The sequence below is a fragment of the Dipodomys spectabilis genome, unplaced genomic scaffold, assembly GCF_019054845.1.
Source record: "Dipodomys spectabilis isolate Male_0828 unplaced genomic scaffold, ASM1905484v1 ptg000030l, whole genome shotgun sequence".
Lineage (NCBI taxonomy): Eukaryota > Metazoa > Chordata > Mammalia > Rodentia > Heteromyidae > Dipodomys > Dipodomys spectabilis.
Window position 1 is genome coordinate 6,040,252 of NW_024870707.1, and position 71,750 is coordinate 6,112,001.

The 71,750-nt window shown below is 39.1% G+C and overlaps 3 protein-coding genes across 4 annotated transcripts; 2 read left to right on the forward strand and 1 right to left on the reverse strand.

The window, feature by feature from the left end:
* Positions 1–466: 466 nt before the first annotated feature.
* Lpxn (leupaxin) lies at positions 467–30,760 on the reverse strand. Its single transcript, XM_042676364.1, has 9 exons — positions 30,639–30,760; positions 26,412–26,569; positions 22,819–22,865; positions 15,782–15,881; positions 13,139–13,306; positions 12,162–12,335; positions 11,991–12,072; positions 1,722–1,870; positions 467–1,425 (listed from the first exon to the last, which is right to left on the reverse strand). The coding sequence occupies exons 1-9, from the start codon at positions 30,649–30,651 to the stop codon at positions 1,156–1,158; spliced, it is 1,161 nt and encodes a 386-aa protein (XP_042532298.1). The 5' UTR covers positions 30,652–30,760; the 3' UTR covers positions 467–1,155.
* Positions 30,761–32,831: 2,071 nt separating this feature from the next.
* Zfp91 (ZFP91 zinc finger protein, atypical E3 ubiquitin ligase) lies at positions 32,832–57,173 on the forward strand. 2 transcript variants are annotated; one of them, XM_042675608.1, is made up of 11 exons: positions 32,832–33,994; positions 38,207–38,232; positions 43,281–43,487; positions 43,702–43,738; positions 44,329–44,430; positions 44,932–45,066; positions 46,687–46,737; positions 47,358–47,436; positions 48,636–48,750; positions 53,000–53,099; positions 53,545–57,173. In XM_042675608.1, the coding sequence occupies exons 1-11, from the start codon at positions 33,639–33,641 to the stop codon at positions 54,053–54,055; spliced, it is 1,719 nt and encodes a 572-aa protein (XP_042531542.1). In that variant the 5' UTR covers positions 32,832–33,638; the 3' UTR covers positions 54,056–57,173. The 2 variants fall into 2 exon arrangements, with proteins under 2 accessions (XP_042531542.1, XP_042531543.1); XM_042675609.1 differs by having other exon boundaries at positions 33,604–33,994; positions 44,332–44,430.
* A 1,519-nt stretch (positions 57,174–58,692) lies between these two features.
* Cntf (ciliary neurotrophic factor) lies at positions 58,693–60,715 on the forward strand. The gene is made up of 2 exons (XM_042675610.1): positions 58,693–59,028; positions 59,860–60,715. The coding sequence occupies exons 1-2, from the start codon at positions 58,915–58,917 to the stop codon at positions 60,337–60,339; spliced, it is 594 nt and encodes a 197-aa protein (XP_042531544.1). The 5' UTR covers positions 58,693–58,914; the 3' UTR covers positions 60,340–60,715.
* The last annotated feature ends 11,035 nt before the right edge of the window (positions 60,716–71,750 follow it).

Consider the following 71,750-nt stretch of genomic DNA (forward strand, 5'->3'; position numbering starts at 1 on the left):
AAAAAAATGTATTGGAACTTGTGTAATATCTTTCTTCAGAGAAGCTCTGAGAATGTCTATTTGTCTTATGAGGCAATCTTGAAGTTCAGAGAGACATGTGTCTTATTTTTTTTTTCACTTTAGAAATTAATTTTCAGCCAGGCAGAGGCAGGTGGAATACAAGTTCTCGGCCAGCCTGAGCTACATAGTGTGACCCTATCTTCAAAGAAAAGAAAGAGGAAAGGAAGTAAATGAAAGGGAAAGGAGGGGAAGAAGACAAAGGGTACAAAACAACAAAAGGAAATTAAAAAATGAATGTGTGGTATTTTGTCCTGTTTTTGTTTTAAGAAATGAATTTGTAAGTTACCTAATGGAGAGCCCTATTCTTTATGCAAACAACATGATAAAAACTGAAGATGATTCAGTGATACAAGTTCAAATAAAACAAAATGGTTATGGGCTCAAACTAATGACAAGAGTAAACGAGTAAGGGCCTCTTCATTTAATTTCATCTTATTTTTTAAAGTGCCTGTTTTGTGGAAGGAAAAAGAGAGGATATTACTTTAATTGCAAATATTGCCTAGTTAACTTGGCAAACAGAAAGTTTAGTTACCAAGTAATATGACAATGAGTCATTCAAACCACAAGTCATTTTATCAAAGCTGTTAGTTAAAATCTACTTCCCCCTGAAAAAGAGAAATGTCGTTGAAAGAAGACACAAAATGCTTATGAGCTCTACCATAAAACCTAAGCAAGCAGAAAGCCAAGGTAGTGATGATGCAACACTGATTCACGGGGAAATGAGGAAAGCTTGAAGAAGGGAAGTTCTGGGGGTCACAGCAGATCTGACCATGGTCAGATATAGAGGGAAAGATATAGAGGGAGAGGAAGAGAGCAGCAGTAGAGGAATAGATTGTGAAAATAGATATGTGAAATACATCTGCGGGGGAACCAGCCAGCAGAATCTAGATCTAAATCCAAGTACCTGAATTTAAAATAAAGTAAGAGTCTGAAAAGATCGCAAGCCTAGTCATGTAACACCCAGAGTTTCTGTATTTGTTCATCACCTTTTCATCCTCTGTAAACCTACTGAGCAGGTCAATGAGAGCAATGTATTCTTTCTTGTCTTGGTCTAAATTCTATGAGCAATTTAAAGAGGCTGTGAATTGGGTAAGTTTATAGTGAGAAGAGCTTATTGAAGCAGGACTGACAATAGGTCTTGTCATTCTGCTCCCTGAAGATGCCCTTTGACAGCTGTGTCAGGCAGAAGGCACACACAAAGTGCTCGGGATGGAACTTGTGCCCCATGGCACTGATGCAGCGGCTGGTGATGGGCTGCCCACATCCATGGCAGAGTGTTCCTCGGCGTTGGTGGTAATGGAGCTCACAGAATGGCCTTCCATCAAGTTCAAAGAAGGAGCCAGTAGAAAAACTGCTAAAGCAGTCCTGGAGGTAGAGAGAAGATAGAGAAAGGGAATGTACATACCAAGAGATAAAATGTCAGCAAAGTAAAATGTTTCTGCCTTGAAATTCCTGCCAGTATCTTCTGGGAGTAAGGCTTCCACTCAGGTCCTTGCCAGGTGAAGACCAGATTGCCCACTTGTAAAACAGACAGGCAAATGCAATGGGTGCCGCCTCTCATTTCTCCTTTAGGAAGCCCCACAAATTCCTTCTCGGGAGTGGTGACACCTCTTACTTGATTTTTTCCCTCCTAAATGGAAAAGAGAACTGAGCATACAGACCCCACACACAAAGCACTCTGGGTGCCACACAGTATCCATGGCGGACAGGTAGTTTTCCAACACTGGGCAGTTGCAGCCACCACACTTGGGTGAGAACATGGCTAAGAAATCCTTTCGGCAATATGGCTTCTTGTCCTTCTCGTGATAGCCTGAAGAGATAAAAATCAGGATACATAATTATGGTTTGAGCCCTTAAAGCTATGTTGGAAGCAAGAAGAGGTCAGCAATCTAATTTTCCCAACCTCAGTGTTCTTATATTCAGAGCCAGGTTAATTAAGGATACCTATATCAAAGGGCTGTTGAAATAAATAAGAAAGGTATTGCTGGGTCATAGGGGAGTTCTATGTGAAGTCTCAGGAACCTCCATACTGCTTTCCAAAGTGGTTGAACAAGTTTACACTCCCACCAACAATGAAGTAAGGTTCCCTTCTGTCCACATCCCCTCCAGCATCTGTTGTTGTTAGAGTTCTGGATTATAGCCATTCTAACTGGGGTGAGGTGGTATCTCAATGTTGTTCTGATTTGCATTTCTTTTATGGCTAGGGAGGTTGAGCATTTCTTCATGTGTCTATTGGCCATCCTTCTTTCTTCTTCAGAGAAGTTTCTCTTCAAGTCTTTAGCCCACTTATTTATTGGGCAGTTGTTTCTTTGAGGATTTGTTGTTGGGGGATTTAACTTTTTGAGTTCCAAGTATATTTTAGATATGAGACCCTTGTCTGTTGTATGGATAGTGAAGATCTTCTCCCAATCTGTGGGCTTTCTATTGATCTTGCTAGCTATGTCCTTTGCCATGCAGAAGCTCTGCAACTTCATGCAATCCCATTTGTCCAACCTTTCTTTGATTTGTTGTGTTTCCGGGTCTCAATTAAGAAAATTTCGGCCTGAGCCAAGGAGACCTAGGGTTTCTCCTATTCCATCCTGTAATGTTTTCAGAGCGTCTGCTTTGACTCCGAGGTCTTTGATCCATTTGGAGTTGATTCTGGTGCAGGGTGATATATAAGGATCTAGCTTTAGTTTTCTACAAGTAGTTAACCAATTTTGCCAGCACCATCTACTGAAGAGGCTGTCTTTCTTCCATTCTATTATTTTAGCTCCCTTATCGAAGATTAGTTGGCTATAGGTCTGTTTGGGCATTTACCCAAATGTTTACAAACAAGACCACACTAAAGCTACCAGCACAACTATGTTTATTGCAGCATTATTTACCATAGCTAAGATATGGAACCAACCCAGATGCCCCTCAGTAGATGAATGGATCAAGAAAATGTGGTATATATACACAATGGAATTCTATGCCTCCATCAGAAAGAATGACATTGCCCCATTTGTTAGGAAATGGAAAGGCTTGGAAAAAATTATATTAAGTGAAGTAAGCCAAGCTCAAAGAAACATAGGTCCCATGGTTTCCCTTATTTGCAATATCTAGTATATGTATGAGTCAAGCAGAAAAGGTCAGATAATGTGATGTTAGGAAAATGAACCCTTAGATATGTATTTAAATGTTTTTTTCTTTCATGCATTTGTTTCTAACTCATTTATACCATTATTTCTTTGTTTCTTTGTATGTCCCTCCCCCACAGTATAACCCCTGCTTTCACTATATTTGATGTTGGTATAATTTGTGGAGGAGATGGAGACAAACAAGTCGTTTAAGGATACAGGTGGACCCGTTGCAACTATGAGAAGTACAAGTTGTCATGTCGAAAACGAACTTTACAACTTTGGTGCGGGGGGGGGGGGGGGGGGGGGGGGGGAGGGGTTGGAGGGAAGGGGGGATTGGGTGGAGGTGGAGGGACGGGGTGGGGGGAGGCTGGGAAGGGATGTGAAGGGTAAACAAAGGAGGAGACTGCAATGCTTGATAAGAAATGTACTCAATATCTTGCCCATGTAATTGTAACCCTTCTGTACAGTATGTTCACAAAAAATAAAAATTAAAATTTAAAACAAAAAAAGAAAGGTAACCCAGGTAAAATGTTTCAGCCTCGGGGCTGGGAAGGTGGCTCAGTGGTAGAGCGCTTGCCTTGCATGCTCAAGGCCCTGGGTTCGATTCCTCAGCACCACATAAGCAAAAAGAAAAAAAGCCGGAAGTGGCGCTGTGGCTCAAGTGGTAGATCGCTAGCCTTGAGCTGATGAGCTGAGGGATAGTGCCCAGGCCCAGAGTTCAGGCCCCACGACTGGACCCCCCCCCCCAAAAAAATGTTTCAGCCTCGTGAATGGAGGACAGTTGGCATTTAACCCTTGCTACTCAGTGCCTTTCTATCAAGTGTTCACTTGGCCTGGAAAGACCTTCATATAGTTGGCCTCTTCTTGCTACTTGGGAATCGGTTCAAAGGTCATCTTATCAGAGGGGCATCTCTTTAGTCCTTCTTTGCCACCTCATCTCTTACTTGTCTTTACAGCGTTTATCATCTGAAATAATCTTGTGGGCCTGTTTCCCTCACTGAACATTAGCTCTGAGATACACTGATACGTTGTTGGTCTGGTCATCATTTTTTCTCCAATATATAAAACAGAAGCTGAGGAAAAACTAGTACCTTATATTGTAAAATAAAATATTACTGAATGCCGGCCATGGTGGCGCACGCTGGTACGCAACGAGGAGGATGAGGCAGGAGGATCACCAGTTGAATAATAATTTCAAAATGGATCCACCATCAAAATGTAATCATTCCAACTGCAAAAATACTTGGGTTAAAAGTAGATAGATTCACCTTTAATACAGAAATGAGAAAACTACCATAGATAATGCTCAAATTTCAAATTTTTAAATGTGAATGACTTACACATAGATAGATAGATAGATAGATAGATAGATAGATAGATAGATAGATAGATAGATAGATAGATAATGTGTGGATATGTATGTGTGTGCATATATATATATATATATGTTCAAAGCCACTTACGTGTGTGTGTGTGTGTGTGTGTGTGTGTGTGTGTGTGTGTGTGTGTGTGTGTTTTCAAAACCACCCTGGGCAGGAAGTCCTTGAGATTCTTATCTCCAATCAACTGCCAAAAGCCAGAAGTAGAGCTATATCTCAAATAGTAGATCACTAGCCTTAAACAAAAAAAGCTCAGGAACAGCCCCCAGGCAAGCCCTGAGTTCAAGCTCCAAGACTCTACTAAACATATATAAAAACAAAGGCTGGGGGATGGGAGTTTGCTTAAGAGAACTGACCCACCTGAGCATCCTCTCTCAACAGCACCTAACTATGCCCTCTCCTTCAACATACAGTCAGTAGTTATTTGGCTACTTTTATTGTCTTTGAATATATTTGAATATCCTTATCACCACAACAGAAACTTTCCATTTTGTCATTGTATGTAAAGGACCTATAACAGAACCTGACACATGCATAATAGTTGCCAAATAAATAGTTGTCAGGTGAGCAATCTTAAAATAGCAAATTCGTGACCATTGGTTCCAGAAGAATGTTGTAGCTTAAGAGTCTTTGTACACTATTGCCTAGAATATGTATAAATAGTTGAACCTCCTTGTCAGGAATTCTCCTTAGTACTCACTCAGAAAGGTGGCCTATAAAGAATATGAAATTATCATCAATCCCAACTATGAAACAGTTGCTTTATACTGTTTCCAATGCTTTGTAGGTTTTCAGCCTACAAAGTCCAACCATTTGAAGTAGGTTTTAACCCTATTTTACAAAGGAGAAACAAGAAGCTACAATCAATTAGTCAGTGAAGGAGCTGAGATTCAAATCCAGGCCTAATTTCAGTGTCATGCCTCTGACTTGAATATGTTCTAAACTTGATCTCTCTTTGGGAACAGATAGTATCAGCTGATCACAAATATCACAGCCACAATAAAACAATATGTAAGCAAAGCATGTACATTCACCTACCCAAGAAACATGCTTTCTACTGTATACTAAGTGGCCAGGTCACAAGATTGCAATAACTCGGACTTGGGACCCAAATAATATAGATGCACTTTTCCTTGTGTCTCTTACTGTGCAACAGTAATGCTAGGTTTGCCTTTGCTTTCTTATGAGAAGCAAACAATTGAGCAGAATTCTGAAGCCTACACACCTAATAATCTAAACTAAAAATGGTATAAATAGGCCACCTTGTGTTCCTCCTCTAATCCCTCCAAGATGCGGAGGAGCCCATATCACTGGGTGTTCGTTTTACCTTTTCGGAGGACTTCCAGAATCACTTCCAAGGAATGGATACAAATCCTGTTATTTAAGAAAAACACCCACAACTATCTCTCTTGCCTATGTGTAGCACAGTATTTCTTAAGCTTTTTATGCATCACTCACCTAAGAACTTGTTAAAGTGCAGGTTACTGGGTCCTGTCCCCTAGGATTTCTGAGGCACTAGTTCTAGGATGGGACCCCAAGATTTTGCATTCTGAACAAGTCTCTAGGTAATGCTGCTCCTGTATAAGGCAAGTGACATAAATCTGAGCCTGTCTTTATTTTGGTATTACTTAAGAAAGCTAAATGGCATACCATCTAACCTAGGAATGACCCTCATCTAAGGCCTATCCAGGGCAGTTATTCTCAAGAGTAAGTCAGTGGGGAAGTAACAGCCACTGTTCAACCCGGGCAAGTCTCAGGAGAGGAATGAAAACCAATCAGCCAAACTTGCTGCAATACCCCTGCACCTAGTAATCCAACAAATTGACAAAGTTTCAGCACTTTCCCAGAGGCTCACTCTGGGGCCAATTACCTCTGAAGGATGGATGAGTAACACTGACAATTAAAAGTGCCCCACAGAGAGAGGGAGGAGGCTTTATTCTGGTGAGAGTTTCAGCCACAAGGGAAATTAGGGAGCACCTACATGGCTTGGATAATGAGCAATTTAAAAAGCAGGTAGGCACAGAGGACCTAGCCCCTGGAGGACGATGCTAAGGACCAGTGTGCTTCAAAACTTGAGGCCTAAAGAGGAATGCTCTGAACTGGAAAAGAAAATGCACATGAAGTTAATTTCCCAGGAGGCTCTTGGGTTAAACTGTCATTATTGAAACTCACAGTGTAACTATGTGATTTAGGATTAAAGGCAGGAAAAACAGAAACGCAACCTAAAAGAAGCTTCTGTTTAATCAAAAGCCCTTTTTGTCAGGTGCCTCAATTAATAAATATATTAACATGTAGTTTCATGTTTACATTAAGTCATAAATGACTTTATCAGCCTGTCTGTTTCAAAGGGGCCCAAGTCAAGAACACCAAAGCTAGCTATACTTTCACTATACTTTCTAGTTACCCTATGTTTCTAAATAGTTGTATCTAACCTGTTCTTACTTTAAATGGGCCTAGAACCTGTTGTTCAGCCTAACAGTAACTTCTACATCATAATTTGTTGTGGACTGTATTAACTCACTGACTAGTCTACTCAACTAACAATTCCCAGATTTCTATGGCTATGATATATTTTTGCTGTGATATATTTTACTATATGATTTAAATTAACTCCCAATAAAAAGCAAACACATTGCTTCACTGAAGCGCAACCTGGAAATGAAATACTTACGATTTATAAGATGCACTGGCCAAGCTCCAGTGAAGAAGTAAAGCCCTTAACAAGTACGTTATGTCAGTGCTGCTGGACCCAAGTCTGTTGTCAAGCACCTCATGTTGGTACTAGGCAAGCAAAGAGATTCAACTACAGGCAAAGATAGTCTCCAGATAGAAAAAAAAGGACTTGGCAGAAATAAGATTCGATTTTAAATCCTATCTCTTCAATCTCCTTCTAGTTGTATGACTTTAAGAAAATAACCTTGCCTTCCTAAGACTCAATGTTTTCATCTACCAGTAGGTAAAATGTGAAATAAAACTGTTCTCACTAGGCCTTAGTGGAGGTCAAATGAAGAGCAGTTATCAATATGCATAATACTGTAATATGCCTGGCATTTAGGAGGGTTTCCATTTTAGAGGCTTCTTTACTCTTTCTTGAAACATCACTAATATCACAATCAAGGAATTATTAAATATATATATATATATATATATATAGAGAGAGAGAGAGAGAGAGAGAGAGAGACAGAGACAGAAAGCGCCACAAGGACAGGAAAGATGCCATTAAGGAGATAGCAGTAAAGGTCTCAAAAAATTACAGTAGGTTATAGGAGTGGCAGCTAAGCCAGGCCTTGGTGCATCATATCTGTAATCTCAGCTTCTTAGGAAGCTGAGAATGGGAGGATTATAGGTTTTTTGGTTTTTTTTTTCCAGGGCTGAGGACCGAACCCAGGGCCTTGCGCGCACCGGGCGGGCGCCCTTCCACTGGGCTAAACCCCCAGTCCCGGGAGGATTATAGTTTGAAGGCAGGCTCGGCAGAAAAATTTTCAAGCTTCCACCTCCAAAATAACTGGCAAAGAAAACAGGGCTAGAAGCCAGGCACCAGTGGATCAAGCCTACAATCCTAGCTACTCAGGTGGCTGAGATCTTAGGGTTACAGTTCGAAGCCAGTCCAGGCAGGAAAGTCCTTGAGACTCTTATCTCCAATTGAATTGCAGAAAAGGCCCAAAGTGGTACTGTGGCTCAAGGGGTAGAGTGCTAGCTTGGGCAAAAGGAGCTCATGGACAGTACAGAAGCCCAGAGTTCAAGCCTCAGGACTGGCAAAATAAAATACAATAAAACAAAACACAGGGCTAGAGGCATGGCTCAAATGCCAGAGTGCCCGCCTGGAAACTACAAGGCCCACAGTCCAAACTCCAGTGCTGAAAAAAAAAAATAGCAATCAATGAGTTGCATAAATTAGAAAACTTTACAGACAGGAGATGGTGAAAAAAAACAACCTCCAGCCCTTCTGAGTTCCGTAATATCAGAGAAGCTCAGGAGCTAAATGTATAAAATACTCTTTAAGGCTAGAAGTAGGCTTGGTTGCAAGTTTGAAGATTCACTGAAAATTCAGATGTCCCACCCTACTACAAAATACACTGGTTGTTTCCAGAAAAAGTAAACCAAAGACTCTCAATATTCAGAAATATTAAGTGTCTTGAAGACCTGTGATCATTTTGGGGGGGGTGGGTTTCCAGTGGTGGGGCCTGAACTCTGGGCCTGGGCGCTGTCCCTAAGCTCTTAAGCTCAAAGCAAGCACTCTACCACTTGAGCCACAGCACCACTTCCGGCTTTTTCTGCTTATGTGGTGCTGAGGAATCGAACCCAGGGCCTCATGCATGCCAGGCAAGCACTCTACCACTGAGCCACCTTCCCAGCCCTTAAGTGTCTTGAAGAAAGTAGTTAAAGTCTCCACCAAAAAAATGGAAGCAAAAGCTGACATAGTGAATGATGGAAATGCTATTCCTTTATTTTGTTTTATTACCTAAGAGAGACTCTCTCTTTCATTAAAATTGACTCAAGAGAAAGGACTAAAACAAAGTAGAGGCTGGACAAAAGGGCTATAATTATCATACCAGACTACTATCTAGTTGAGTCCGCCAATCAACAAGTTCTATACACCCATAGTGAAGGCTTCTAATTAGTATTTGGTGGGGGTGGGGTGGTACTGGAGTTTTCAAGCTTCCTAGGCTGGCACTCTACCAGTGGAGCTATATCTCCAACCCTGCCTTTTTGCTGGTTATTTTCAAGATAAGTTCTCTAGAACTTTGCCCGGGCTGGCCTCAAAACCATGCCCTTTCCACTCTCAGACTTTTGAGTAGCTAGAATTACAGGTGTAAGCCACTGTTACCCAACTCCAATCAGTGTTTTATTGTCTCATTTTAAATCAGGAACAACAATCAAGGATTAGCATTTGACAAAGGCAAAGAAGAAATGTGTAAGGTACCAAGAGAAAATAGAGCTGCAAGGATCCTCAAAACAGATATCCAGAGACTATTTGCATAAAGCTTAAACTCTTCAATCACACTGATGATATACAACAGACAAAGAGAAAAGAAAATCATGAGAGGAATTTCTATTTAAAATTGTAGGCTTTCTGCTCCTTAGGTCAAGAAAGGGATTTAAACCAGACCACTGGGGAAATGATACGTGTGTGTCCTGACACTTGTGGGATTCAAAGATGGTATCTGACTCATCTCTAGAAAAAATCCATAGGTGAGAATGGGCCTAGGACCACTGAATAGAGAAAAGCAGTTGAAATTACTTACAATGCTGTTGGCTACAAATGTGTCAGTTCTTCATGTTTCTTATAGGAAAAATTGAATGAAAAGATGACATGGAACTAGTTTCATACTATCTGATGATCTAATCACCAGAAGCAAATAATTGAAATGCTGTGAATGAAGAATCTTTGAAGAGTCTTATTCAGAAAATTGTCATCTAGGGCTATATAGTCTATAGACTTCTCCCTGTTTTCCTAGAGTGCTTTCAAGGGTTCAGATCTTACATTGAGGTCTTTGATTTGTTTGGAGTTGATTGTCATAGAGGGTGAGAGGCAGGGGTCTCGTGTCAGTCTTATGCATGTAGACAACATGTTTTTCCCAGTGCCATGGCATATGCATATGAAATACCATGGTGAAACTCTATGGTACAATTAACATACACTAAAAATATGAAAGCTGAACAAGTATGGTAAGTTTAATTAGAGGGCATGTATCAGTGGGGTGAGAGGATAAATGGTGAGGTGGGTGAGGGTGAGCAGGAATGAAGTATTTTATAAGCATGTATGAAAACAGAACAGAGAAACCTGTTGAACTTGTTTAAGAAGAGGGAGAAAGTATAGGGACAGTGATAGAAGAGGTATGTTGGAGAGTTATACTTTATATTTCATTACACCCATTTTATGGGAGTATCACACTAAAACCCCTTTATACAACTAATGCGTGCTAATAAAAATTAATATGTTAAAAAAAGCATGCTTGAGGAACTGACTTACTGCCAGATGTGGCTGACAATTTTGAGAAGGATTTCCCAGCCCTCTTAGATAAATAAATTAGTGATAAATACAATAAAACTAAGATAATTAAAGTATTCAAATGTGTCAGGCTCTGAAGGCTGACACCTGTAATCCTAGCTACTCAGGAGGCTGAGATCTGAGGATCAAAGTTCAAAATCAGTCCAGGCAGGAAAGTTTGTGACACCCTTCTCTCCAATTAAGCACACACATACATACTCTCTCTCTCTCTCTCTCTCTCTCTCTCTCTCTCTCTCTCTCTCACACACACACACACACACACACACACACACACACACACACACACACAAAGCTAGAAGTGGAGGTGTGGCTTGAGTGTTAGACTGCTAGCCTTGAGTACAAAAGCTCAGGGACAGTACCCAGACCTTGACTTCAAGCCCCACAACTGGCACAAAACAAAACCAAGCAAAAGTGTTCAAATGTTAACTCTAGGGTAAAAATAGAGTTCTACCAAAAAAATCCATAGTAATACTATGACCTTACCTTCCTGAGTCAGGCACTGTTGTAAACAATATGCTTATATTCTAAATCTTTATTACAACATTTAAGGTGGCAACTATTATTAAGCTTATTTTACAGATGAGAAAATAGAAGTATGGAGAGGGTGTATGACTTAAATAACATCCCATACATAATAAATACCACAGCCTAAATTTGACTGAGGCAGCCTGACCCCCAACATCCATGTGCTACTATTATCATGGTTTACTAAATGGCTTCACAGTGAGCAGTATTTGTATGATTGTCAACAAGAACACAGTCAATGTTTGCCTAACCTCTAATTATGACATAATTATATATTGAGAGAATAGGAGAGGAGAAATATGTGAGTAGGGTAGTAATAAAAGTCTCTACATCTCATCTTCTCTGATAGAAAGTCAATATATAACGGTGTGTTAAAAATAATAATTTGGAAGAGGAAAACAGTTTAAGTTTGGGAAGGGAAAAGCAAGACACTCTTTCCATATTAACCTTAAAACAATAGTTGAATGTTAAATCTATACATTTGTATATCTTTGACTTAAAAAAATTTAAACAAGCTGGGCACCGGTGGCTCCCTTTTGTAATCCTAGCTACTCAGGAGGCTGAGATCTGAGCATCATGGTTCAAAGCCAGCCCAGGCAGGAAAGTCTGTGAGACTCTTACCTCCAATAAACCATCAGAAAACCAGTGGTAGTGCTCAAGTGGTAGAGCACTAGACTTGAGCTGAAGAACTGAGGAACAGTGCCCAGGCCCAAAGTTCAAGCCCCACGACCAACAACAACAACAAAAAAAAGCAAGAATTATAAATGTTTGGGGGAAAAATAGAGAGTGGTAGCAATGTAGGACTGAAGAAAGCATTGAGACCATAGTGGATGGTAGGCCTCATGGAAGAACATAGCTTTCCTCCCCATCCCCAGCCCCTGGAGTTCAAAAGACAACTCCCAAGCCTACCTTCTTCACCAAATACCTCCCCACAGTGAGAGCAGAAGAAGTGCTCTGGATGCCATGTCTGGTTCATTGCTGTCAGCACTTTCTGGAAAAAGAGCACACGACGTGATCAAAGATGATCAGGCTTCTAGATGAGTATTCAAAAAAAAAAGCTAGTGGGAGGGACTTGCTTACATCCAAAATGGGGGCAGCACAGTAGGCACAGCGAGGAGAAAAGAGATGGTGGTAGTCCTTGGGGCAGTAGGCCAAGCCACTCCGCTCAAAGAAGGGACTGGAGCCAAGTTCTTCTTTGCAGTGAGTACAGATGAAGTGCTCTGGATGCCACGATTGCCCCAGAGCATGAATTACCTGGGGAGAACATGGAAGAGTAGTACCATGCGCGAGGGTTTAGTGCTTGTTTGACTCTAGAATGCACTCTTCACACTGTATTCCATGTTAGACAAAACTCCCTGTAATGCGATCTGTGGTCATTCTTAATAAATAGTAAAAAGGACCTACTATCCTGACTAATCTCCCTGATAAACGCCTATCATTTTTCCTTCTACTGCCCTAGGAGTGGTAGAAATAACAAAGAACACATTGGTGATAAAGAGGTAAGCTCAGCCTTTGCATTGAAGGCATCCTTGGAAGATAAATAAGTCAAATGGTGTTTACTCCTCACCTCTGAGCATCTCGCAAAATCAGTTCTAAAAGCTCTTTTTTTTCTCATGGATTTGGTGAAGGTTGAATCCGAAAAAAAATCAACCAATTTAGATCTGAAATGCTGGAGTACAGGAAGAAGTAAACAGGGTCGCTCAGTAAAAGCAATACAGGAAATAGTTAAGAACTCAGGAGTATGTCTTGCTTCCTTCCAAATCTTCTGCCTTTTACTAGACCTTGGTCATGTCAGTTAAATCTTTCTGAGCTTTCAGTGTCTTCATCTTTAGAAAAGGAACACTAAGGATTTTCTTGACTAGCCGGGGGACTATTAAATGAAGAACTATCTGTCAAGCACACAGTTCAGGGCCCAGCACAGTGTAAGTGATCAGTAATCATTAGCAATTACATTCTAAAATATCAGAATATAAGGAAAACGCCATCTTTGGTGGGATAGAGAGACAAAAGAACACAAGACACACATGCTGTAGAATCAAGACTTTGGCCAACCCTACCTTTCCTGCGATTGGTTTCCTACAGGAAGCACAATGGCCTTTGGGCACTGTGGCAATCCCAAGGTCTTGTAATTCCTGCTCCAGATCCCCAAGCATTGAGTCCAAGGAGGCCTGGTGATCCTGCTTGTCCGGTAAGTGCTTCTTGCTGGCATCTGCTTTCACTACAATCTGGTAAATGGAAAGAATTGTGAAGAGAATCAGCCTTCATATACTAAAAGTGAAGTGTATGAACACAACTCCTTAAGCTCACCCCTACTGACTGATCTTTTGGTCTTCTAACATTCCTCCAATGTACTGTATACTGCCAATATTTTGACACAAATAAAAAAAAACACTTTCATTGTTCTTTCATTCTAAATCTTCAGGCCAAATGAAATCTGACCAACCTCTATCTATTTATAAATCTTTAGATTATAGAAAATTGAGTACATGAAGATGATACCCTCTTCCAGCTCTATAGTGACCTCAGCTGATACTCAGTCATCTTTCTTTTATTCACTTAATCCACAAGGTTTGTTGAACATTTAGTTTGTGTCAATCATTGTTCTGGGTACATGGTATAAAGCAACACATAAGACAGAGCAAGTCTCTGACCTTGTGAAATTTGTATTAAATGTATGATTGATCAACAATAAACAAATATATGCCATAATGTCAGGTAAAGAAATGCTGCTAAGTTTCTATGGAGATAGAAGTGATGGAAGGTGAGATAGTAAAGAAGAATGGATTTAGGTATGGGTGATCAGAGAAGGCCTCTCTAGAAAAGGCATATTTACACCACCAACAACAAAAAAGCCATAAGGTCAGTGAAGATAGATAAACTGACTGAGACTAAGCCTAGCAGAAGATAGCAGAAAGCAAGGCAGGGGTCACACGAGACCCTTGGGGTAACAGCTTTGGTTTATCCCAAATGGAGCCATTGAAGGATTTCAAGCATGAGAGTGAAAGAAGCTGATTTACATTATCCCGTAATGGCTGAGTGGAGAGTTGGGCATTGAAAAGCAAGATCAGATGCAGAGACCGTCGTATAATGATCAGTCCAGGGAGAAGGTGGTGAAAAGTGGTCAGAGAAGGCATTCTGATGGATTGGAAGTAAAACTCCAAACTAATTATGATTAACTTCAAAAGTTCATAATTGCTATAAACCTCAAAGGGAAACCCTCACATAATGAAAAATAAAATGCCTAACTTGTCCTTCAGCATTTTATGTCCTCATTTCTGACTCTATTTCTTCCTAACTGGGAAATGCTACCATCTATCTAACGCTTAACTGACAGGATACTTTAAAAAAATCCACAATGGCTGTCCACTGCCACCACATCATCACATCAGATTTGCTGTTATAGAACTCATGTTCCAAGAGATCAAGACACAGGCCAAATCATTAATATAATATAATGTCCTACTATCAATTTTGTCTATCACTTTCAAAAAAAATGAGCAAATTTATTCAGCTTGATTGCAGGCCTTAGCTAACCAAAAAAAAAATATTATCCATTAAAGAACCGTGTTTGTGGTGTTTATTCATTTTCCTTCTAATAAATACATGGTACTCACAGTGTGCCAGGCACTGCTTTAGATCCTGAGCCACAAAATCAAGATCCCTGCCCTCCACATTCTTACACTGTGTTTTAAAAGTATTTCATAGTTATTTCAAAAGTGTGTGTCAAAGCCTCCAGCCAGATTTATAGCAGTTGAATTCTCTACCTTAAAAATTCTAGATATTGCCAGGTGCCAGTGGCTCATGCCCTGTAATCCTAGCTACTCAGGAGGCTCAGATCTGAGGATGGTGGTTTGAAGTCAGCCTAGGCAATAAAATCTGTAAGACTTTTATCTCCAACTAATCACCAAAAAGTTGAAAATGGAGCTGTGTCTCAAACTGTGTAGTGCTAGCTGTGAGGGGGAGGGAAAGGGGAACTCAGGGACAGTGCCTAGGTCTTCAGTTCAAGGTCAGCACCAAAGGAAGTATTGTAGATATCTTTTCTTTTATAAATACTCAAGCCCCCTTATCTGATCTCCATTCCCTGCCAGGCCACAAGAGCTTGCCATTTGTGCTCTACAGGCAATGGTCTGTGGGCAAGAATGAGGAAGCAGATTTTTATCTGCATATGGGCTTGCAACTCATTCATCTTACTTAGGTTTCTCTAGCACTGTCTCTGCTAGCCCACTGGCCTCCTCTCTTCTGCTCTATCAGGTCTCTAGCAGTCCTTCTGCATCATGGGGTCTCCCATGGGTGTTCCCCAAAGGATCACCCAAACTAAAAGGACTTTTCTTACCTCTGTATGGCCCAACCCTATTCATTTTCAGAATCCATCCCAAGTCCCATAACCTCTCCAAATCCCTATAGTTTGCTCCACATGCTTTGTTAAACCACCTGCCTAGTATCCCTCAGTTGCATAAATGTTAGAAAGGCCTCAGATCACCAAGTACACGCCAAGCTGACTGAGCTCAGGATCTGCATGCACCCTATTATCTTTTGTGCCCAAATAACGTATGGCACAAAGTTGAGTTTCTTTTTTTGTATTTTTTTAATTGTGAAAATACTGTACAGAGGGGTTCCTGAGCAGAGAAATGCAGAGCTGATCCCCACAAAGATAAGCTGGTGTCCCTCAGGGCCTGGTTTATCATCCAGACTAAACCCACCTTGTCTTGCATTTCACTCAAGTGGGCCATGAGTTCATCCAGCTGAGCAGCTGCTGGGGTTTTAGGTGGTGGTAGTGATTCCTTTGGCCCTTGGATTTCACTAGGAAGAGAGAGAAAAAAAATCATATTAACACAGCCAAACCCAAATAAATTGTAAGTCACGTATATAAATGACCAGAAAATGTGATTTTAACTATTAACCAGTTAGATGTGAGTCTAAAACCAGACAGAATCAAACAACAACAACAAACCGACCAGGAGCCTGACATGGTGGCACATGCCAGTAATCCCAGCTACACTGGAGATGTAGGTAGGAGGATAAAAATTCAAGGCTGACCTCTGGCAAAAAAGACATAAAACCTTATCCAAAAAGTGAAACTAGAAAACACCAACAACAAAAAGCATGGGAGGGAGAGGGCTAGAGTTGTGGCTCGTGATAGAAAGCCTGCCTAGCAAGCAAAAGGCTCTGATTTCCCCAGTACTGACCAACAACAACAAACACCCAGTACTAGACTACAAATCTGAATCAGACCATCAGAGCTCTCTGCCACTTGTTTCTATCTGTCCCTGATCATCTTGAAAAATAAGCACTGTTCTCACTTGAATGAAGCAAAGTGTAGGACACATGGCATGACAGGCCATTCTTCCTCAACCATCAGCTAACCAATGGCCTCTGAAAAAAGCTTTAAAATCACCATACTGCATTAAAAAAAATTGAATAGCATTCTTCATTTTACATTATAAGGTATTTTATTTCCTCTTAATTACTGGCAAGAAAATAATAATAAAAATACATAGAGTAAGTATCAACAATATGAGGCCCATGGACCACTGTAACTACCTCCTCCCACTTCCCACTGTTGACAGCCACTGCCCAGAAGAGGAATGGAGATGCTACAGAGGCCTTACCTTCCACAAAACCTGACATATTTTACTTGGATTTTAACACATAAAGGTTGCAGGAATCTTAGATAATACATATAATGGTGTTTTCTTATTTACACATTGTGAATAAATCATGAATAAATAAATCTTTGTGCTCGAGCAAAAGAACAGAGATTCTGTGAAAATGCTTCTACTTGAATATTCATTGGTAAAATGAAACAAGTATTAGGAGTCAAAAAAGCTCAATAAAAATTCTAAAAAGTAAATCATGCTGGTGTTGCTTGAATGATAGAGTGTCTGTTGAGCAACCATGAGGTTGCTGAGTTCAGTCTCTAGTACTGCCACACACAAAAAGTAAGTCTTCAAGCAGCAATGCCTCACACCTTCAATCCTAGCTACACAGATAATGAGATCTGAGGATTTGGGTTTGAAGTCAGGAGTGGAGCTATATAGCTCAATAGTAGAGTGCTAGCCTTGAGCAATAAAGCTCAAAGACAGTGCCCAAGCCTGAGTTCAAGGCCCAGGACCAATACACACACACACACACACACACACACACACATACACACCACACCACAGGAAAAAAAAAAAGTCATGCTTAAACTATAGTGAATAAAAGTAAAAATTAACTATAAAGAAAAAAGGCACATACAAATAATTACTGGTCTTGAAAAAAATTAAAATTGAATGTTCAGAGTATTTAGAAATAACAATGAAAACAAACTATTTCACATTCAGAAATATATACACACACCCTCAATGTTGAAATCAAAATGTTTTAGAAAGGGAAATATGCACATATACTTGAGTAGTTTTCTAATTGCTATTTTTTAACTTACATTTTGTCTTTTCTTTTTCAGTACTGTGGATGGAACCCAGGACATTGCACTTGCTAGGCAAGTGCTTTGTCACTGAGCTACATCCCAGTTCCTTAATTATAGCTTTGAAAATGAGAAATAAAATATGTGACTCAAGACCAAGTAAGATCCTAACACCATTTATTAGGACTAAAGTATAAGCTAATGAAGCAGAAAACAAGCAAGGGAGAAAATCAGCTTACTGAGAGAATTATATAAAATTTCTAAGTGAATAGGAATATTAAGAAAGTCACCAAATCAATTTTACAAAGATCACAGAAAGTTGATACTAAAGTCAGACAAAGAAAGAACCATATATGGGGAAATCTAAATTTAAAAAGTAGAATTTATTTTAATCAGGGTGAAAGAGATGCAGCTAAGTTGTAGAGGACTTTACTAGGCTTTCGCAAAGCCCTTAGTTCGATCCTCATCATTGGAAAAATAAAAAATATCACAGCTAGTGCTCAAATCAGTCATCCAAAATGATTCAACATTAGGAAAAGGATAAATAAAATTCATTGTAATAACCACTAAGAGGACAGCCTTTTAAGGATGTTGATACGTGCTTTAAAAAGCAGGAGAAATCAAATTATCATTCCTATTGTTGGAGATTGAGGAATAAAAGAAAAATTCCACAACCAGACAAAATGTGTCTAGAAGAAATCTATATCAATCCTCACATGTAGTAGTCAAAACTAAACACATTTCTAAAGTGGGAGATAGATTTTATTACTATTACTAATCTTCAATGATATCCTAAAATGAACTATAAATATAATGTATATGAAAGAAAATGGTAAGTACTCTCACTTTTGTTACCCCAGATGAAAAGCTGGAGTATAGAGCACTTGAATTAGTTTTTCTCTAAGTTGTGGGATAACGAAGTTGGGGCCTGAAGACTGACAAGTTTGTAATCTCTATGCTATAAAGTGATCTTAAAGCTTATATAACGTATTATAATATGCCCTCTCTCTTTTTCTCTTTCTCATACACACACATACACACAAACATACACACACAATGCAAACCCAAAATTAAAAGGAAATACTCTATGTATTTTGGTAATATATTTTCAAAAATAAACACAGACTTACTCTATTCCTTACTCTCACTAGTATTTACCAGCCAAGAAAAACTCAATGAAAAGATGGATACCTTTCTCTTTTTCTAAGAAAAAAGAAACCATTATTTGAGTATATGTCTCACTGCTGACTTGAGCATATTTTTGAGTTTTTAACAAGGAAAACGTAGAATGAAAGTGAATAGTCTTCTTAAAAGGAAATAAAAACTTTCTGCGGTGTCCAACACAGGACTCTTCCAAATTCAAGTGGCTTTTTATTTTCTTTTGTTTGTTTTAAAATCTAGGGCTGAATGGTCCAGTATTCAAGTGACTGATTTATTTCTTGAAAGTTCCCTAGAAATCAGAGAGGGAGTTCTCTCAAACTTTCTGTCATTAAGCCGTTAGTAATTGCTGCCACACGCATGCTTCTTGGCAGAACTTTGAGCACATTCTGCTGCTCTGTGCTTGAACAAGCAAAGAATAAATACAGTTTCTCATTAGGGCCTGGGAATGCATAAAATCTTCCCATTTCAGAGTCAAGACATACTTACCGTTTATTCAAAGAACTCTGTTTTTAACTAGAGTTCTAGTGCAGCATGTAAAGAAAAATAGCTGTCGAGATACACTAAGGGACAATAAATAATATCCTGAATCAATAAGTAATATCCTAAATAGGAAATAAGACTACCAAGCATTGATGGTTAAGAAATGCCTTGATATAATGTTCCTGAAAAGGAACTTCAAATCAAAGGTCTTTTGGTTTTTCCTTTGACCTATTAAAGGCAGTAAAGACAGGAAAACTACCTTGCTATACCATTAGGAACAACAACTACTCAAAGATTATAATAATATAAATCACAAGATGTGAATTTAAAAGACTCCAGACAAAGCCCCTATTTAAGGGGCTTTGGTGTGATGGATCCCCTCCTCCATTTATTTCTCTTAAATCTTGTGAATTCTTCCTCCCTATTATCACCAAATTGAGCTGAGCCAGGTTCCCACTGGTACCTCATGCCTTTAATCCTAGCTACTTAGGAAGTTGATATCTGAGCTCTAAGCCAGGGCAGGCAAGCCAGTCCAGGCAGGAAAGTCCATTAAACTCTTATTTTCAATTAACCACCAAAAAGCCAAAAGTGAAGCTGCAGCTCAAGTAGTGGAACACCAGCCTTGAATTTAAAAACTAAGGAACAGCACACAGGCTCTGATTTCAAGTCCTAGTATTGGTGCACGGGTGTGTGTGCACGCGTGCACACATGCACGCACACACACACACACACACAAAACATTCCATTGCTAAATTATTACTCACATTGCTATTGACATATAACCATTAGGCCACTGCTATTGTCACAGCTTTCAGGATATTTTAAAAGTGATGAGCAGTTGATTTATTCAGGTCAGTGTGAAAGGTGGAAAAGATGTTGGGGTCTAGTTTCTGTGTTTCACATCCATTCAGTGTATGCTAGCATTCCTAATACTGAATTGTTACTGCTTCTGGGTTTTATAACAAATTTATGAGTGGATTTTATACGACTCTTCTACACATGCCTTTTAAGTAAGTAAGTTGTTTGTAATGGAGACTGTATCAGCCAAAGTTCAGTCCAGAAAATATACACCACCTTGAGTACACAAAAGCTTAATCCAGAGACTTGTTTACATGGTGATGGAGAACTGAGAGCCAAACCCAAGACATAGAGGTAACCAGAAATTAGCCACCTCAGGAAGTCACTGCTACTCCTAAGCCTAAGAGTCTAGGTTTTTACTTTTTAGTGTCTCTCTCATCAACAGCAGCTCCTTTATGGCTTCAGCTGAAGACTGACAGATGTGCTATGGTTCTAGTTCACTGACCTCAGCTTGTGGCTCAGGTATCTTTGCTTCTTTGCTGTGTCCCTTGAACTTAGGAGTAGCTGTGACTAAGTTCTGGTTATCTCAATGTCTTGAGTTTGGCTCTCAGCTCTCCATCACATATGTAACAAGTCTCAGGATTTTTTTTTTTTGGCCAGTCCTGGGGCCTGAACTCTGGGCCTGGGTGCTGTCTCTCAGCTCTTCAGCTCAAGGCTAGTGCTCTACCACCTGAGCCACAGTGCCACTTCTGTTTTTCTTGCGGGGGGGGGGGGGAGTTTGCTTATGTGGTGCTGAGGAACCAAACCCAAGGCCTCATGCACGTACCACTGAGCTACTTTCCCAGCCCACTGGATTAAATTTTTGTGGAACCAACTCAGATGCCCCTCAGTAGATGAATGGATCAAGAAAATGTGGTATATATACACAATGGAATTCTATGCTTCCATCAGAAAGGATGACATCATCCCATTCATAAGGAAATGAAAAGACTAGGAAAAAATCATATTAAGTGAAGCAAGCCAGACCCAAAGAAACATAGGCTGCATGGTTTCCCTCATTTGTAATAATTAGTATATGTCTAGGTCAACCCTAGCAGAGGATCACAATAGCTCAATAGCTATATAACCATATAAAATAATGCTAATCAAAATGAACTCCAAGCTATGGAAACAAGAGGGTTTTTGTTAATTTTTGTTTTTTAAGGTACTGTGTAGAGTTATTTCTTTTTTATTTTGTTTTTTAAATTCCTTCCTTTGCTTATCCCCTGTTGTCACTGTTTTTTTTTTTCTTTTGGTACCCTGTGTCGTCTATATACATTTATGTGATTTGGGGGAAGGGAAAGGGAATAAGAAAATAGTGATACACAGGACAAAGGGTGAACCAATGCAACAGCAAGACTCACAAGACACCATGTTGTGAATGAACTTTACAACTTCGAGGGGAGAGGAGTCAGGGGGAAGGGAAAGTGGGAGAAAACAAGGGAGGGGATAATAACGTTCGACAAGAAATGTACTTATCACCTTACTTATGTAACTGCAACCCCTCTGACATCACCCTAACAATAAAATTGATTTTTTTAAAAAGGAAAGTAAGAGCCTAGGACACATGCTTTGCACCCACTAGGGTCTCTACAGTGCCTCTTATTGGACACAGCTCATGAAAGCCAACTATCCCTAGAGATGGAAAGCACAAACTGCAGCATCAGCTCCCTGGAATGCAGGGCAAGAGAAGTTAGAAGGACGTTAGCAGCTGGAAATCAGAGGTCTATACTGCAGAAATTAATAGACTAGTACCTGTTTGCCATCAGTTGATCACAATGTACACCGGAAATATGGCTGTTGCCTGGGCTGGTTTTCATGTTATATATTTGTGTGGTCACTTGTATTTCTATTGAAGCCTTGGCTTCACAGATTTAAGAAAGCAATAGTTACTGAGAGCCTCTGTGTATCAGGTCCTTGTTTTGCATTTTTTAAATGTGTTACTGGAGTAGAAAAGAGGAAGACTATGGGGGAAAAAGTTACCTGCAAGTCCTAGAATTGTAATCAACTGGCAATTATGTATTAATCAACTGGCCTTAATCCCACCAAAGGAGAAAGTGCACTCAAGTGAGAATTTTTTTTTTAAAAAATCAGTTTCTTATACCACAAGTCCTTCCCCTGCTTTTACCTCTGGTGTGTGCTCTGTGATTTTGAAATGAAATAAAGTGCCGCAGATTAATTATTACCAAGTATCAATCTTTACTATATGGAATGGAAGCCGTGTGATTTGTTTCCCAGAAATGGGCCTGACATTAAAAAAAAAAAAAAAAAAAAAAAAAGCAAGGTACACCTAAGGGTAGAACAATGACAAATAAAAAGCCTTCCCGTAAAATGTGAATTCTGCTTTAGCCAGAAGAAATGATTAATGATTAAGTAAGTGAATATTTTTCAATATGTAACTTTAACTAAAAGGAAAACCCTCCAGCATGTAAATAAATGTTGAGCCAATGCACAAAGAGTACACAGTCATTAGCCTGTCCTAGAGCCTCACTGTGTCAATTCAGCTTTAAATCTAGAACGGGCATTGTTGGACTCTTGTTTAAGTTTCTTCAGGTGTGTTTTCTCATTTGCAGAGTGGAGCATAATACATGGAACAGTAGGCCAAGACTAAGACTATTTACATTTTTCAAGTGATAAATGGAATAACAGAGCCCACCAGCCTGGATTGTCAGTCTAGATGCTGCCAAGTCAGTTTAGCAGAGTTCTATCCCTGGTCACAGACTGGGGAAAGAAGAGGAGGGGCGGGAAGATCTGATAATACACACTTGCAGAGCAAACTAGTGCCTGGAGACTGACAACAATTATTTAATAACTTTATATTTTGAAAATATCTAATAAAAACTGAAAACATACCTGTAGACATTGGACTTCTGGATATTAGCAGTATCCACAAGTTGTGCCTAGGACATGTAAATGACAAAGAAGAATGAAAAATGTTTTCTGTTATTAGAATATTGGTGCTTATTGTCACTGACAGTTACAGAATATTTCCAGCTTTTTGGTGTTGTTGTTGTTGTTGGTTATGGGGCTTGAACTCTGGGCCTGGGTGCTGCCCCTCAGCTGTTCAGCTCAAGGCTAGCGTTCCACAGAGCTACTTCCAGTTTTCTAGTGGTTAATTGGAGGTAAGAGTCTCACAGACTTTCCTGCTCGAGCTGCCTTTAAACTGCAATCCTCAGAGCTCAGCCTCCTGAGTAGCTAGGATTACAGGCGTGAGCCACCAGTGCCCAGCTATTTACAGCTTTTAAAGAGGATAGCAACTGGATGTGGAGGTGCATGCTTGTAATCCCAGTTACTAGGAAGGCTAAGGCAGGAAGATTATGAGTTCAAGGCTATCCTAGCCCCATAAAACAAATAAACCATACAACTTGTAGGTGTGGATGGGAGGGAAAAAATAGGAGAGAGAAAAGTGGTGACATTGTTCAAAAAGAAATGTACTCTTAGCCAATTTATGTAACTATAACCCCTCTATACATCACCTTTACAATATCAACAAATGCTTTTCTTTAAAAAATGAAACAAATAATAAAGGGAATAACCAGCACATCTCTGGGACCACTTTCCATAAGGTTAAAAAAAATAACTAGCCACCCCTTCAGAAAAAGGCTAAATTCTAAACAGAGACTTTGGCATGTGAACAAATATTAGCAGCCCCCTGCTGCCTGAAAAGCAATGAAATAAAAAAGTATTCCATGGTCAGACAGGAGCCATACAACAAACAAGATGAATCAGAGCAAATTCCCTCTAACTAATGAAGATAATGCCTAAGAGAAGCTATAGGATTGAATTTGATATAGGAAAAGAAAAAGAAGCAATGTGCAAATATAAACTGTAGTTGAGCAGTGCTTTATTTATTTACTTGTTCATTCATTCATTAAATAAACAAATACTTACCCAGTATTAAGTGCCAGGGCTAGGATGTAACAGTCAAAAAACCAACTAAAATAATCACATAAAAGGTGAGTACTCTGGGCCTATATGCTAGTAATGATAAGAGACAAATTAATCCATAAAATTAATCAGAGATTGGACAGTGGGAAGCAGAAAAAGAATGGAAGCTATAGATATATTGATAAGGAAGGACTTGCTAAGTAGAGGACACTTGAACAGGGACTTACAGGAGGAGAGAAAAGCAGATATCAGGATCACATGATCCATGTAGAAGGAAGGTCTTCTGGAAGAACAAGCAAACCAGTGTGAACTCTGCCTGACCAGGAAGACAGGCTCCAGATCATGCAGATGTTTAGAGTTACCATATAATTGGCTGCTCAACGTGGGACACTTGAAGCCAAAAGGGGACTCTAAAAATGATTCATATTTATATATTTTTTTTCTCAGACTGGGTCTCCCTAGGAACCCCAGGCAGGCTTCAAACTCCAGATCCTCTTGCCTGAGCTTCCCAAGTGCTGGGATTACAGGCACAAAATACAATTACTTGAAAATAATTCTAGTCAAGGTTAAGGCGTGTTGGTGCATACCTCTATTCCCCACAGAAAAGAAGCTGAAGCAGTAGCAGCACAAATCTGAGGCCAGGCTGAGCTACATTATGAGACATCCTGCCTCCAAGAAATGATAATAATAACAACAATATAAATTATATATAATATCATAAACTTTTATTTCTTAACCTTTTCTAAAATATTCTTACATAACACATAGTTATAAAGATTAAAGCAAATAAAAAAAATAAAAAACTCTTTGGAATGAGCATGGTAGCTCATACCTGGATTTCCAGCTACTCATGAGGCAGAGACTGGGAGAAAAGAATGCAGTCTGTGGCCAGCAAGATTTCCATCTCACCAATGAAGCTGGATATGGTGGTTATGTTGCTAATATCTACAGTCCCAGCTATTTAAGAGGTATAAAAAAGAAGAGGTATAAATAAGTTCAGGCTGGCCCAGGTTAAAAAAAAAAAAAAAGACCTCACTGAAAAATAACTAAAGCAAAAAGAGTTAGGGACTTAGCTCAAGTGATAGAGTGTCTGCCTAGTAGGAGTTAGACCTGAGTTCAATCTGTAATATCACCACTATAAAACAATTCTCTAAACATTTTAAAATAGCACAAATAAATTATCATTCTTGATATCTTTATATTCACACACTTGAACTGGCTACTTAGCCATAGTTATCTCTCACATTGTAATATGGAAAAATTTCTTTGAAATACCTATGTTTTGCTTGCTAAATATCTCCTCAGCTTTTATTCATTTATTTATTGTAATGTATATGTTGTACTTCTGTTTTCATTTCACTTCATTTTCTTCTTCAAAGCTGTGTTTTATGCTTAATAGATTCAAAATTGTTGATAATTTGTACAACTCTATAGTCTATAATATTTTAATAAAGTACTCCTCTAGACACATGAACCTGAAAATTTACAGCAAATTCAGCTAAATGGAAGACACCCTCAGTTTTGTTTTTTAAATATAATTTTATTGTTAGTGTTAAGGTATTGTACAAAGAGGTTATAGTTTCACAAGTCAAGTGATGAATAATTTTCTTTTTGGACAATGCCACCCCTTCTTTTGCTTTCCCCCAGTTTCAATTCTGTTTTTTTTTTTATATTCAAATGAGTAATTACTTCAGAAAAAATATCTTTGCATGTGTTCTTTTTCTATCTCTATTGAGAACACTTCTCAATAATATTCTTATAAATCAAACTTCTCAAGTAGTCTCTGTTTATGATTCTTTTTAACATGTAGCCTAACCAAAAATAGATTCTAAAAAATCATAGACTTTCACAATTTCATTCCATTCTAATAGAGAACATGGATTTACCCAACTTAACACAGGAGTCAAATCCATCAAAGTCAAGAGTTGCACAATTTCAAATTAGGTAATTAAACCCATGCGCTCTCATCTTTCTATTTGTTCAATTCCTCCCTAGCTTTTATAAGGAGAAATCTGAGCTGCTTCCATTGTACAAGTTTAATTTTACGTAATTGCAAATTGCTAAAGGTGTCAAAAGTTTGTTTTTATTCTAGATACATTGAATAAAGATTCCAACTGACTTTGTCCACAATGCAACCTAAATTTAGGTTGCTTTACAAAGTGAGCAGAAAATTCCCTCTGAGAAGACTTGTCTAAACTGCCAAAACTGGTCTTGCCTAAACTGTCTAAACTGGTCTTGTAGCGATGATATCTGATGATATCTGATAACTGGCCTGAGTGTCATGTTCGTCAAACCATACATGGTATCTCTGAACCCAGATAGTAATATCAGAATGCCCCAAAGAGAGCCAAGCAATATGCTTCCTGTTACCATGCCCTAAGAAAACATTTAGTTGTAACTGACTTTCATAATCCTCATCTTTCCAAAACCATCATCGTTAAAAATGAAAATTGAAAGACTATTTTTTCATTCTTGGATATAGACTTCTCTTTTAATAACACTGTGTGAGAATAGAACTCGCTTTCTGAAATCTACTAAACATAAAATAACTAAGTTACCTTCAAGGGACTTGTGTGACCCTGATCAGGTGAGGTCTTTGAAATCTCAGCAATGTTATTCTCCCTTTGGGGATGCTGATCCAGGGAAACTGGTTCTAGTTTGGAATATTCATCACTGTCCTGGAGGGTAGAGCGTTCTAGCTCCTCCAATAAGGCATCTGTATCACGAGAAACAAGAGAATCATAATACAGAAGTGTATGTTTCTGGAATCATTTGGCCCCTTAATAACCATACCATGATTCCATTGATCACCTTTTTCTCTTGAATTAAGTCTATTTTCTTTTTTTCATTTTTTAATTTTTTTGTGAAAATACTGTACAGAGGGGTTACAATTACATGAAATTAGGTCTATTTTTGAATCACTTCCCATCCTCATATTCTCCCTTCAAGACTATATCCTCTCTGTCAGGAGATCCCTCTGGACTCATATGGTAGTTTTTTCCCCAATTTCCTACAGTCACATTTGATTTCGTAATCTCATCCTGTTTGATGTCTCATATTGTAGGTACTGATAAATTCATTTAGGAAAAAGCACTCACAAAAATCTTCAAATGAAAAACATAAATACATTATAAATATATTATATTATAAATATATTACCTATCAGTAAAACTAAACCATTTTATTAGCACTTTTTTCAATATACACCAGAAATTCTGAGTTTTGTCTTGGGGGGGGTTGGTGCTTGGTACTAGAATTTATACTCTTGCTTGGCTTTTTTGCTCACAGTCTACACTTGAGCCACACCTCTAGTCTTCCCTTTTTGCTGATTAATTGGAGTTAAGAGTCCCAAAGTTGTCTGCCTGGGCTGGCTGTGAACTGTGATCCTTAGACCTCAGCCTTCAGAGTAGCCAGAAATATAGGCATGAACCACCTGTACCCAACTTAATCTTGATTTTTATCCCTAGAGCACAACACACTTCTTATAATAAAATTTAAGTATTCTATTTTTAAGGGTGTGGAGAGAAAAATTAGTTGAAGAGAAAATTGAGATATTGTGAAATCAAGAAAGATGTTGCAATCCAAATAGTCAAGACTTGTTTATTTTCTAGTTTTCTTCGCAACAGCCAATGGATATTATAAGCATTACACTAATACCTTTGTGTTGTAATGAAAATAATAGCACTGTTACTAACTTAAATTAAAATATGGCAGCACAGTGTTTGGGATTTTATACATTTCATTGAATTATTCTAACACTTTGAAGTAGATTGTATTATTGTCCCCATTTTGTCAATAGAATAAAATAACTTCCACGGGATCTTGAATGTTTGAACAGCACTTGAATTGGAGCTATCTGATTCCTAACTCTGAACTATAAATGAGAAGTTATACTCTCCTTCCTCATCTCAATTATCTGAATCATCTTAATCATGACATCCTCTCTGAAGCTGTTTTATCATTTACATATTAAAGCTATTATTCCACTAGAGGATCCTTTGTTAAAAATTTTTAACCACAAGCTATAATTTTTAAAAGTTTGCAGAAACATTGGATTATTTCTAAATTTTTACATAAGGAAAATGAACTTTATAGATCATTGAAACAAAACAACAGATACTCATTTATTTCATATTTGGGGAGGATAATTACTTCTTTATAGTTTAAAGAACGATTTCATCTTTCTTTGCTATTTTCTTTTTGCAAAACTAGAGCTTTCTTAATTATCTGTATTTCACAATGATGCGCTTTATGCACCATTTTACAGATAAGCAAACTAAGCTAAACTCTTCAAGTCAAATTACACTTCAGTAAGGAAGCTGTAATGGGAAGAAGAGATGGAGTGGGCATCCATCGATTTAAAGTCTTAAGGCACATAATGCAGACCATTATGTGAGCCTTATTTTGGTCATTAAGTGAACTTTTAAGAATTAAACCACAAGAATATTGAACTTTGGGTAGTCAATATTTCAAATCATTAGTTTAAGTATCATAATGGAAATACAAACGTAAGGCAGTGATTTCCATTCATCCTTTCTGATAATTGTAAGTCATGATACTGAGAAATTACTAGCTATGGTAGGTGTGATATGTAAGGATATGTACTAGTATGGTGGGTTGTTTAAGCTGCTTGAAGTATATGTTCAACTTCATTGAGAAATTCTCTCTAATGTTGCGTATTTATGAATTTCTATAATGAGCAGATTTTTAAATGTCTAAAATATAAAGTAGCTAATATCAATTCTAAATTTTAGAATTTCACTTTTTACTGTGTATTACTCTATCAAAACAGAACTTCTTTTCTATTTTCTAAATTTTGTTCCAGCCAGTAGTCAAAGATCTTTTAAGAATAAAAAATTAATGGTAGGAAGGGGAAGGTTATGCCATCAAAAAAAAGTATGAAGTTATCCTTAGGAGAATCTGCTAATCAAAGTTATTAAAACACTCCTTTCTAGGTCACAAGTTAGCAGACAAAGGGCTCTTCCTGTTTCCTATGAGCACACTTCGCCCACACCCCATCCATCATGTTAATTTAAAGACTAGATCCTTACAGAACCTATGAAGATGACAGCATGACAGATATGAGATTCCTAAGAGCAATGGGGAGAGTCGACTGAAAATTCTGTAGTGATTCTCCCTAGTCCTTCAACTATGGAAATAAAACAATGTTAACCAGAAAAGAGTAAGGTCTTTTGGGGATCGCCCTCTCATTCAGAGACAGAGCCTCATGGTTCTTTTAATCTGTCAGTCTTTTGTCATCAGCATTTAGGTAAAACCTTCTGAATGGATACAAGACACTAACTTCTAAGGCAACACCATAGAAAAACTTTTGCTCCCCTGGGCCAACCTGTCTCCCATGCAGTTTCTCTGCAGGCAGGAAAAAAAAAAGAGGGCAATTCACATCTTGGGGATAGAAGTGGAAATGATTATTTGAAAAAAACTGTTGCAGCACGGTCATCAGCTCTGTTGGCTTGTAGTCAACTGGACGATCTACTTGAATGTCAGCTTCCAGACTGTTTCATATTTTCTGTATTTCTGGGTAAGATTTCTCTAACATTTATCTTGCTCACAAAATACAAAAGTACAATTTTCAAAAAAAAAAAAAAAGAGGGTTTTACCATTGGCTAGAATACCTAAACTAACCACTTCTAACATGGTACACTGTGTAGTCTACTTTTGGTGTCAGAACTACAGTTAATAAGTTATTTTTTCTTTGTCATTTAAAACAAAAGCAAATAGTATTTCAAAATATTGCTGCCAAATATTAACATACGTAAAATATTAATTTTAACTTATGTTACAGGCTATTAGTTCCCTTTGAATTATTTGCATGATACTTGGTATTCCTGAAGTTGAAAAAAAAGTTAGACTCAGAACTCAAGAAAAAAATGTGAATTTCCCCAATCTTCATGGCTCATACAGGGTAAGAATTTGGATTCACAAATTTGGATTCACATCTAAAGTAGATTTTATTTCTAAAACAATGTAATACTCATCAAATGCTTTTTTTCTCATTAACATCTCCTCCCTCCTATTTGTTCTTCTGTCCTCTACTTCTCCAACTCTTGAATCACAATGAAACCAATTTTTTAAAAAACTATGCACGATATTTATTCTATTGTTGGCACTTTCCCCAGACCTACAAACACCCACAAAGCCAGGACAGTATGAAATTAGTACAACTTGTAAACTGGTTAAAGTTAGCAACTCAATATTAGGATGGCAAAAAAAAAAAAAAAAGGCAGCCGGGTGCCAGTGGCTAATGCCTATAATCCTAGCTACTCAGGTGCCTAAGATATTAGGATCATGGTTCAACACAAGCCCAGGCAAGAAAGTCTATGGGACTCATCTCCAAGTAACCAGAAAAAGTTGGAAGCCTTCCTCTTTATATACTGTCTCCTCTTTTCCTTTCTTTCCCTCCCCAAAACATATCTCTGCAGTTGTTTAGCTGTAAAAGCTACCCTACAATCTCCAGTAGCTACAGAGGGGGAAAAAAGGGCTCATAATGATTGAAATTTTCAATAATAATTCAGTCTAAAACTACTTACGAGTATTTACTCTGTGGCTAGCACCAAACTTTCTGCCTACTGTGTGTGACCCTAGTTCCCCAGAACAAGTATATAGTTCCTCATGCTTCACTCTTGGTCATGCTGCAGATACAAATTGGAAATAAAATCTTAGAGCACTATCCTCACTCTGACTAGAAATCAACCCCATCACACATGGACATGGCTATCTGTTCTTTATTCCCCTAGTGTTTCTCCTCCAAGAAACAACTCACTCACCCAACTCCTCCATTGTCTTAAACTCAAGATGCTCTTGTAGGAATGGTTGTGAAGAACTGCTCTGGGATGTGGTGAAGAAGGGGACCGCAAAGGAACTGAATGAGACAGTGTGAGGCAGCCTCTAAAATCCTTTTTTGGTTCCTGTATTTGCTTAACACTTCCTCTCTTTTGATTTAGTGAATTTCTTCTTTTGAGTTTAGTTTTTGTTTTTTAACGATCCTGACACAGAATGGTAGGTAAATTGTAAGATTTGAGTTCTGCTAGTACATTACCTGGGGTAATAAATATGTAAACTTAAGTTTGAAAAATCGAAACACCCATTATAAACCAGAGTTTGTTTGTGGGTTGTTCCAAGTGTGTATACACCACAGTGACTAGCTGTGTTCCAGGGTGGATCCTAGAGGAGCAGTATCCTTGAGATTTTTTTTCAGTCTTTATTCAAAAAAATTATGCTTATCTGCTTTCCTGTATAGATTGTAAACAACCAGGCCCCAAGTAGATTCAAGTTTCAATTCTCCTTGGACAAGATATATAGTTGTCCAAAATGTGAACATCTATATAGAATCAAGTTGGAAGGTTTGACACTAGATACTAAACTGTGGACATCCAAATAAAGTATAATTCTTGTTTGGTGACATCATCATAGTTTCTCTAAAGAATGACAATGAGATTTTAAAACTTATTTTATCTATTATTTTGTTCATTTTGAAAGTAAATATCTATAAAAGGCATACTTTCTCAAAGTAGTATGAAAAGACCCTGCAAAATAGATTTTACCCCATTTTTCCCCCCAGGGATAAAATTTTCTTGGCTAAAATAACAGAGGTAGCTTTGTTATTGACTGTAATACAAATTTTATTTTAGAGCCTCTGGTCTTTCTTTAGTGATGATTTTAAAAAAGGAAAGATCCTTCATTCCGTTGTAGGACAGTGTAAATTTTTAAATTACTTTAAGCAGCCATTGGATGTCAGTGCTGTTCCAAAGTCTGCTGACTATAATCACAGCTTGAAACACTTCCTCTGTACAGTATGAATTTTTCCAAATGAAAGTATCAAATCAGCAAAGATAAATAGTATTTATCTACTGGAATGTGGCAAATAAGTCAAATACTGGGAAGGGGGGGAGGAAAACCTACTTCAGTACTTCTCTATAGCTTCCCATGTAAAATCTGTAACTGACTCTTTCCCGACCTTGTATCCATTCTCTTTTTAACCCCAGATGCTTGAACTACCAGGGTTAAGAACTCTTCTTGCAAATTGTTCCTGGGTTGTTCGTGGATCAAAGGGCATCACTGACTGCATCCTGGGGATGAACACGTGGAAATGCTCTTCCGGACTCATCTTTGGGACGGTAACGGTTGCACCTGCTACGACAGAGCAGGAAAGCCATTTCTGACCTAGGCCGTCCTGATGGTGTTTCCGGCGCTGCTGTCGCATCAGGAAGCCGCAGAGGCCCGGGGCTTGGGGCTGGGAAGCCAGGCGTCCAGCTCGCCCCCCCCTCACTCCAGCCCAGGGGACCCACCGGCGAGAAACGCGGCCGACCAGGTCCCACACGTGCCAACAGCCTAGGAGAGAAGCAAGTTGGCAGATTCGTCCCACAGACATTTATTATTATCATATTACTGTGATGACTAAACCGGTCCCTGACCTCCAGCACGATGGGTGAGACGCATGACTAAGGAAATGTTGCCACGAAGGCTAGCCGGCGTCACGGGACCAGGTAACTGAGCCACTCCTGGAAAACCACGCCAGGTATTAAAAAAGTACGGGAAAACGCACAAACACCAACAAAAAGGAGCGTAAGCCCCCTCCAAACGATCCTAACGAGTAATGGGCTGGTCTTAGAGCCCGGATGTAGGCGGTGTCGCCTCCTAACCCGGAAGCGCTGTCGCGACCTCCCCAACCCTAGCAAAGTGAGCAGGAACTGCGGGGGAGACCAAACCTCTCCCGTCACTTATTAGTAAAAACAAACACACAAATAAGAACTTTCCAGACTCTTTTCCGCCTCCAGTTTTCCTTTTTTTTCCCTCTCTCTCCTCCGAAGCGTTCACAAAAAACAGAACTACATTTCCCAGGCTGCTCTTGGCTACGCGAGCTACACGCATGCGCGAGGGGGCGGGCCCCGGACGTCAGCGTAACCCCGCCTCCGTCCTGCCGCCGCCATTTTTTTCAGAGACTTTCATCCGGCCACGGACGGGGGCTTTTTTTTTTCTTAAAGGAGAAGCGACAGCTCAAAAAATTCTGCCCGTCTTCCCAGACTTGGCGGAGCTGGGGACGGAAAGATCAAAGACAGGAAAGTGGGGTCCAATTGGAGGCGGAAGGGCATCCGGCCGTAAAGGAAGAGTAGAAAGAACCCCGCGGGCAGTCGCCGCTCCGTAGGGAAGCGGGTGCGCGCGCAGCCGGTGCAGGGTGCGCGCAAGGCGGGGAACGACCACCCACCGACTTCGCCAGACCCGCCCCTCCTGCCCGTAGCGTGCGTCTCACCCCGGCGAAGGGGGGTTGGGGGGAAAGAAGGTCACTTTGGGATTGTCGCGAGACGCATCCGTTTAACGGTGAGAACGGGTGCGCGGGGAAGGAAACCTCGCGCGCTCCCTAGGAGCCGTTTCCTGATTGGTGGGAAGCAGGGGAGGGGGCGGGACTTGGTACGTCGTTGCGTGTGAGCGCGAGGGGAGGGGCAAGGAGGCCGACCCTCCCCCTCCGATTGGTCCGCGTAGTGTGTGTGTGTGTGTGTGTGTGTGTGTGTGCGCGCGCGTGTGCGCGCGCGTGTGTGTGGCGGGCACGCGCGCGCGCCCCTAGCGGTAGCGGGCCTTGAGTGGCAGGAGGGGGGGGGGCGCCCTCGGAGCGGGCGGAGGGGAGGGGGGAAGAGCAGGTCCGGGTTGAGAGTGAGCCGGACGCTCCGGGCGGCGAGGGGGGCGGGGGGGAGCAGCGTCGCGGCCGCCGCCGCCTCCGCCGCCGCCGCCTGGGACGAGGGGGGGTGGGGGTGGGGGACGGACGAGCCCCGATGCCGGGGGAGACGGAAGAGCCGCGATCCCCGGAGCAGCAGGAGCAAGCGGCGGGAGAGGCGGCGGCCCAGGCGGTTCCGGAGGAATCCCAGCCCCGGCCCGCGGAGACGACGGCGGCGACGGCGACGCCTGCGGGGACCACGAGCAGCCGCGTGCTGAGGGGAGGTCGGGACCGGGGCCGGGCCGCGGCGGCCGCCGCTGCCGCCGCCGCCGCGGTGTCCCGTCGGAGGAAGGCCGAGTATCCCCGTCGGCGGAGGAGCAGCCCCAGCGCCAGGCCTCCCGACGGCCCCGGGCAGCCGGCCCAGGCCGCGAAGCCCCCGTCGCCCGTGCAGGGCAAGAAGAGTCCGCGGCTCCAGTGAGTACACGCAGGGTTTGGAGACGGTGGGGAGAGACCCCCCGGTGCCCGCACGCAGCCCTCCCGGCTCCCGTAGCGCCCGCTCCACGTGACGCCCGCGCGCCCTGCCCCCTGCCGGCGCCGCACGCCAGGTGTCACGCCCGCACCCCGGCCTCCCCCCCCCCCCCCCCCGCTCCCCCCGTCCCCGTTCCCCCCCCACCCCACCCGAGCGGCGCCCGGGGTGGGGAGCACCCCTTCCTCCGCCGCCTGCCGCCCGGCCCTCCGCTGGCATCTGCGCCCCCTTTGTCAGCCCGTCCCTCTCCCCGGGGCGCCCTCCAGGGTGACATCACAGCCCCCCCCCCCCCGTTAGGACGGGGCTAGCTCGGTCCCTGCCGCAGGGCTGCGTGGCCCCCCCACCCCCGTCCCCCCCCTCCCCGCACACCCGCCAAGTCCCCTAGCTGCCCGGGTGCTCGTGTGCGCGCGTGTAGTTCCAGGGTTCTCCAGACTCCCCTCATTCTTTTAGTTGGGGGATAAACTGTAGCTCTCTGCCCATCTTAATTAAGTACAGCGTATTTTATGTAAATAAGTGGCGTTTATTTATTACGTAAATATTCATACTGTATATTTACGTTTATTATATAAATAAGGCCTTTGGTTGTTTTGTTTTGTTTTTTACCAACTACTGCGTATGTATTCTTTCGGCTTTTTTTTTTTTTTAACCTCTGTGTTAATGTAGAAACTTCATCTGAAAGGAACTGTTCTAGATGTAATACAGGAATTGTGGACAGAAAGCCTTTTAAAACAATGTTCACAGGTTAAGAATGCTGAAGCACACACGTTTGCAAATTGCAGACATTAGTAACATTAACTGTTGAGTTCATTACTGAAAACTTTTTTTCGCAAGTGAAAACACTTAGTCAAAGAAGGAAAATTGAAGGAGTGTGGTGCTGATTTTAGATGCCACCATTCTGACAGCAGGTTTAGCTTCTTTCTGAACCCAGAATGTTTTTAAAGCTTAAAACAGACCTTCCAGAATTAGGAGTTAAGTCTGTGATCTAGATATTTAAAAGACTTCTGGAAAGAGATTTCACATGACCTTCTGAGTTTTGACAGTGACTTAATAAAATGTACAACATTAACTGTATGAACTGTTCCTACTTTGTTCTGTAACAAATTCTTAAGAAAATTTTCAATTGAAGAACTGTAATTGCTGCAGATAGAGGGTTTTTTATGTTCCCAAGGATTTTATACTTCTGCATTTAATCTTCTACACTATAAAAGTTACCAATCTTAGATATAAAGGTCTCAACCTACCAATGTCTCCATTTTCTTCCCTATAGAGAATTAGATGTGAAGCAATGACCTGTCTGACCTCAGTTTATGTAAATTAAGTAGCAAGTGAACTACTTGTTCCTGCCATGTAGTAAATACTAGGTAAAACTTGGTTCTTTGAATAATGATGACCTGGCAGATTAATGAATGATTTGTAGTGCTGGGTTTTCTTCTGTGTCAATCCTGTGAAAAAGCATTTTTTTTTTGTTTTTGTTTTTTTGAGATTTAAATGCCTGCATTTTGAGGTAATTATACTTTAGTAGTTTTCCATATTTTGGCTATTTTTTTTGCCTAACTTGGCAAAAAACCCAATGAAGGCTTTTATTTTTGGTGGATGATGGAAGAGGTACTGGCAATTGAGATCAAACTCCATAAGTTTCGGGGTTTGATCTCAAATATAGTCATAGACCTGGAGCCACTGTGCATGTGCCACCACCCACCCCCATTACACTACTGTAATCCTAGCTACTCAAGAGGCTTAGATCTGAGAATCATGCCTCAAAGCCAGCCCAGGTAGTAAAGTCTTATATGATACTTATCTACATTTATCTACCAAAAAGTGGGAAGTGGAGAGCTGTGGCTCAAATGTTAAGGGTGCTGGCCTTGAGCAAAAAAGCTTAGGGACAGCACCCAGACCCTGTGTTCAAGCTTCAGGACAGGCACCAGTATATAATACTTATGTGTGTGTGTGTATGTGTATGTATATATATGTACATAAATATATGCGTGTGTGTGTGCACACAATGTGTTATATATGGTGTATAATACATGATACACATTTATGTCATTTGTGACACGTTCATAAAATGTATATGCATATGTGTATATATATTATGCTACATATACAGTATTACATGCATTACATTATATGTAACCATACATTGTATTATATTACATAAAATGTTATGTGTAATTATTAGATATAAACTAAAGCCTAATAGAGACTAGTAGCAAGGAAAGAAACTTAAACAGTTTACATAGTCATATTGTTTAAGAATCAGGACCATCATTTGCCAAATTTTAGACAATAAGTTACGTAGTTAGAATTCTCACTTGAATGCAGAAGTTTAAGTGTACTCTTAAGTTTAAGTTGTTTGATCCTTTAATTATATTCTACAAGAAATGTGGTAATGTTGGTATAGTTTTAGGGTACAGAAACATTCCTGCTTTTTGCTGGAATAGAAACCATGAAACTGTCAAACTAAGATTGGGTTAAAGTACCAAATAGCTTCATTTCATTCATTCTTTTTATTCACTGTCATAATGTCCTGTGTGTTTCCGATTTTAAAACTCAAAACAATACTTCTTTTTTTTTTAACAATGTAGCTGGTGGCTAACCTATTAGCCAATACTTGAGTTTTTTTAAATGTCTTCCTTTGGGTTCAGATGAATTTTATAGATGAAACAAAGTATTGTTCTACTTATTTTCTGGTGGTTTGAATTCACTTGTATTTTGTTCTGCTAAAAGCAAAATGCTAAACCATTGAATAGAATGAAGAGCTACTGATACTCTGAATCAAGAAAACTAAAATCCTTTGCCTCTAGAGAATTTCAGTTGTACTGACTGCAGTCCTGTGATCAGGATCCTAGAGTCAGCAGTAGAGTAGTAAACACAATGAACCATTTTAAAGCGTTTTTTTGTTTTGTTTTGTTTTTTCAAAATATCTAGCAATAACTTTCTTTTTCACTTCCAGCTAGCATAGTTACCTTGTGTTCATTGGAATGTTTGTAATAAAATTTTAACTTACACCAATCTTTAAAAACGTGGAGCAAAAATGATTACTATTTTTCACAGTTTTCAGTTGTATTAAGCTTATTTGCAAAAAGTAAAAATGAAAATCTGTTCTGCCCAGATAATACTGTATACTATCTTTTTGATAAAATCCCAAAGCTTACTTATTTCTAAAGTTGGATACTTTAGAGGAGTTCACTGTACGATACTTACCAGTTATGTATTAGATTGTACAGTACAAATTTATTTGTGATACAGAATTTAGATATAGACTTCATTTTGTTTGGTTTCTTGGTGGTTCTAAGTTTTGAACTCAGGGGCTCATGCTTTCATGACAGACCTTCTACTACAAGATCCTTACTCCAGCCATTTTTTTGTTTTGGTTATTTATGGGGGTACAGTCTGGCATTTTTGCCTAGAACCAACCTTGGTCTCAGACCACAATCCTCTTACCTTTGCACTGCTTAAATTAGGTGTGTACCACAACAGCTGATGTACTGATTAAGATATGGGCTCCATGACATTTTGCCTGGGCTAACCTCAATCCACAAGCTTGAGCCACCACACCTGTCTTTGATTTTGACAAGCAGTTTTTAGGTCTGATTAAGGTTTATATCCAGTTTTTATTAAAGTAAAATAGTATATAATAAGCCAGATCCTGAGCTTGCAGAGATTTTGTGGTATTTGCTACACTTGCCTTCCTGACACCCTCCTTTCTTGGCAGAAGTGTTTTAGAGGATATCTTGAACATATCATTTCATCCCTAGTTGCTCTTCTGAGTGAAATAAGGACATTAAGTTTTTATATGACTACTTAATGGAATATATTTTTGCATATTAATATCTGTTTATAATTAAAAACAACTGTTTGGATAGTATTCTAACTGCTTTCAGTCTTGAAAGTCACATATGACTACTAAAATTTATATTAATCAAAATTAAAAATTGAGTTCTTTCATTACACTAGCTAATTCAGGTGCTCAGTAGCCCCATGTGACTAACATTGGATAGTGCAGATACAGAATCTTCCTGCCAATGCTGAAAATTAGGTTTTGCTTTGGCAATAGTACTCAGTGCTTCATACATCATTTTGAAGATAAACCTGAGAGAAATAGTTATATTTCAAGAAAGTATACAAAATGCTCATTTGATGTTTGTCTTTTCTTTCAGATGCATAGAAAAAATAACTGGTAAAGGTAAGATTCTTACCTTATGTGTAAATTGCTCTGATTGTGTTAGAAAAGAGAATAAGCTACAGTCTGATCTTTCAAGTTCTGCATTTTAAAGGGACTTTCATTGAATAAAACATTACTGGGTTTGATAGAATCTATTTTGATGATATCAAGCAGATTTGAACAGTAGACTATCTTTGCATTACTTAGAAAATAAGAAGAAACATAATTAAGAGAGAAAAAGTGTATACAGAAAAAACTAGATGGATCTTGGTACTGGTAGACTTAAAATAACAGATTAAAGAATGCGAAAAGTAAAGATTTCAACCTGGTGAATAATTAAATGAAACCTAGAGTTTTAGCAGACAAAATATTTACATTGAATGTACTTTATTGCTTATTTGGATTGTGAAAAGAAGCTAATCAGGCTTTTTGCGTTTTAAAGAGAGCCTTCATTCTGGCTTTGCCCATTGGTCTATTAAAATTGCCTCCATCATGTTGAGCGGCTGCACATTTATTACATTTTTCTAGTAATCCGCTGTTCTTTGATGCTAAATTGAAATGCATAACATACTCCTTAAAACGGAAATAATTCATTTATTGTGTATACTCTTGATCCAGTTCTAACATAGCCAATATCCAACTCTGCAGTTCACTTAATGAAGTCAACCAATGTTAAATCCACTTACAGCTTGCTTCTTCCCCTTTCTTCTCCCTTCTCCCCTTTTCCTCTCCCTTCTCTCCTCCACCCTTTTCACTTCTCTGCTCTTCTTTTTAGCCTCCCAAATAGCTGAGATTATAAACATGTACTACTACATTTTTCTTAGCTTGGTTCTGTTTCATTCTGTGGGTATGTGTGTATTTGTATGTTACTTGAATGAAGCTTTTTTTCTGTTGTTTTTTTAATAATGCTTTACAGCTAAGTAAATGAAAATTCAGATTTTATGTCATTTAGGAGAATGATAGTATGATTAGAACTGATACTTGAATTGATGGCTGCTCAGGTTTCTTGTTGCTCTGATTCTTAGAATTTAAAACTAATATCCGATATTTTATACCATTAAATTTTTTGTGTAGGGCTGGGAAGGTGGCTCAGTGGTAGAATGCTTGCCTTGCATGCATGAGGCCCTGGGTTCAATTCCTCAGCACTACATAAGCAAAAAGAAAAAAGAAAGAAAAAAGCCGGAAGTGGCACTGTGGCTCAAGTGGTAGAGCATTAGCCTTGAGCTGAAGAGCTTGAGGGACAGCACCTAGGCCCAGAGTTCAGGCCCCATGACTGGACCCCAAAAAAAAACTTTTATGTAGAAAGCTTAACATTATTTTGTTCAAGTGGTTTTATCACTGTTGTTATTTGGAAAGTGTTACATATGCCAAGAATTATTTTCCCTGTTTGGGGATTATTAAGAAATTTTAGGTTATGAGAAAAATGAAAAAATTAGAGCAGTTTACCCTAGATTGTCTTCAGGGAAACTTGGAGAATGTGATGGAAATTTTTATCCCTTTTTTGGGGGATAAATTAAGTAATTTTTGTGTAGCTGTCCTAAACCAGAATGTTGACATATATAGTTTGTACAACTCTTAGGCGATTAAAACTTCATTCTAGATAATTTACTTCCCAAAATCTATCCTACATTAATCCACTAGCTAATGGTTCTGAGTCTGGATATTCTCAAAATCAAATCCCCATGTCTTCATTAGTTCACCTATTAGAGTAGCTGTTTTAACTCTATATGGTATATAGGTATGTAAGAACTGTATCCAACATATACTGACCGGTCAGCCTTGGGGAGACAATTTGCTTTTGGGCATTCTCACTTCTATACCTACAGAGGATAAGGAATTCTTAGGAATAAATATAGAAACTTTCAGGTTGTTTAGGTGATAGTTAAGGCTGGCATCCCTTCTTTGCCCATTTTGGGTTTCCTGATTAGCAGCACACAACCAATTTCATTATATTCACTAGTTTGACCCCAGTGTTGAAAGTTGTGAAAGACATGGTCATCCAAAGCCTTTCCTGTTTTGCTTGACTAGAAGTCTGCTTTGGTCATTATTTTGCCTGTCTCTATTACCACATCTTACCGTGGACTGTCACTGCTCACTTGATTACTGAAATAGAGTTATTATAAATGTAATCATATTAGAGCTAAGTGCAGAAATTTCATAACAGATTTAAAAAACTCCTTAAGATTCTTTTCTTCTTAGAACCACTATCAGAGCCAGAACTTGTATTAACCAGGTTCTTCAGAGAGATAGAACCAATAAGATAAGAAGAGATATATTTGAAGGGATTGTTTCATGCAGTTGTAGGACCTGTCAGGTTAAAAAAATATATATAGGACACTTGGGTTGCTTTCATATTTTGTATGCGGTAAATAATGCTGAAATGAATATGAGATTGCAACTACTTCTGGTACCAGTTGTAGTTCCTTTTGGGTATATACCTAGAAATAGGTATGGTGATTCTATTTTTAGTTTTTTAAGGAAGCTGCATCCATTTTCTAAAAATGCTGTATGAATTTACATTCTCACTAATAGTTTTCTCTAAACCCTCATTTACCATTGCTTGGTGTTACCCATTAATAGATATGAAGCAGTTTGAGTTTAATTTACATTTCCATGATGGTATTCCTTGACTACTGGTATTTTGAACAACATGGATAGAACTGGGAAGTGTTGGATCAATTAGCCAGAAATTAGCCACAGAAAGATGTGATTGCGCATATATATATATATATATATATATATATATATATATATATATATATATATATATGGAAAGGGAAGATGCTGATCATAGGATATAAAGTTTCAGTTAGACCAAAGAAATCAGTTTTAGTGATCTATTATTCTATACACAATAACAACAGTAAATAATAATACATCAAATATTTTGGAATTGCTGAAAGGAATGTTTAATACTGATCACCAATTGCAAGATAAAAGAATACCAGTGAGGATCTAATTGCAAGGGTCTCTTGCATGGTTACCCATGCATAGAGATCTGATTTCTAGGCATGTTTTTTTAGTCCAGTGTTTTTTAGTGGCAGGGAGAGGAGCATACCTAGAGACCACACACAGAGTTAACACAGGCAGTGGGAAAAAAGTAAGCCTAGCATTCTGAGGGGAAAAAAAAATATTGGGAGTTTCAACATTCAGAAGCCTTCTCCAAAAGCTGACATTTGAGTGGAGTGTTACTATCAGGGCTAGTAGAACTAAGCAGGCTCTGACATAATATTCAGTTGAGGGCAAAGGTAATTAAATGGAGGGGGGGAAACTCTTCTCTTTCCCCTACATAGCGAGATAAAGAATTTCTACAAGTGAACTGGTCCATGGAAAAGCTGTTCCCATGGAAGAGTTTGTTGTGTTGTTTGTTTTGTATTTTTGTTGAGATGGTCTTATCCAGGCGAGTCCTGAGTTCACAGTTCTCTTGCCTATCTATAATAAAGGAAGCTAGTTTAACTTGCTCATGAATGTGGGTTTGTTTTTGGTGGTTTTTTTTTTAGAATTTAGTGTAATAAAAATAATTGCATCAAACAATGATGGTTATATGGAATGTCAGGTTGACTTGTTAACAGTTAACTGCTAGCCCAATTGCTAGATCCACTTTCTCAATGACAGCATATGCCCTGTATTTTTGTTATGTAATTTTACAGCTTAATGTTAAAAGGTAGCTTTCTTTTCATAGTGTTTGCCAAGTACCTCCCTGTTAACTACCACCACCACTCCTCACACAATATACTAAGTACAGCTCTCATCCTAAGTATTTTTCATCTCTTAATTCTTTCTGTCTTCAATGTTTGCCCTTCCTCAAGCTTTTTGTGTGGCCTATGACTACAGTAAGCCTTTAGCTAGTCCCTAGGCATCTGCCCTGCATAGGTCTGCTCTTCATGTTTTTCCCTGCCCTAATCATTTTGATCTTATTTGAGTAAGATCTTACTTTCCAGTATAGTCCTCTCTACTTCTGTGATCTACCTAGCACTTTCTCATCCTTTAGAATATCTATTTAAATGTGAACTTCAAGCTAATTGTTACCTAAGAACCATTATTTCAGCGAACACTGGTTTTATGAGTTTCTGATTCAAAGAGAAAACATCCTTTTACTTTCTCAAAGCCAAAGCAATCTTAAGGGTTTTTAAGAAACAGAACTAATTAGCCTGATGCCTATACCTAGAAAATCATGAAATTTTGCCCTAAACTTTTAATATCTGTAGGAATGTTGTAAAAGTTCAGTTTTCATCCTTTTCTTTCAATATTCCAAGGATTTCTTCTGCCCTGAATAGTAGTAAGCAATAAGAGATAGCTACAGTAAAAATCCAAAATAATATATCTATACTATATAAATAATCTTGTTTAATATTAAAAATAAGTGAAGCAACTTGAGCTGTTAAAAACAATAGTTTTATGATTGAGGATCTTTTTTCCCCCCTATTTAAACATACACATTGGTAAAATTAGAATCCTCCAACTACATCTCAAGGCCTTAGGAAAATTTTATGTGCCTAAGAATAGGATGGATGTGTCCTGTGTTGTAAAGTTTTTGAGAGCTCTCTAACTGTTCCCCTCCATTCCACATGCCTACTAGCATTTCACAAGGGCTTCAGTTTCTCCGCATTCCCTTAGGCATCAGTTTTCCTTTTTTTCACTTAGCACATTAATTGTACAATGTAAGGGTTTTATTGTAATATTGCCATATATGCAAATACTTCTAATTTTATAGGTCTTCATTATGATTTTTTGGGGGGAGGAGGTGTTAGCTCTTATATTTATGCATTAGTTTATTTTAATAATTGGTGTAACTTAGTTTCTCTTTCATCAAATTACTGTGGTATATTTTAGGTGTTTCTCTTAGTACTACACTTTTTAGTAGATAAGGCAACAAACCATCTAGGGTAATGACATTAAGGATGAGGGATTTTGTTTTGAAAAGTTTTTAATGTTTGATTTTTGCTGTATTAAGAATTGGACCCAGAGCCTAAGTGCCTTTTAGTGACTGTATTTACAAATAGTAGATATTTAGGGGTGATTATTGGTTAACTGTAAACTTGAAAAGAATGACATATATTTTCATACAGATCCCAAAGAAGAGAAAGAAGACAAGTCTGTCCTTCCTCAGGAAGTTTCCACTGCTACAACTAGACCTAGCCGGGGCTGGCGCAGTAGTAGTAGGACATCTGTCTCTCGCCTTCGGGACACCGAGAATACCCGAAGCTCTCGGTCCAAGACTGGATCACTGCAGCTCATCTGCAAGTCAGAGCCAATTACAGATCAGCTTGACTATGGTACAGTGCAAGCTGTTATTTGTGTGGTTACTTACTGTCAAGTTTTACATAGTATTGAATATTTTTTCTAAATGTCTTAACTTTTTGGCAGGTGATAGTATAGGGAGGATTTTTTTTTAACAGATTTTACTTCATCTCCTTCTATGTAATTATCTCATGGCTTAAATCTTGGAAACACATATATACATAAAGTTTTATTTTGGCTTTATTCTAGAAGTTTCAGAAGAACATCAATCTCCTGGTGGCATTAGGTAAGATATTATATTTTTAAACCTTGAATATTCAGTCATATGAAATAATTCAGAAGTTAAAGGATTTTGAGCTGTAACCGAAACTAACCTCAGTTTGACTATTATACTTAGATCTATTTGACCTTGATTATAGCTTAAGCTCTCTGAGATTTAGGTACCTAGTCTAGAGACCAGGGGTTTTATACCTTCTGTGATTAGGTTTATTATGACCATTTTGGGAATTACTGTAGAATGAAAGGTATTTTGACTAAATTTTGAGAATTTATCAGTATCCTTTTGTTATTTGTCTCTGTTGATAGGTCTTTTGTGATCTACTAGATTACCAGACATAATATTATATAAATTTGTTTCTTACTTTTTAGTGCCCCACTGTCTTTATATAATAAAGTGATATGATAGCTAAGAATTCCGTATTTTGTATTCTAGTAATTATATAGATTAAAACAACTAGTTTATAATCCAACTAGATCATAAGGATGAAAATTTATATAATTTAATGGGACTATTTGGTCACCTCTAAACAAATCACTAAACTAGGCAGACATGATCCTTGCACCCAGAATTTCTCATTTGTATTTGATTATTTTTAGTAGTGATGAGGAAGAAGAGGAAGAAGAGATGTTAATCAGTGAAGAGGAAATACCATTCAAAGATGACCCAAGAGATGAGACCTACAAACCCCACTTAGAAAGGTATACCTTAGATGTAACTATTATTTGTCAAGGAAAATAAGTTGGAAAGCACTTATGTTGTAGTCAAACTAAATATATATACTAATAATTTTTAAAGGAAAGATTATGAACTCATTTTGCAAATACAATATTTAGTTCTCTCTTCCATTTGTAGAACTTAAATTTGATTGTATACAGATTATTAGATGTGTGTGTTTTATCTTTTTAAAGTAAAATGATTTGCCCTGATATTTGTATTGTTTTACAACTCTAATGAGATTGAATTACAACTATAATGAGGTTGGATTTTAGGCATTGGGTTTTTAGCCTTGGGGATTCCTTCTGTACCTACCATGAATACATCATTACTGTGTACCTGGTGGAAAATTACAGTTCATGAACTGTGAATCATAATTTTATGCTAAGTCAGTAATAAACTAAGCTTCAGCCTGCTATCACAGACTGCCTTGAAGAAGAAAAATCTTTAGTAGAATAACTGTTGAAATTCATTTGTACTTTCAGGGAAACCCCAAAACCACGGAGGAAATCAGGGAAGGTAAAAGAAGAGAAGGAAAAGAAGGAAATTAAAGTGGAAGTAGAAGTAGAGGTAAAAGAAGAAGAGAATGAAATTAGAGAAGATGAAGAACCTCCTAGGAAGTAAGTAGGCAGTGTTCATGAAAAATGAAATCTTTTGGAAGCCACTTGTGAAAAAAAGGATGAAAGGCTGAGACTAGAAGGATATGGACATGTATATACTTCAAAATGTGATTTTTTTTTTTTTTAATTTAAAAGGAAAATTTGCCTTATTAATCAGGTACAAGTTTCACTGGAGAATCTCCTCAAAAGCTTGAAACGTTTGAACTTTTTAAGTGAATGCAGTATGTAATTCTGAATGAACAAGTTAGGCAGTAGCAGTAGAGGACACAAAGGGAATAGAAACAACTATTAAAAATATGGCAAATAAGGTCATATTCAAGAAGAATAAGTAAAAGGATGTGATATTCTTGATTTTATTTTTTTTTACAAAACAACCTTTTGCTACTAACCACTTTTCACTGCAGAAATAAGATTTAAGTATTAGACTTCTTTGTTTTATTGCAAGGAAACTAGTTACTTTTTAAGGTTTTTAGATAATAAACTCTCAATCTACTTTTAAGCTGATTGAATTTAGTTGATAAACTTTATAACAACTCTTCAAGTAATAACATGGATATTTATTCAGATCATCATAAGATACAGTTTATGATGGGCTGGGAAGGTGGCTCAGTGGTAAGCGCTTGCCTTGCATGCCTGAGGCCCTGGGTTTGATTCCTCAGCACCACATAAGCAAAAAAAAAAAAAGCCAGAAGTGGCACTGTGGCTCAAGTGGTAGAGTGCTAGCTTTGAGCTGAAGAGCTGAGGGATGGCGCCCAGGCCCTGAGTTCAGGCCCCACAACCGGACCCCCCTACCCCCCCCCCCCCAAAAAAAGATAGTTTGTGAAATTCATATATTTCTGTTTCGTGCTGGTTTGAAAGTGGCATTACATTACTTCAGAGTAAAGTCTGGCTTATCTTTGCTTTTATATATTCTGAGTGTTTATTTTACCTTTGCTTTTATGTATTCTGAGTTATCCTTTGCATCTGATACCTGCCAGCCATCCTCCCATCTAGAATTCAGTAGACTCTTAGTATTCAGTGGAATGTGATTACCAGGAGACTGCCATTGGAAAAAAATTATGAATGTTCAGCATACATAAAGTTCAGTATTCTAATAATCCTCAAAATATACCTTCATCTTGTATATAGAAGAGGGCTAAGCATTGATAATTTGAAACTCCATGGAGTATGTTCCCTTACTGTTATACATATTAATACTGCTTACCAAAATCTCAAATCTTATTTCTTCCTTTTTCTTAAATACAATTGCTTGATTCACTTTCCCATAATAGTGCCCAACTTCCACTAAGGACATGGCACCTTCAGCAGATTTAAAATTTTCAATTTGTTGCTTAAATTAAGCACATTGCCTGCTGGTTTTGGCTTTAAAGAAATAGTGTGATTTTACTTGGGTTTTGGGTACCATTTGTGTTTTGAAGATATACTTTCACAAAATTAATGGCAGGAAAACAATGATGATTTAAATACAGCTGATGATAGCCTGGGACTAGCTCAGAGCTCTGGATCAACTGAGCTGTGTAATGTATATGAAAGACTGTTTTCTGTTTTTACCATACTTAGTCAAAACCACATAAATAATAAAGGCTAAATGTATGTAACCAATTTTTTTTCTCTTTATAGGAGAGGAAGAAGACGAAAAGATGACAAAAGTCCACGGTTACCAAAAAGAAGGTGAGGAATTTATTTTCCTGGTTTTTGTTGCTGTTTGGTTTGCTTTTGGTTTTGTGCCGGTTCCTAGGGCATGAACTAAAGGCCTGGGTGCTGTTGTTTGTTTTTTGCTTCTTTTATGGTTAATTGGAGATGAGTCTCAGTGAACTTTCCTTCCCAAGCTGGCTTTGAACCATGATCCTCAGATCTTAGCCTCTGAGTAGCTAGGATTTATAGGCATGAGCTACCTGCGCCCAGCTTATTCCTGGGTTTTTGCACCTTGCTTCTGGTGTTGGGTACTTTGCTTGATTATATAGTTCTCATACTAATCCTGCTGGGATGGCTTATTACAGAATTGCACAAATGTGTTATTAGTGTTCATGTTCATGATGCATAAATGATGGCTTTTTATTTTTACTACAGGGTGGTGAACTTTCTAAATTTTAATTTTTCTTGAGGGGGGATTCTTAGTTTATTTGTACCATTTTTAAACCCTGTTGAACATTTGACAGTTTCTTATTGTCTCCATTACAAATTTCGTGCTATGTAATAGTAAAGAAATTTTAATTGTAATTATCAAATAGCTATTGTTCAGAATACAGAATGCCACTTTTGCTAACTTTTCTCCAAAATTTTGATAATAGAAAAAAACCTCCAATCCAGTATGTTCGTTGTGAGATGGAAGGATGTGGAACTGTTCTTGCCCACCCTCGTTATTTGCAGGTGAGTGGAGATGTAATATAACAGCCATTCAGGTTATATCCCATTATCTGTCTTTATACCTCATGTGAACTGGTATTTGTATGCTTTATTATTGACATATAACATTAAGTGAAATTTTAAGTATATAATTATTTTAGTAATTCTATCATAGCCTACTTCTTAGAACAAGATCCTTGAGACTATGTAATTTATAAAGAACCAGGAATTTATTACCTTATGGAAATCCAATAACATTATTCCACCATCTGGTAAGGGCCTTCTTAAAGGATGACCTCATAGTGTACTGAAAGGCCAAAAATCAAGAAGAGGATGAGGAGGAAAGAAGGAACTGGACCTCATTTTTATAACAACCCTCTCTCCATACTAACAAATTTCATTCATTCATAAAGCAGAGCATTTAAGCACCTCCTTTAGACGCTACCACTTACCATATCTAGGGATACACTTAAACCATAGCAGATCATGGTTTCAAAGGGAAAAAAAGTGAAGAAAAAGACTAAATAACCTGACCCCAAACAGGACTCCCCTCAGAATTATGGAATTGTGCATATTTCCCAATATGATATAAATACTAAAGATGTTAGTAGTAATACACTAAGATACAGAAAAATAGATTTTATTTTAATGTACATTAGAAAAAATGAATTTAGTAACCCAAATACAATTTTACAGAATGAATAAGAGGTATTTAGGTTTATTTTTCATTTTAAGTGAACTGATTTTTTTAAATGAAGTGGGGATTCCGTTTATATTCAGTTCTAGCAGAAAACATGAGCTACTACTCAGGAAATGCCTGTTTGATCTTGAGCAGCAAATAAAATATGAGAGTAAGATTCTCTCATGAATCATAAAATCATGGTTCTGTTACAACAATAACTGCTATTTTGCTGTGTGCCATTTGCCACACTACACACAGTAAAATATATGATCTCTTTATTCTCATAACAACACTGTGAGACAGTTTTCCCCATTTTACAGATGAAAACTGGAACTTGAAATATTTAAATACATCTCCTTAACATCTCATTGCTAGTGGGTAACAGACATTAGAACCTAGATGAACATACTAACCTTTTTAATTTTAAGAATTTTACTCTTCAGTTTCCTCCTCCTACATGGTTTTCCTTTAGAACTTTTGACTTAGCAAAGAAAAGAACTCTCAAGAAACCTTAATGTTTGTCTTTTTATATTTTGCTTAGCACCACATAAAATACCAGCACTTGCTGAAGAAGAAATATGTGTGTCCCCATCCCTCCTGTGGACGACTTTTCAGGCTCCAAAAGCAACTTCTACGGCATGCAAAACATCATACAGGTACCTTTTGGGGTATTTTTGTTTCTGTTTTTAATGATTTTTAGATTTGAATCCAAAGCATCATATCTGCTAGGCAAATGTTCTACTGGTTACTTTTGAAATAGGGACAAGATGTTTTCAATTAACCAAATAAACTATACTTTAGGAATAAGTCTTCTAGAAAAGCCTACCATTAATCAGTTTGAAAAGTATAAAAGTGGAATGGAGTACATTTCATTAAACTGCACATGGTGACATACACCTGTAATCCTAGCACTTGGGAAGCTAAAGCCAGAGGATTCTTAAAAGTTTGAGGCCATCCAGGGCTATGTAGTGAAACCTGTCTCAATAAATGACAGAAAGAAATACTCATGTACCTGATCGACTTACACACACACACATACACATATAATACATTCATAGTGATTTAAAATAAAATTAAGGCAGGCACTGATGGCTCATGCCTAGAATAACAACTACTCAGGCTGACATCCAAGGATCATAGTTGGAAGCCAGAAAATGAAATAGCACTATTGTACAAATGGTAGAGTCTAGCCTTAAGGAAAAAGTTCAGATACAGCGCCCATGCCCCACTACTGATAGAAAAGAATTAAAACTCATTTAGTCTTCATTCATGTGATGTTGATAAATTTTACAAGTGATGATATATGGCTTTTGAACATTCATCTTTTAATTTCTTTTTATAACTTTTATGACAGGATAATGATGATTTACTGAGCATATATTTTTCTACCAACGGTGAACTGAAAATTTACATATATTTTTGATAATCCATTCAACACCTCTAAGTTACTTGGTTTAGCTTTGATTTATAGTTAAAAAACTGTAGTACAGGGATAGTAAGGGGAAACAAAGGAGGAGGCAACAATGCTTGATAAGAAATGTACTCATTACCTTGCTCATATAATTTTATCTCCTCTGTATGGTATTTTCACAATAAAAAATTTATGAATAATCAAAAGTAGTAATAATAATTAATTTACCTGTGATTACCTAACTGATTTTTGACATAACTAGGATTTCTGAATTCTAGTCTAGGCAGATATTTATAGTAACTCTTGGGAACTGAATGTGGTAAACATTGGGAAGAAAGCCAAAATTGTAAAGGAGGCTCATGTATAATATATAACCCTTAAGTCGCTCCTGAAACTTGGGCAGTTTTTATAAAGGTAGCTATTAAATTTGTATGCAATAACATGTTCCTACTCCTACAGGAAATAACAAAAAAGAGAAGCTCAGTGCAATAATCTATATTCTAGAATGGACTCAATTCCATACATTTGTAGCGCTGACAATCTCATTGCAGTTCAACTTGAAAGGACAAATTGAGCTGATAATTAGTGGCACATATTACTAACTGGGTATGTCCCAAATACTTGATTACTATGTATGTTACTTTCTCAGTCTTGTTGGATAAGACCAGAGTTGTAGAAATAAGCCCCTTCCCTAACAGGATATTGAGCTACATACTCTGCCCTTCATTTGCTCTATGTGTGAATTAGGCAAGTTACATATCACTTTTCCTTAACTGTAAATTACGGAACATGTGTCTCACAGAGCTACTGAAAGGATAAATTGATAATACCTGGTAATGTTTATTGTGTTCAGAGCCTGGCACATAGCACCAGAATATGAATTTAGGTCTTCATCACTTCAGAGTCTTTGCTTTATAGTGTATATCTTGAGAGAGAATTACTCAGTTTTTTTGCTCCTTGATGTCAGTAGTTTAGCCCATAGAAATTGTTTCTGATAGCCAGGTTAATTTATTTTAGCTAAATATCACCAGTCTGCTATGAGAAATAGTCCTGTAAGCTCATTCTATTCCAGGTTAGTAGTTTCATGGTTTCCTTTTGCAGATTAACATTTATTAACCATCTTTGCAGATATAATCTATTTAGTAATTGAATGTCTCTCCTAGAGTTTCATACAAGTGGAGAAAACCTCCTTGTATTAGAACTGTATTTTTAGACCTTGTTATAGACGGTTTGGAGCACAGACTAATCAGCATAGTTCACTTGGGTTTTTGTTCTCCTTAAGAATATTAGAACATAGCCGGGCGCCGGTGGCTCACACCTGTAATCCTAGCTACTCAGGAGGCTCAGATCTGAGGATCACAGTTCAAAGCCAGCCCAGGCACAAAAGTCCACGAGACTCTTATCTCCAATAAATCACTAGAAAACCAGAAGTGGCGCTGTGGCTCAAGCAGTAGAGTGCTTCTCTTGAGCTGAAAAGCGCAAGGATAGCACCCAAGCCCAGAATTCAAGCCCCACAGCCGACAAAAAGAAAAAGAAAAAAAAGAATATTAGAACATGTGTTTTTTGGGGGGGGAGAGGGACACAAATGGAGCGAGGAAAGGTAAGCAAGTACAGTCATTATATTCAATGTACATTATATAAAAATTGAACTGTATAGCTTGAAATTAGGGAAATGAGGGGAGAATGGTGGACGGGGAGATGTTGATCATCAAGATGTACACTTATAACCTGACTTTTGGAATTGAAACCTCTCTATACAGCTGTTTAATAAAAAATAAAGGAACAGCAGACTCTCAGACATGGTAAAACATCATTTAATATGATCCCCATGTGATTCCTGTATATGTTTTTAAGTTTGAGAAAAAAAATACCACACTTAGTTTTAAAAGCTGTTTGGGAAAGAGATTGAATTGGATATTACGACTTAATTTATATTCATTTTTGCTTTGAATATATTGAGTAATTTTTAAATGGAATAGAAAATGTGATTATTAATTTAACCAGCATTTATTGAGAACCTGTTAGTCTATTTTCTTTCTAACCAAGTAATAAATAGACAAATACAATTCTTTTTTGTCCCATTGTTTTACACTATATTACCTTATTCATCAAAAATGGTGTGAGCTGGCCACTGGTGGCTCATGCCTGTAATTCTAGCTACTCAGCAGTCTGAGATCTGAGGATCATGGTTCAAAGCCAGCCCGGGTAGGAAAGTCCATGAGACTCTTACTTCCAATAAACCACCAAAAAACAGGAAGTGGCATTGTGGCTCAAGTGATAGAGGGCTAGCCTTAAGCTGAAAGCTGAGAGACAGTACTCAGACCCAGAGTTCAAGCCCCATGACCCCCCCCCCCCCCAAAAAAAAAAAGTATAGAACTGGGAAAAGAGTGTTATAGAGACAAGAAGATAGTTGAATGGTGCAGAAGATGTAGGTAGGAGAATACGGTTAAGAAATGTAAGAAATATATATTTGGATGAGAAGTTTACATTCGTAACTGTCTTGGTTAACTTTTTTTGATAGTACTAGAGTATGAACTCAGGGTTTTACTTGAGCCCTATGCCAAGGGCCCTTTTTTCTTTTAGTTATTTTTTAGGTAGGGTTTCTCATTTTTGCCTGGAACTGAACTCAGACCAAGATCCTCCTACCTGTAGTCTCCCTGTGTGTAGATGGATTACATGCATGGCATCACCAGGACAGCTGTTTTTGTTTAGACTGGATCTTGTTAACTTATTATTCAAACTGGTTCCAAGCCTCCTTATCTCTGCAATGCTGGGATTACAGGTATGAGTCCAACCCTGACTGAAATAGATTACTATTTTAGCTATGGGTTAGTTTCTTTTTCCAGGAATAAAATAAAAACCAGACAGACTAAAGTAGCTTATGCTTGTAATCCAGTCTCCTAGAGAGGCAAGAATCTAGAGTATTGATTTTTCAAGACGAGCCTGATAGCAAAATATTAGTAAGAACCTATCTCAACAAATAAGGTTGGTATGAGGAAGCACATCTAGAATCCCAGCTGTATCAGAAGATAGAAGGGTCTCTGAGACTGGCCTTGGGCAAAAACTCAGTACCATCCAAAAAATAAGGCAAAGAAAGATCAGGTGCCTGGTTCATTTGTGGTTCTTCTATGGCAAGCACTATGACCTGAGTTCAAACCCAGTACTGCAAAAAAGAAAAAGAATAAAGTCCATGGAAAAATGTAGTTATTTGTAACCAATTTATTGGATCTGGATTATTAGCAAAACTAGATAAGGATTCCAATTTTCTTATTTATACCTAGGCTTTTGTTTGTTTTTTGAAAGTCACTTAAGTTAGACTAAAAATCAAAACAGAAAAAAAGTAACTAAATTTTGTTTACCCCAAGTGTTTACATATTGAAAATAGCATTGCTTTTTCTCTAAATTGACCTCCTGATCACCAGATCACGTTGATGAGCTAAGAAAAGTACTCAAGAGTCCAATCAGAATACTAACTACGTTATTTTTCTTCTTAGATCAAAGGGATTATATTTGTGAATATTGTGCTCGGGCCTTCAAGAGTTCCCACAATCTGGCAGTACACCGGATGATTCATACGGGCGAGAAGCCACTGCAGTGAGTATTCACTTGCTAGTGAACATCTGGCTGAAAAGTGCACACCTCACTTTCAGCTCTGTTCCTTAGAAACATGTCAGATTGGATATTGATCAGATAAGCTGCTTAGTGGCTTTTGTCTTACTGCTTTTCAGGCAAACAGAAAAAAATCAGATTTCCATGGTAGTAGTTTCCTAATCCTTCACAAAAAGTAAATGTTACTGATGTGTGTGTTTGTGTGTGTGTGTGTGTGTGTGTGAGAGAGAGAGAGAGAGAGAGAGAGAGAGAGAGAGAGAGAGAGAGAGAAGAAAGAGCGAATAAAAGTGGGGGGAGAGAAAGAAAGGGGAAGGAGAGGAGTGAGGATAAAGAGAATGCACAAGCACGTAGGAGGGTAAGGTCTTACTTGACCCTTGAATAAGAGCTCTTTATTTCTCTTTGATTACCCATTCTCTTTGTTTCTCCTTAGATGTGAGATCTGTGGATTTACTTGTCGACAAAAGGCGTCCCTTAATTGGCACATGAAAAAACACGATGCAGACTCCTTCTACCAGTTTTCTTGCAATATCTGTGGCAAAAAATTTGAGAAGAAGGACAGCGTAGTGGCACACAAAGCAAAAAGCCACCCTGAGGTGCTGATTGCAGAAGCTCTGGCTGCCAATGCAGGCGCCCTCATCACCAGCACAGATATATTGGGCACTAACCCAGAGTCCCTGGCACAACCTGCAGATGGTCAGGGACTTTCTCTTCTTCCTGAGCCCTTGGGAAACTCAACTGCAGGAGAGTGCCTGCTGCTAGAAGCTGAAGGGATGTCCAAGTCGTACTGCAGTGGGACGGAGCGGGTGAGCCTCATGGCTGATGGGAAGATCTTTGTGGGAAGTGGCAGCGGCGGGGGCACTGAAGGGCTGGTCATGAACTCAGATATACTCGGTGCTACCACAGAGGTTCTGATTGAAGATTCAGACTCTACTGGACCTTAGTGGAAAGGAAGACTTTGGGCACTGGGACAGTTCAGACTTTGTATTTAAAACATAAAAAGGACAAAAAAAAACAAAACAAAAAACAAACAAAAAAACACCCAACAATTTAAAGCATTTAAAATCTAGTAAAATAACTGAAGGGCCTGCTCTTTCCATTGTGTATCACAGCACATCCATCCATCCCCTGGATCTCTCTCTTGTCTCCCCTAAAAATATTGATGTTGCCTTTCCCATAAAGGTAGATGAAAAAGAAGCAATCCTCATATTCAGTTCTGGCCAGTGGCAGACTTCCTACTCATCAACAGATCCCCTTCTCAAACCTGTAACTGATGTGCTCTGGATCAGCTCTTAATTCTTAATAGTATATTACTGTTTTCTAAATCCTTTCTCCTCTACTGCTGCCCTATAGTTCTGGCTTCTACCCACTGCAACACACATATCCTCAAATAGTATATAATTCTAATCTTTGGAGGCTGGCAGCTTAGCTTGACTTGGCACTTTAGGGCCCCCTTTGCCATATGTGTTGTTAAAACACACATCTGTCTATCCCCTCTTCCTCTTTTCCCCTTAGGTTTGGAAGGAAAAATACATGGGGACCATATCGTCTCTAATCCCAGCACCTCATTCCCCTTCCCCAAGCTCCTTATGGCTCTTCTGGTGCTCACTTGCTTAGAAGCAGGCTCCCAAAAGGAGTAGGCTGCCATCTACAGTCTCTGGCTGTACAGTAGTGCTCTAGATCAGTGAGAAAAGTCCCAGGCTAATGGCAAAAATTTGCACTTTGAACATGTGTGTTTTTTTGTGTTGTGGAACCTGAGATTCCTTATTTATTAATGGAAAGTCTGATTTTTTTGGGGGGGGGTCTTTGTCTATATTTGGGGGGCTGGGCAAGATCATTCTGACATGGGATCCTTCCACAAGAGGTACTTTAAAGGCAAAGCATAGGGTTGAAGAAGCACAGCCAGCCTCTGAAATCAGCTCTCCAGTGGCCTTAAAAGATAGCTGGTCCTCCCCACTAACAAAATCACTACAGTAGTCTAGTGCTTTTTTTGGAAGCCTTTATAGGGAACGATGATAGGTTTGTGATAACTAGTATGCTCTTGACATTTTTGCAGAGCACTAAGATTTAGGAATGTCGAGAGGATGAGAAGAGTGTTTTCAGAGTCTGAATTACAGATAGATTTTCTCTTGTGCATTTACTTCTTTCGTCCCCATCATTTCCTTACATATACCTCCCTACCAGCCTCTCTGGCCTCATTTTGTTTTCTCTCTTGCTATTCCAGCTCCATATTAGTGGAGGACTCTTGTCATTAGTGAAGGAACAAAGTCAGGAATTTCAAAGTTGAAGAGACCTTCTCTGCTTTGTTTTCCTTTTAATAATCCTCAGAAGAGAAAAGGCTTCAATAAACAAAGTTGATGATGTAATGGCTTTGTCATTAACCTAAATTATTACTTCCCTTAAGTAAGGGATTTCATATGCTATGTATTGTTTATTACTGCCAGTGGGAGACACAGGTAGTTTTTACTTTTATTTTTCTATTGATAACTCAGAAGATGGAAAATTTATTTGGGCTGATTTTTAGAAAATTAAAAGGACAGTTCCTATGCTGTGAACCTCAGAAGCTAGAACTAAAGGCTTCCCCTATTCATTGTCCATTGTCGCAAGTGTATGATGGCTGTTGGAAAGAATGGAGTTTTCTGAGAACAAAATAAGGAACAGTTTGTCTCCCAAACACTAAAACTACAAAGTTTATCATTTTTTTCTTTATTTTTCCCCTCAAAAGAAGAATAACAAAATGTCATCTCTGAAAGAGGCTTACTGTACACCCACTAGTGTCAGTGGTTAGGATGCCAGAGAATAGGGAGTGAGACACCTACAGTGAACAGTTTAAAATACGCCATTGTTGTGGGTTTGGGTGGTGTGTGTGTGTGTGTGTCTTAAGTGTGTAAGTAAGAGCACTGCAGATTTGCCATCCAGTGTGAGAGTCCAAAATGAAATCAGGAGAAAAGGGATGTAGATTATTCATTTCTTCCCACTTTGGTATTGCTGAGTGGATTTGAAAATATCAGGAGATGGATTTATTGTTTCACTGGCTGGCATCTGTATCATACACTTTTGGGGTTTTGTTGCACTTAGATGTTTATCTCCATAGTTAAGGTTACTGTAGCCAACCACAGGAAAGCAAACTGCATTAAAACAAACGTCTTCTCTTTCTGGGATGGGAGAAGGTAGATTATTCCCTGAAAAAATTCTCATGAAGAACTTTTCCAGCAATGAATTACTGTAGCAGTTTGAGTATTTTTGATGAACTTTATTAAGATTTTTTTTTCTCTTGAGAAAGGAGTGCTAGCATAAGAGGGTTGAATGCAAACTAAGCCCCAATCTTACTTCTTTTCTGTTCTTTCTATTTCATTGTTCTTCCATGCAACTCATTTACTCTTGAAAATCTATTTCCTACTCTAGTCACCTCCTTGTTACCTTTTTCATTCTTTTACTTCATATTGTTTATCTTGAATTGGCAGTTCTAAATTCTGGGGATACAGGTGATATAACTTCGATATTTTAGGGAGATGTGCTTGCTCCTTGTTTATGCTTATCCAAGGTAATTTTCATAATTAGACTTAATATATTTCACAGAGTTTAAACCAACACTGGCCAGGAATCCTTGGGATAAAGAACTATGAAAGTACAAGAAAACATCCATATAGAGTACTTGAACCTCCTTTGTACCTGTCTAGAGGGAAAAAAATTATTAAATTAACCAATCCAAGTAAGGTGGTTATAGTCTCATTGTTTATAAAGTACCAGTTTTTCCTCCTCCTGTCTTTCCCCATTTTTCAATGTACTCAAGAAAACAAAAAATGTAATAGATCAATCCTATTTCCTGAGAACCTTTTTTTTTTTTTTTTTTTTTTTTTGCCTGTTGAAATGTGCAGGTCCCTTCTCCTTTGATGGGAGAAATGGGTAGGTAACTGAATCTAGATTGATTGGAAAGGTTATGTAAAAAGAAATTATAATAAAAGGGATACTTTGCTTTTCAAATTCTTGTTTTCTCTTACCCTAGGTCTAAGGTATATCCTAAATAAATATGTAAAGAGAAATAAAAATTATTTCCTGGAAGCCACTTGTCTTCCTTAGTTGTATCGACCTAAGTTATTGTAGTGGTAAAAGAGTTAATGCTGCTTACCAAGTGCTCTCAGCTGGCTTTATGTGTGGAATACATTGTTTGCTCTTTGTGGAGAGTCAAACTTTTGACTCAGTTGTTGATTTCCAATGCTGAAATGCCAACACATTCTGTGTTCAGCAATTTTGGAACTCTTTAGATATTTCAGTAAGATGAGTAGCCCTATTCATCTAGTAGAGCAAACCATTAAGGATGCTGTGTGGTGAATTCACTCTAACTCAGGCAGCAGTATCAGTATTTGTTTACAAAAACAATGTCTATCTCAAGTATTCAGGAAAAGTTATACTCAGAAGTGGAGCTGTAGCCCAAGTATTAGAGCATTAGCTTGGAGCAACAAAACTCAGGGACAGAGCCCAGGCCCTGAGTTCAAGCCTGAGGACCAGCACCCCTCCCCCCATCCCCCCCAAGAAAAAACCTTCTACCTTTTAAAAACTGTGACAGCTCCCCAGGCCCTCCTTTCTCCCTTACATCCCTTATCGTTTACAATTTTTTGGTAGCATGGCAGGGATTTCAGGTTCCGGCAGTATAAATGATAGGAAATAGTGAACACCAACTGATCAGTTGAGGATGAAACTCATTATTCTACCATTACTTTCTGAATCAAAGGCAATAAGGATGACAACTCCCCCATGTACCTTTTGAACTCTTTTGTCCTTGTTTCAAAGCCCAGCTCGTTCTGAGTTTAGTTAAGAAGCATTTGATACAATTGGGACAGAGTAGAGAATGAAGCATGTTGTCACTTGAGTGAGACTGCTTGAGAAATATTACCAAGTTAGTGTTGGGTGTATCCGTTGGAAAAGAACAGGCCTAAACAGTGCCTTCCACATCCTGTAAGCTACCAAGAAGGCACCATAATTGACATGAGGGATGCTTCTTTAGTTCAGGTTTCATCATGTATACAATAACTTAAGAAACACCGAAAGGATCAGTGAAAAGATGGTGCATTTTTAAAGGACCTATTTCAGATAATCTTAGGCTTGTACCAAATGTGTCTAAGAAGTTAGAAAGTTGTAGAAAGCTGTAGCACAAAACCTATGTATAAATTAGGACCTAGTTTATGGATTTTGTGCATATTACCTAAACTTAAGTTTCTTACTTAAGTGGGAAAACTCCCACAATCGTAATAAGAATCAGGTGAAATTTTAAGTTTTATAGCACAGCAATTAGTCTATAGTATATGCTTAATAAGTGGCATCTGTACCAGTATCTGTATACTCTACCAGGCTAAAATAAAAATAAAAGCAAAGACTTGAGGAGCATAAGGGAAGGAATAATAAAATGAACTGATTATATTGTATGTAAAATAGATTACATTAGGCTGGGATGTCATGAGGATTAATGTGGTAATGACCTTGTTGCTAAGTACAAAAAGCAACAGAAATAGTGGGGGGGTGGGGGGGGAGGAGACAAGTGTGCTGAATACCAAGTGGAGGAGAGAGATAGAGGCAGACAAAAAAAAAAAAAGGTTGATTAAAAAGGGCCCTTTGATTCCACAGGCACAAAAATCCACAGCCAGGAATTTGCTGCCACCTCTGAGTCAGGCAGGGGGTGGGGGTGGGGGTGCACAATCCCATTAGAGAATGCCCAGTGGATTTAGTCTGTGAGAGTCACATTTCTTATTTGGGCCAGTGTAGACAGAAGCAAATCCAGCTCACTGGTTTCCAGTTGAGTTAGAGGATGGCATTCACAGAGCATCCACAACTGGCCCTCCATCGCCGGGACCTCTGTAGCCGCTCTATCTGGCTAGCAAGGAAGATTCGTTCAGACCTGACTGCTCTCATGGAATCCTATGTAAGTTATGTGTTAACTTTTGTCTGTTTTTCCTTCATCTCTTCCTACCTAGCTCCTTCCTTTCACATTCCAGCACCATAACCAGTTATGAAAGTCCTCATCTTAAAGTGAGTGATTCATATATGAGGGCCTTTTCCCTTTACTGTCTTCCTTCAGGCTGTTGAAACATACTGTTCCTTGAACTTACAACATGCGTAGGTAGGATTACTGTATGTCTTAGATGCTATTCGAAATTCGATTGCCTGTATTTTGAGTCCTAGAACACATTAAGCACAGGCCTTCTAAGTTTGGATGCTTCCTAGACATGCTTCTGCATTTTCAAACCATGTAAATGAAAGATAATAGAATTGGTATATACATTTTAGTAGTGCACAACAGAAGTGCCCTGGTGTCTGAGTAGATGTAAAGGCTTGATCTCACTATTGAGTGGACAATGAGAGTAGGGAGGTTAGAACATTTCACTAACTGCTACTCTAGGGCCTGTAGGTGTGGCCGGTGTCTTCACTAAAATACTGGCATCAGTATGACTAAAATGTTCCAGTTTCCAGGATAGTTTAAAGTGGGAAAGAATAATTTGAAATCACTAGAATTTCACCCTTTTGAACTTGAGGGAAGCAGTAAATGCTTCCAGGAAAACTGCATAGGCATTCAGTATCGGAGCATGTAGGGCCTTGCTGAAGTCCAGTCACAGGTCCCAAATGAAGACATTTGAGATACTGTATGTTCCTTACAACTTGGGTCCTTGACCAAGTGAAAGAGATGTTATATGTGGCTTCAGTAAGGACACTGGCAGTTACTGAAGATGTTATGTTTGCCTATATCTTTGGCCAGATGAAACATCAGGGCCTGAACAAAAACATCAACCTGGACTCAGTGGATGGTGTGCCAACGGCAAGTACTGATCAGTGGAGTGAGCTGACCGTAGCAGAGAGACTCCAAGATAACCTCCAAGCTTACCGTACCTTCCATGGTATGCTGGCCAAGGTTTTGGAAGACCAGAAGATACATTTTACCCCAACTGAAGGTGACTTCCATGAAGCAATACATACCCTGCTCCTCCAGGTTTCTGCCTTTGCCTACCAGCTAGAGGAGTTAATGGTGCTCCTTGAGCACAAGATCCCCCCAAATGATGGGATTCCTGTCACTGTTGGAGATGGCCTCTTTGAGAAGAAGCTGTGGGGCCTGAAGGTGCTTCAAGAGCTTTCACAGTGGACAGTGAGGTCCATTCATGACCTGCGTGTTGTTTCTTCTCATCAGATGGGAATTCCAGCACATGAGAACCGCTATGTGGCTAAGGACAAGAAAATGTAGCAGCTTTCTCCCTTTCTTTCTGCTCTAAGGAAATACACATCGTTTTCTGGCATTCATTTTCCCATCTGCAAGTTTTAAGATGACTACAAGTATTTTCATCACGTAGGGACGGAGACCTAGACAAATAGACATAACGCTTAATCCGGTATATATGAGCATGTGTTGAGCATGAGGAACTGGCTACAAAAACATCAGCTTGGTACTGTAACCCTTCTACTCATTAAGCACCTTCGTTAATCATGTAACAGCCTTACAGACAAGAGGTAAACATTCTAACTGTAGTTTTGGATGACTTCTGAGAAGACTGAACCACTAAGTTGAAAATCATGGACTCTAGCCATTCAAATTCTTATGATAATAAAAATAATAGCTAACATTTATTGAGTATCTGCTATATTAAGGCATTGTGCCAGAGGCATTCTTGGTATTATGGCTTTTATAACAACTTTGTACTGGTGGTAATGTTACTCCCCTTGGGAAAAGGAGAAAATAGGCTCTTGGAGACTTGATTAAAGTTACACAGTAGCAAGTGGTTTGAATCCACGTCCTTGCTTTAAGCCTGTGGCCCACCAATTGACAAGGATGATTGTGAACCCTATTATTGTGTCTATTTGCATCAAAAGGTTGGAAGATTATCCACTCCAGCCCCCATTATATGTTCTAATACGTCCAGCAGCAAACAACTGTTAAAAACATTATTTGATGGGGCACTAGTAGCTCATGCCTCTAAGCCTAGCTACTTAGGAGGCTGAAATCTGAGGATCATGGTTCAAAGCCAGCCTGATCAGGAAAGTCCATGAGATTTATCTCCAATTAACCACTTAAAAGCCACCTACAGTAGAGCTGGGCTCAAAATGATAGAGTGCTAGCCTTGAGCGTAAAATCTCAGAGACAACATCCAGCCCCTGATTCAAGCCCTACAACAGACCCCCCCCCAAAAAAAAAATGTTGCTCATACCTGGCAAAGAACATAGTACCTGGATTTAGAAGATAAGACCCATCAAACTTTCAAATCTTGGAAGCTAGTGCAGTAATGCAACGTAGCCTCGGTGTATACTAATGTATTTAAAATATTGTGTTGAGCATGGTTTTGATCAGGTGACCTCACATTTACCATAATCAGTAAATTTACATTCAGTGGTAGAGACACTGTGACTAACACATTCAAGGATGGCCATGAGTGGAATACTACTCGGATTAAAAGTCACAGATCTCTTTATCACCTCACATTCTCTGGGTTTAGTCATGAGGAGAGGGTGAGGCTACACTGGTCCAGCTGGCACGGCCAGAGATTTTGAAACAATACGCAGTAAAGCCTCTGTCCTGCACACTCAACTGCAAGTAAGGTGCTTCAAGAACCACACATAGCTTGGAAGGTCAGGAAATGTGGATTTCCCTAAGGCCAAAACGTCGCTTAGTTTACACTTACCTTTCATTAAACCTCAAGATCTTAGAGGGCCTACATCAGAGTTGAATGAAGGCACTTTGAGTAAATGAGCCTGAGTCACAGAGAGCCGAGTCCCACAGGTCGAATGAGGTGGGGATAGATAACATGGCTGAAATTCCTGTAGGTCATATCCAGGACTAGAGTCACTGTTACAACAGAACTGAGATGAATTGAGATGAGGTACTGCTTCCTGAGATGCTAGGATGCAGTTGTGAGATTTGGTTGCATAAGAGGTCAGCTGTGGGTTGGAATCATGAAGTTGGGGTGTTGATACTTAAGATAATAAGGGCAAGAAAGAGTTTTGAGAGAGATGGGAATTAGATGTGAGAAGTTGGCTGAGTACAGAATAGAGGGAAAAGGTATATGATAAGCATGTGGGCCAGCTACCATTAGAAGTGTATTATTTCATTTTTTAGTTTTGGAACAAATACATACTTTCCCATTAAGCATTTAAGAGGCCTATTTTACTCATACTTGTCTGATTTATATTGTTTCTTCTGCTTTACAGCAGTATTTTGTTCATTAATCAAAGGTATCTGATTATTAATGTAAATAAAGCTCTTAGATTTATTAGGATAGTTCTGGTATTCAATGGAGAAAGCTAGGACTGATTATAAGCTCGCTGGACCTGAATTGAATGACCTCCAGTCCCGTGTCTAAATATTCCACAAATGTGGCAGCTCGGACACCTTTAGAAGTTTCAGAAATCAGTGGAGCCTGCTGTGAGCTTTGTTCAGCTGTATTTGAAGGCATATTCATGCATATGAGACAGGTTTAAGGCAGAAGCAGGAAATAGTACAAGCTTACTGAAGCAGCTAGTGCTAACACTGCTAAGAGGAGGTGTATGCTAGTTTCTCCTTCAAGAAAGTAGCCATGTGCCTCAAAGTGGGAACTTAGACAAAGATAAAGGCAAAATGGTCATTTAGCCAGATAACAAAAACACCAACACATGTCAGACCTGAATGTGCAGACACTGCATCGTATTTTCCTGAAATGGACACATTGAATGAGAGACAGACAATGGGTCAGTGTTTAGCTATCTATCCTGATATGAATATGGTAATAGCAACACCACAGAAGTATATAACCTTGGTTGTACTTTGATGTTCTGCTTTTTTGAAGGCTAGAGATGGAACCCAGGCATTCACTTTATTTTGTTTTGTTCATTCTTCATTTGTTTGTGGTACTGGAGTTGTATCTCAGGACCTCACACATGCTAGGCAAATACTCTGCCACCTGAGCTATATCCCCAGCCTTTGGAAGTATATAAGTTTTAAGGGGACTGGAGGGCGGCTCAGTGGTAGAGCACTTGCCTTGCATGCATGAGGCCCTGGGTTCGATTCCTCAGCACCACATAAGCAAAAAGAAAAAAAGCCGGAAGTGGCGCTGTGGCTCAAGTGGTAGAGTGCTAGCCTTGAGCTGAAGAGCTGAGGAACAGCGCCCAGGCCCAGAGTTCAGGCCCCACGACTGGACCAAATAAATAAATAAGTTTTAAGGATCCATGATCCAAAAGAGGTATTCTTTAAATTTTTTTCTTTTTATATTTAGGTCTCCCATGGATAGAACATACAGGGAAATCATCTGTTACAGAGTCGTAAGAAGGTGCTTAAAGTTAAATGCCCGGCCTTTACCTTTACTTTGTTTTTTAAAAATGAATACTTTTTTCCCACAACTTCCAGGAAAGGCCTTTCTGATCTGTGTAACTAATACAAGCTAATTTTTTAAACTTACTTTAAAAACTTCTCTCTACAGGAAGAGAGGTTCAGTTCTCTCAACTCTATCAAAGCATTGCATGGATGAGAGGTGAGAAACTTCTGTTGGTTTTTTCGTCTTTATAAGATGATTTGGAAAAGGCTGGCAAGTTAGTACAAATGTGAAGGGCAAGAATGGAAATTGAATTCGCTCCTAAGGTAATCAGGATTGAGGGAAGTCAGAGTTTTAGTGAAACTGGAAAGTGTAAAGTCATTGGCCTGGTATGGCTGTTATTTCAGACTGCCGTGGATCAAAGCCCAGAGGATGACTCATCGTTATGACCACTGGTCAAATAGAAAAGACAAGTGAATATTTCAGGGAGACACATGCAGGTTTAGAATAACTTGTCTGTGAATCCTCAGCTCCTTCTTGAACACTGAAGTCTCATCTCATACTTACCAGGAGTAAAATAATACTGCAAGAGCTGAGAGAGGTCAACCTGCCTGGCAAAGGGACCAGAAGAGAGGAAATAAGGAAGCAGAATGGGGATTTTGATTGATATACTGGAGGATGTCTATGTCATGTTTAAGCCTAGGCAATTTTTTCAAAAAAAGAATTTGGCCTCCTGCCTCCACCTCGAGTGTCAGACCTAAGAATGAACCCTCTGACTCTTGGTGAATTTACAAACCAAAAAGTGATCTAACAAAAACTTGGAGCCGGGCAGCAGTGGCTCATGCCTGGAATCCTAGCTACTAAGGAGGCTGAGATCTAAGGATTGTGGTTCAAAGCCAGCCTGGGCAGAAAAGTCTATGAGACTCTTATCTCCAGTAAACCACTAGAAAACCGGAAGTGGCGCTGTGGCTCAAGTGGTAGAGCACTTGCCTTGAGCTGAAGAGCTGAGGGACAATGCCCAGGCCCAGAATTCAAGCCCATGACCGACAACAACAACAACAAAAAAATTTGATCTCAGCACACAAGCGTTTAAATAGGGTAGTAAAGACTAAAACTACAAAGATTAAAAAAAGAATTTAATCTTTTGATGAAATGTGTGAGGTATGAACATCTAAGGGCTTGAAATTCTTAACATAAAATATATATTTTTAATCTAACTGTTTTGGACACCTAGAAAAATAAAAGGTGCAAAAATGGCTAACAAAGTTTTCAGCAAGACCACAAATGGCTTCCTTTGTTTTTGTGTGTCTGGATGAGCAGGGGGAATTTCAAGTGACTTCAGCAATTGGATGAAATGTAATCTCCCTAAGCCAGGACCAGGCTCAATCAAGCATGCTAGGTAAATCTCTGTGATGCCAGGCCACTGGGCAAAACTCCTAGGATCCATCTAGAAAATGTTGACTGCTTTGCCCTCTGTGTATGTAAACCTGCAAGTGAGGATAATTTCTAGTTAGTTTGGAGGTAGAAATGAAGTCATGGAAAATCATTCATGAAAAATATGAAAACATACTAGGAGAGTTTATACTTCTACCCATACATTTAAGGTAGTATGAAAGAGAATAATGGATTTACATACTTAGCCTGTCAGACGAATCCATACCATTATAGATCACTTAATCCTTTGAGATTTTATCTCTTCTACAGATGAGCGAAGTGGCATGAACATTAGTTTGTCAAATTCATTACTCTAGCCTGTGACAGTTTCAATTCTGTCCTCAAAACACCTTAGAACACCCATATCGTGGACATACTGTGAACACCCAATAATCAACATTATCTTATCCTGAAATCCATTCTCCATCTCTGTAATTCACATTCCTTCAACAAGCTAGTACAGACTTGTGCCAAACCTTTCTTCTAGCCAAACATATAAACTTCCAAATGAAGAAAACCCACTTTTCCTAAGCTTCCTTGTTTATGAAATAGAAATTATAACAACTAACTTTACAGGGTTGTGATAGTTTAGACACATCAAATATATAAAAATACCTGTAAATCATGCAAACAGCAAGAACATCAAATGTCTCAAGGTAAGTTAGATTCATGCTGGTCTCTGGATTGAGTAGCAAGCCATGTAATACTTTATTTCCAAGCCTAGACCTCACTCTGTAGGACTTTAGCCACAAAAGGCCAACTTAAGTCTTACAACCTCCAGGAATAATCCATCTTTGTGGAGAGTAGAGGCCCTGGCTGCTGTTCACTGCACCCAGATGGTGGCTTGCACAGTTGACAGAGTCAGACAAGTCCTAGAGAAACCTAGCAGGTTCTCACGGGAGCCAAAAAAACAAGGCACCACCCTGGATATGTTATAGCCTGCATTTAGACTTATAATCGTCCACTGTATATCCACACCCTCCTTTAACACAGGAAGAAACTCAACCTTCATTTAGTTCAAGCCCTTTGTTAAGCATATAACACAAGGGACTCAGAAAAGTCCATTCAGAAATCTGCCCTGGGATTCCAGCTACAAAGTGAAAGAAAACTACAGCTTAAGTAAGTTCATGCGTGCATGCACGTGCGTGCATGTGCATGCGCGCGCGCGCACACACACACACACATGCACACACACTGCACCTGTCTGCGTCTCCATTAGACCAACCTCATTAGGAGACATCTGGTATTCCTGTTTATGACCTCACTGTATGGCACTAAGACCCTTCTTCTAATAATTATCTTCTTATCTTAATGGTCTCTTGATAAATAATGGTCTCTAAAGCTCCCTATTCTTGGGGAATCCATTGGAACTTTTGCAGCTTATGATCCTGACTCTTTCTGAGCCCTCAACCTCTACTATAATCTAATGGCCCTATGTCCCATCCATCCCATAATAAAAGAATTTAAGACTCGTTCTGGAGTAACAGCTAAATAAATTATAACAGCTGGAGTAACAGCTAAATAAATACTTGTGGATAACTCATTTAGAGAAGGGATCCAGGGAGGTTTTTTTTCTTTTTTCTTTTATGATACTTTTATTACTGTATGTTAATAGTAAGGTAGGTTTCCATGTGATATTTCCATACATACATACAGCATATCCCATACACTTCCTCCCCTCGCCCACTCCCCCTCATTTTCCCTCTACTTTTCTCAAACAATTTCAACTGGGTTCATTGTTTTATTTTCATAGTTGCATAAAAATCCTTTGACCACATTCGCCCTTCTCCATTCACTTTCCTCCCCCCTCCCACTGATGCTAAGTGAGCATTTGAAAAAAATCTCTTATTATTGTAAAGGTGACCTATAGTTATATGAGTCAGGTGAAGAGTATATTTCTTTTTGGACAATGTCCCCCCTTACCTTGCTCTCTTCCAGTTTTTCCCCCCAATCCCCACCCACAGGTTATATAGTTCATTTTCAACATAGTGTCTAGTTAGTATCACTAATGCATTTGTTCCTCACTATTTCTGTGCCCACCTTATGAACAAACAAGACAAAAGGAAAAGCAAACAAAACAACAAAGAAAAAAATCTCTTGTTTCCATTTCCTGGAGTTCATTTTGATAAATACTTTATATGATCAGATGCACATAGCTATTGTGCCTTTGTGATTTTCTCCTAAAAATATCCTCCTTTGGTCTTATTGTGGACATGATTAGAGACTGGTATAATTTATCATGTCCCAGTGTATTTTTTTTTCTTTTATGGTCCAGTTTATTTACTAGTAGATATAGACACATTCTAGTTACCACAAATGAGGGAGCATTTTTTTATAAGTGACCAAACAGAGCCTATTTTCCTCTTCTATCATTTTTTTAAAAACATGGATTCATTACACCAAGGTTTTCATGGTGGTATTTCACATGTGCATTGTTTATATTTTAATCAGAATAATGACCTTTTTGTTTCCTTCCTATCCCCTACTGCCTGTCTTAATCAGCTTTAGTCAGATTTCTTAAGCCATCTTCATTCAATATTATTCACCTTCCATCATTCTCTTTTCCTCTTCCTTTCCCCTTCATCTTCCCCAAGGTATGATTTTTTTCATTTTTCTTTTTCTTTCTCTTTTTCTTTCTTTTCTTTTCTTTTTTTTTTTTTTTTTTTTTTTGGTGTCAGTACTGGAGCTTGAACTCAGGGTCTGAGTGCTGTCCCTGAACTCTTTTAAAGACAAGCACTCTACCGCTTGAGTCATAGCTCCACTTCCAGCCTTTTGTGGTTAATTGGAGGTAAGAGTCTGATGTACTATTCCTGAGCCTCAATGCTTGGGCCTCAGTCTACTGAGTAGCTAGGATTACAGGCATGAGCCACTAGTGCCCAACCCAGGGAAGATTTATAAAAATAGTACACCCAGAGATGTTTCTTCAAATCAGATCATCATTTATGGTCTAAGAGTAGTATATGGGTATGATTTGTTTCTCTTCTCTTGCTTAACAATTCCTGATTTCTATTTCAAAAGGCTGGGATGGTTACAAATAAGTAGGATGCTGGAGAAGATGCCAACATTGCCAACCTGTCCTGAGCTTGAAATTGTCTTCCTCCCTCCAATCTAATTCAACAGCAACTCTGGTCCTGTACAAAGGATACAGAAGTGAATAACAGTAACAGAAAATATGGCATTTGCGGGGTATTCATTGTCATTGCTTTATACATATTTGCCCATTTATTCTTTACAAGAACTCTGTGAGACAGGTGCAAATATTCTTACTTTACAATAGTTACTCAGGCTTGAAATAGTCACAAGCAGATACAGCCAACTATGCCAGAAGTCAGCTGTGGTTATCAGTTCATGCAGATAGCAATGATCTGTAAAAACATCAAGGGGAAAAGAGGACTGGAGAAAACATTTTTTTTGGAAATTAGGCATTTTGGCTGTTAGGCAGTGGAGGATGATTGGGGTTTTCCCATTAGGGGAAAACATGAAAGAAAGGGATGGGCAAAAATGTTACAGTTGGGTTGGGCACCAGTGGCTCATGCTACTCAGGAAGCTGAGGTCAGAGGATCCCAGTTTGAAACCAGCCTGGTCAGGAAAGTCTGTGAGACTCTTACCTCCAATTAACCACCAGAAAACTGGGAAGTGGTGCTGTGACTCAAAGTGGTAGAGCAATAGCCTTGAGTGAAAAAGCTCAGGGAAAATACTCAGGCCCTGAGTTCAAACCCCACCCCCCTTCCCAAAAATGTTACCGTTAGAAGTAGCATTTGTTGGGGCTGGGAAGGTGGCTCAGTGGTAGAGCACTTGCCTAGTATGCATGAGGCCCTGGGTTTGATTCCTCAACACCACAAAAGCAAAAAGAAAAAAGCCAGAAGTGGCGCTGTGGCTCAAGTGGTAGAGCGCTACTAGCCTTGAGCTGAAGAGCTTGGGACAGCGCCCAGGCCCAGCATTCAGGCCCCACGACCGGATCCCCCCCCACCAAAAAAAAAGAAGTAGCATTTGTTAAGCAAGGCTTGGCTCTTCTAGAACCTATGACTGAAGATTGGGGCTTTTTGAGAGTTAAAAAAGATGAGACCAGAGGAGGGAGGTGAGGACATCTTATAGAGAGAATCTATAAAAGCTTTTGAAGATAAGAAATGCTAGCATCAACCCTTTGCTTTAGAAAAGTAATTCAGGCAGCTCTGTGTCTATTGGAGATGGAGGTGGTTGAAGGCAAAGGAATCCGTTAGGAAGATGCTCATGGGAAGGCATATTGTAATTACTCATGGAAATGTTAAAGAAGAATTCGATAGGAAATCAAAAGGTCAGCAGGAAATGGAAGGGTGGGAAGGCCACAGGGAGGGGACCTGAACTATCAGCTACTCAACAACTTCTAGAAATACCCTAGTCCCTGAAAATCCACAGAGAAATGGGAAATGGAGAGGTTTTTGTCTTCTGCAGCGCTCTCGTTGGTAAACAGCCTCAGTCTGAATTACAACCATGTGGCCCTGTGAATGGGTTCGTACATCATATCATGACTCTTCACCATTTTCAAAAAATCTTTGCCATTATTACGATCATTTTCGTTCTCAAGGGGTTGCATTTCCTCTGTGCTCTAAATAATGACAAGGAGTTAAACAACCGTGGAGCTGAGTAGGGGAAAGATAATGGTCAGCAGAGAACCCAAGGTGAGTACACACTTCCTGTCTTGGAGGAAATGAAAGAAAGCCCGTGGGCTGAAAGCCAGGTGAGCAAAGGAGCAATGCCAGTGTCAAATCCAGACACCAGGAGAAACATCAGCTGCTAATCAATTGGGCTTCTCGTTTCGGAGAAAAGCCTCATAGCAATGGGAGCTGTGGCATGTCTCAGTAAGAGCATAAGTTGCTTTATAAGATTTAAGCTGTGAGGGGTGGTGGGGGATGGGAAGGGATGGAAAGGGGAAACAAAGGAAGAGGCTACAATGCTTGATAAGAAAGGTACTCATTATCTTGCCCATGTAATTGTAACCCCTCTGTGCAGTATTTTCACAATTTAAAAAAAAAAAGATTTAAGCTGTGTTGCCGGGTGCCTGTAGCTTATGACTGCAATCCTAGCCATTCAGGAGGCTGAGGCCTGAGGACTGTGGCTTAAAGCCAGCCCAGGCAGAAAAGTCCATGAGACTCTTTTCTCCAATATATTAACAGAAAAAAATGGAAGCGGAGCTGAGGTTCAAGTGGTAGAGCGCTAGCCTTAAGCAAAAGAAATTCAGAGACAGGGCTCAGGCCCTGAATCAAGCCCCAGCACTGGCAAAAGAAAAGAAGCTCTTTAAGCTGTGAGGGATGGTTGATGAAGGGTTGAAGGGAGCAGAACTTTACTCTAGATTTGACATTGTCCTAAAGTGAGAGGAGCTCTTTCTCAGCCCCCACTGTTATGTAAAGACAGAGGTGGGTCACAGCTGAGATTGGGCTTCAGCCATAGCCAACTTCCATAACCCAGGAAGACACCACTGCCAGAGGTTGCCTGGACATGGTACTGTTTTCTGAGAGATACAGCACAGGACGGCCATCCTGGGCTATATAATGTCTCAAAACAGAAGAAGATGCTAAAAGAATGAAGGAAAAGATGCTATGGACTGCCCAGGCCCCACCCACTGAACTTACAAGGATGCCAGGTCCTCAGATGATCATGGAGGCCATCTTTGTGTGCATACATCCAACCATGATGGATCCACAGGGTCAAGCTGGTGGCAGCCCTTTGTGCTGAGCACCAAATTAACCAAATTAAGGTTGGTGACAAGACCACAAGAAAAGAAAGGAATGAGTAGGCCTCTGTAAAGCTAAGAGGGAGAATTCTGTAAAGTGGTTGGCTGGGGCTGTGTAGTGGCTTCCAGGCTAATGATGTCATCAAAGAGTACTTCATATGCAAAAAATGAAACAAACAAGCAAACAAAATAAAAATATGGCTTGTATTTCTCAAAAAGTACATGAAAGCCGGGAGCTAGTGGCTCATGCCTGTAATCCCAGCTACTCAGGAGACTGAGATCTGAGAAACTCAGTTCAAAGCCAGTTCAGGGAAGGAAAGTCTGTGATACTCCTATCTCTAACAAATTACAAAAGAAGCTGGAAGTGGAGCTGTGGCACAAGTGGTAGAGGATTAGCCTTGAGCAAAATGTTCAGAGAGAGCACCCAGTCCCTAAATTCAAGTCCCATAACCTAACCCTCCTCCAAAAAAAGGACATTAAAACAATAGTGAATGTTTTGCTTTTTATCTGTGTGTAGACAAACTTACAAAGTCACCTGTTCTATTTTACTTTGTCAGGGTCTCAGGATCATTACGAAGTTGTTATCCTATGAGAGTGTTTAGATTGCTCTGGTTCACTGTGAGCCTCTGCCCAGCTCATCATAATATCACAGTCTGGAAGCGAACATCAGATCAATCCTGGATGTGAGGGGCTCCATTTTTCTCTCTTCCTAGTGACCAGGTAATGTATGTGCAGATGTGAAGATGTATTTCATCATAACTGCTGAGCACAAACAACAGGTATATCATTGGCTCTGACAGAAATGTCAATGTGTGACTAGTACTGGATTGGTTCTAATCCATCTGGATAATAAACAGCAATTCCTACAAAATAAAAAAAAATGTCCAGGCACCAAACTGTAGAATCACTTTTTCTGTCTGACAATATCCAATGCAGGAAAACTCATGCTTATTGTGTCCTTCCTCAGATCCCAATCTTACAACAAAGACTTCTCACAAGTCCTTATCGGGGTACCTCAAGCCTCCCTCATTGTAACAAACCAGGTATCCTGACTTGATTTGCATTCAGGCACTGGTCTGGTGATCTTTCCTCAAAGAGAAACATAATGTAGTGTAAGCTGTATTGGCAAAGTGAGCATTCAAGCTCCGATGGGTTTATGAGGTGAAAATGTGGAAGCAACAATTCATATGAGGAGAGCCTGAATTAAAATGTGACCATGGACTCAGGTGTTAGCCT

What these genes read in the sequence shown, in the direction of transcription:
- Lpxn (XM_042676364.1), bottom strand. An exon ending in TGAGTGAAATGCAAGACAAG is followed by an intron (nt 13,307 to 15,781) that starts GTGGGTTTAGTC and finishes TCCATTTACCAG; the next exon opens with ATTGTAGTGAAAGCAGATGC. An exon ending in GTGCTGCCCCCATTTTGGAT is followed by an intron (nt 12,073 to 12,161) that starts GTAAGCAAGTCC and finishes CTCTTTTTCCAG; the next exon opens with AAAGTGCTGACAGCAATGAA.
- Cntf (XM_042675610.1), top strand. Translation starts at nt 58,915, where the DNA reads ATGGCATTCACAGAGCATCCACAACTGGCCCTCCATCGCCGGGACCTC. An exon ending in CTGCTCTCATGGAATCCTAT is followed by an intron (nt 59,029 to 59,859) that starts GTAAGTTATGTG and finishes ATCTTTGGCCAG; the next exon opens with ATGAAACATCAGGGCCTGAA.
- Zfp91 (XM_042675608.1), top strand. Translation starts at nt 33,639, where the DNA reads ATGCCGGGGGAGACGGAAGAGCCGCGATCCCCGGAGCAGCAGGAGCAA. An exon ending in GATGAAGAACCTCCTAGGAA is followed by an intron (nt 45,067 to 46,686) that starts GTAAGTAGGCAG and finishes TTCTCTTTATAG; the next exon opens with GAGAGGAAGAAGACGAAAAG. An exon ending in CCCACCCTCGTTATTTGCAG is followed by an intron (nt 47,437 to 48,635) that starts GTGAGTGGAGAT and finishes TATTTTGCTTAG; the next exon opens with CACCACATAAAATACCAGCA.